General features: G+C 34.9%; 5 protein-coding genes across 8 annotated transcripts in view; 3 read left to right on the forward strand and 2 right to left on the reverse strand.

The window, feature by feature from the left end:
- The window catches only part of ft2 (alpha(1,3)fucosyltransferase gene 2), a 7153-nt gene extending 2601 nt beyond the window's left edge, over window positions 1-4552 (forward strand). Inside the window, exon 2 of one of the 2 annotated variants that reach the window (XM_005168208.6) lies at window positions 568-4552. In XM_005168208.6, coding sequence (XP_005168265.1) covers window positions 568-1742 — 1175 coding nt within the window. In that variant the 3' untranslated portion in view covers window positions 1743-4552. Of the gene's footprint in view, window positions 1-483 lie in introns of those variants that run through there. The other variant, NM_001128773.1, reaches the window with a different exon arrangement.
- Window positions 4553-13730: 9178 nt separating this feature from the next.
- Window positions 13731-14906, forward strand: ft1 (alpha(1,3)fucosyltransferase gene 1). Its single transcript, NM_131409.2, has one exon. The coding sequence runs from the start codon at window positions 13731-13733 to the stop codon at window positions 14904-14906; it is 1176 nt and encodes a 391-aa protein (NP_571484.2).
- Window positions 14907-18328: 3422 nt separating this feature from the next.
- Window positions 18329-40812, reverse strand: si:ch211-264f5.2. 2 transcript variants are annotated; one of them, XM_068215174.2, is made up of 7 exons: window positions 40543-40812; window positions 25247-25564; window positions 24705-25037; window positions 22613-22961; window positions 22430-22512; window positions 22242-22291; window positions 18329-19681 (listed from the first exon to the last, which is right to left on the reverse strand). In XM_068215174.2, exons 1-7 carry the CDS (start codon window positions 40607-40609, stop codon window positions 19631-19633), a joined length of 1251 nt encoding a protein of 416 aa, XP_068071275.1. In that variant the 5' UTR covers window positions 40610-40812; the 3' UTR covers window positions 18329-19630.
- On the forward strand, window positions 34882-47713 carry pdk2b (pyruvate dehydrogenase kinase 2b). Its single transcript, NM_200996.1, is given in 11 exon segments — window positions 34882-35104; window positions 36046-36187; window positions 38124-38195; window positions 38297-38481; window positions 40575-40664; window positions 40757-40834; window positions 43231-43307; window positions 43407-43505; window positions 44177-44287; window positions 44366-44479; window positions 46634-47713. Coding segments are annotated over 11 exon segments (1230 nt in total). The 5' UTR covers window positions 34882-34986; the 3' UTR covers window positions 46778-47713.
- A 3189-nt stretch (window positions 47714-50902) lies between these two features.
- zgc:174904 lies at window positions 50903-59834 on the reverse strand. 2 transcript variants are annotated; one of them, NM_001177451.1, is given in 6 exon segments: window positions 50903-51943; window positions 53055-53170; window positions 55018-55199; window positions 55706-56002; window positions 56521-56646; window positions 59694-59813. In NM_001177451.1, coding segments are annotated over 6 exon segments (963 nt in total). In that variant the 5' UTR covers window positions 59779-59813; the 3' UTR covers window positions 50903-51786.
- Window positions 59835-72089: the final 12255 nt, after the last annotated feature.

Genomic DNA, 72089 nt, shown 5'->3' on the forward strand with positions numbered 1-72089 from the left:
GTGCTGTTGACTTAAATTGAATTAATAGCTGCTTCAGTCCAACATCTACATTAGCAGGATGATGAAGTTGAAACCAGGGTGGACATTTCAGCAAGACAATGATCCAAACCACAGCCAAGGAAACTCTTAAATGCCTTCAGAGAATCAAGCTGTAGAATGGCCCAGCCAATCACCTAACTTAAATCCAATAGAAAATACTAAAAGATTTGATAGAGGAGAACCATCAAGATTTTTACACTCAGTTGAAGTCTGTGAAAAACTCACACCTGAGCAATGCATGTGACTTCATTTTCCATATGAGAGGCGTCTTTAAGCGGACATCACCAAAAAGCCTTGTATTAAATAGTATTAAATACATTTCAAATACAGTAGTTCAGGACTTTTTTTTTGGTGTCATTCCATTGATATTAAACAACACTGTTTTCCGATTTATTTGTTTTGTTTTATTTTTTTGTTTGTATTGTTTGGGTTTTGACCCAAATCTGGTTTTGAGGTGTTTTCCCACTCAAATTTTGACAATTTTACTAATCTGATCGTATTTTATTCTCTCTCTTCTTCCTTGCACAGTGATGAATAAAATAACAGTGATGGATAAGCTCACACCTCCGTCAAAATCCACTCAGAAACTAATCCTTGTCACATTCATGTTGATATCTTTTGTATGTATATTCTATGTCTACTACAATCCAAACACAACCTTTTTCAAATACCCTACTGTGGGCATCCACGCAAACAGCAGCTGCTCAGAAACTTGCCTCCATGTTCTGAAAATGCAGAACTATGAATGTATTATGAAAAACGCCTCAGACAATCCATTGACAACACCAGCGCCAAATCCTGCTAAAGAGGATCAAGACATCATCGTGTTGATCTGGATGGCTCCTTTTGGAGTACGTTTTGATTTGAAAGATTGTGGCTCAGAGTACAACATCCATGGCTGTCAATTAACATACGACAGAAGTATGATCCAGCAAGCGCATGGAGTTATGTTTCACCACAGAGATATGAGCGCGGATTTTCCGCAACCCCCTCGACCAGCTTTCCAAAAGTGGATATGGTGGAATATGGAGTCTCCGAGTCATTGCAATCAAAATGACTTCCTAAATGATCGGTTTAACGTGACGTCAAGTTACAACAGGAATTCAGATATTCCAGTGCCTTACGGTCGACTCGTCGATGCCACAGATGAACAGAAAAACTTCACCATCCCCAAAAAGGATAAACTAGTTTGCTGGATAGTAAGTAACTTCCAAGAACACCACAAGCGCACACATTTCTACTACGAGTTTGCGAAACACATTAATGTGGAAACCTATGGAGGGCACTTTAACAATCGAATTAATAGTGAAGATTATGGAAATGTGGTGTCCAGTTGTAAATTCTACCTGTCCTTTGAGAACTCCATTCACAGAGACTATTTCACTGAGAAGCTGTTCAATCCTTTAGCGCTCGGAACAGTTCCAGTCGTAATTGGCCCGCCCAGATATAACTACGAAGAGTTCATACCAAGAGACGCCTTCATCCATGTGGATGATTTCCCATCTCCCAAGGAACTGGCGGATCACCTTATATCCTTGGACCAAAACGAGGAACAGTACAAACAGTTTTTCAACTGGAGGAAACTTTATGTTTCAAAGAGTACATCGTTTGGGCTTGAACATTCCTGTAAGATCTGTGATTATCTTAAAAGGAATAAGCACTATATAGCCGTTACGGATCTCAAAGGGTGGTTCTGGGGTTAATGGGATTGTGAATATTCAGTCATTAATTATTTACCCTCATGTCATACCAAACCCCTGAGACCCTCCTTCATCTTCATAAAACAAATGAAGATTTTTTAGATGAAATCCTGGAGCTCTCTGACTGTCGAAATGAAAAGAACCAAAAATAGTCAAAACATTCCATGTGACTACTTTTATAAATCTACAAGAATGCACCAAAATTAATTGATATAAAGACTTTTTTCACCAATGTTTCTGTTCAGCGTACTCTCATGAACATACGTCCTGAAATACGCAGAAGAAACTTTAACAACCTAAATTCAGCACATATAAGAATTCTCGTACATAAACGTACAATTGAACCACTGATGTCAAATGGAATGTTTCTGGTAACTTTCTGACTACGAAAGTTTCAGGACCCTTGTTGTCTATGGAAAGTCAGAGAGCTTCAGGATTTCATCTAAAATATCTTCATTTGTGTTCTGAAGATAAACAAAGCTCTCAGGGGGGGTTGAACACTATGAGGGGAATTATTAAAGACAGAATTTCATTTGGGGGTTTAAAGTTTGAAAGCATCATAGGTTTTAAGAATACTGATCAGCTTTATTGCCAAGTGCTGCGAGTTTACACAAACGAGGTATTTGTCTTGATGTATTAGCACTTAATGATCATAAACGCACAAATTAACATAATAATAATGCCAAATTAGGAAAAAATAAAATTGTAGGAAAATGCACAAATAGACCTTTCGGAACTGACACAAATTATAATCCTACTCATTCCAAAAGCAAGAATCTTTCAACAAAAATATACGAAGCGGTCAAGAATTGTGTCTGACCCACTTTATTCCTTCCGACGTATGTAAGTAATGCTGAAAGGACAAAAATATCCAAGTTGAACTAATATTCTTAAGGCGACAATAAATCAGTAATAATATACTTGGCAAACTTTTTATTTTTTTTTAAATCGTCAATTTTTAGTTCAACTATTCAGTTTTGACTGGACTGCTAAAAATAAATCAAGCCAATACATGTATACATATATTTATACAACAGTTCTGTCTGGTTCTCGAATCTGATTGGCTGATAGCCTTGTGATATCCTGCAATATCAGAACTCCTACAGCCTCCTCACTCTTCTGTATTACTCCGCCCACATAGAGTGACAGCAGATCAATAAACTCACTACAGTTTGACAAATATTGCAGCTGTTGGACAACAAAATGTACTTTTGAGGCTTTTTTTAGTCACCAATGTAGCCGTTTAGATTGAAACTATGCAGTTTATTTATAAGGATAATGCCTATTTTAAATATTTACAATTTCTAAGATACAGCGTGTCGGCATCCACAGCCTGTCATACAGAGCAAAAACAGTTGACGTTGTCCATTCACAAGATGGTGCAGAAAGTGTATAATAAGCCCTTATTGGAGAAAAGATCTGCATACTTTCAAACTACAGCTTATCAAAACATTATAACATTGGTGAGTGACTTTCTAAGTCGAACTCTCTTTATGGTATGTTGCAGTGCTGTATTTATACCATAATAATTGTAGTGTACTGAGTGTGAGATGGGACTCGCATTGGGCACTCTTTGTATAACCAAGAGTTATTTTTTGCTGGCCATCTGGTTGTTTATAATGTGTCTCCTGTTTTCGTTACTGCCGACTACTTCAGCAAACAGAAGAAAGAAGAAATGCCCGCATGTGTTTAGCATTTTTCTATAAAGCAAACACAATAGTAATCTGCAAGTGATTGCACTGCTTTGGCTTTTTCGGGGTTAATTATTGTGATCTCCCAATTGCAATAAAAAAACACTAGAAAATGTCTGTAGACTGATGGCATTTCATGCCATTCAGCCTTATAACCTAAAATGTGAGCAAAATCACCTGTTTTGTCATCATTACGCTAGAAAATCATTCAAACACTAACTCTGAAGTGACGTTGGTGAACTTATAACGGCTTATGTTCTGACGTCAGCTGCAGATGTGAATGAATGGCTGAAAAAAGTAGTTCCTCTAACAAAAGGGTTTTTGAGACTCTCCGTATTTGATTTTTTCCCCGTTTATGCCGTTAAACTGTTGTATATGTGTACCACTAGTGGTACGCAGGCTTCTTTATAGTTGTACGTGGAGGAATGAAATGTCAAGTACATGCAACATTTTCAAAATTTATTAAAAATCATGTATATAATATGCCATATATAACATATAGCCTATATTTCTGAGGTAATCTGCCACGTTTGCTTTGACTGTACAGAGTTGTAGCTGCTTTACTGGGCCTACTACGCTTATGTATTATATTTATATGATTTATTTTTAAGTTGCAAAGGGTATTTTGTAGGGTCGGCAAGGGATTGGGGATGGGAAGTAAAAGGAAATTTAAGTCAAAATATTATTTATTAATGCCAGTAATTTGATTTATTGTAATTTTGGTGCTGAACTCATCTGAAAAGCACCCAATTAAATAACATTTAAAATGAAGGTCTACTAAATCATGTCATATTTTATTCTCAATTTTTCGATTTTTCTCCATTGTCTGTGTCAGGATGCCTATATATTGCCAATTGTGGTGTTCAATCTCTTTTGCTAAAATGTTTTTTACTACAGAAATGCAATTAAAACACTGGTATTTTGACAATGATATGGTGACACAAAAATGTTTAAGTTGCATTGATCATGGGTTTGTATGTGAGTGAACGAGTGTGTATGGATGTTTCCCAGTGATGGGTTGCAGCTGGAAGAGCATCCGCTGCGTAAAACATACGCTTGATAACTTGGCGGTTCATTCCACTGTGGTGACCCCTGATTAATAAAGGGACTAAGCTGAAGAGAAAATGATTGAATGAATCTTTTATTATAATTGTCGTTTTGATTAAGGCTATATCTTCTTGTTTGGAACAAAAAGAGAATTTAAATTAATTGACTTTCTTCAACAAGACAAATATGCTTTGGTTATATAAAATTGTTCTCATGGAGATAAGAAATATTGTATTATTACTTATTTTTCATTAGGTCAAGTGTTAAGATTTAGGTGTGAACCATGACCCCAACGTTTTTTTAATTGGATGAATGAACGCTTTTTCAGTGTAACAAACATGTCGTGACTTACTGACTGTACAATACAAAACATTCTCAGATACAAATCATAACAGATTTTAAGCTTCACCCCTCTGATAAACAAAGGGACAAAGATAAATCTTTTGTACCATCTACTACAACCTGACTTACAGCCAAAACAGCATAGTTTAGCTGGAAGGTTTGTGGTTTAACCTTTTTTTTTTAAGCATTAAGTAACCTGCCATCAGATTTGACTTAACCAGACAATGTTTCACGACCTAGAGTCTATAATTTAAGAAATAACCAGTAGAACAAGTTACATTATGTGGCATAACAAAGGCTTCATGAATCTATTATGCGACTGTTCTCTTTATTTAAATGCATGTGGTCATAGTTTCACATCAAAGTGAACAAAGTTTACGACATTATAAAAACTAAAATATACAGCAATATCTGACTTCATAACAAAATACACACAATAATGGTTGTACAAGTAAGAAATTTTCTGTTCTCACCTTTAAAACTCTATCATATCTCTAATGAGGTTATGTTAGGACAGTTATTGGTTTGAAGTATTCGTCAGTTCATTGCTCAGTAGATCAACTCTTAATTACACCAAAAATACTTGTCAGTAAATAAAATCTCTCAATAATAAAACATATATAAAGAGTTCAGATGTAAAAACCTCTAAATGCCATTTAAAATTCCTTTAAAAACTGTTAGTTAAATGATTTCACTTTACAGACGATGAAAATGCCCTATTTACAGACATAAAAGTGAAATTGCTGAACCAACCCACGAGAGCCTGACAAAAATGCTCCTTTTAGAAGAAGTTTAGAGGTTTTTGCATCTGAACTCTTCATATTATTCATACCCCTAGCAAATTCTTAGTCTTTTATTCAAGTAGCAAGCTTGTGTTTTGTTTTTTGACCTTAAATGACACAGCTTTAACTGAGAAGATTATAAGATAAATGTACAAGAGGCATCATTGTGGAAAAATATTTGAACACTTGTAAATGATTTTATCTGGCCGCAGATATTTTTTTTAATACAAGACAACACATGATGTTATCATCTCTGTCAATGCCTGTGCAAGACTGTATGGTATAGTTTATGCCACATGCACTTTACAGTTTTATATTGGTAGGTGAAATGTTCGTTAAAATATCTGAACACTTGTAAATGATTTTATCTGGCTGCAGCCTGCAGATAGTGGTTGCTGTACAAAAACATCACTGTGTTATTTGTGCTGCACGAATAAATAGGCAAACATTAACATAGCATATTTTATGATTATAGATTCTGAGAATCTAAGAATTTCATATGTTTATTAGCTTGGCTGAAAATATCTGCATCAATAAGTTAGTTATTAGCTGCTGCAGGTGGAAAGTATTAGTTCACTCCCAGAATTATAATTTGCTCACTCTCTTGTAATCAAAGATATACTACCGGTGAAAAGTTTGGGGTCAGTAGGATTTTTAAAAGGTCATGAAACCCCCCTGTTTCAGCAGTTTTTTTTTTTAAAACCTTTACTTTGGAAAAAAAAAATGTCTGTTTAGGGGGGAGTGTCGGAGAAAGGAAAGACTCCGTAAAAATTTGCATAAAAATGGGAGTGTCGGTTTGGGCACCCGCTGATTTTCACAGAGGCAAAACATACACACAGGTGCAGGGGAGAAAAACAGTGACTGTGTTTACATGGATATCAGTAGTCGAATTATTTGCCAAATTATTAAATGGTGGACTTTAACTGCAGTTTGGCTCTTTAATTCAGTAATTTCATTCATGCCCCTTGTGACAAATGAGATATTTGATTCGAGGAACTGCTGTAAACGTGTTTTATTAATACAATGTTTGATACCGCACGGTGAATGAGAAAAAAAAAAACCTTTGCATTTCTCTGTAACTTAGAAGCACTCGGTCGGTAGCGTCAGAAAGTGTTATTCCTGTCACAAAATGCTCCGAAAATCCTACACGATGGAAATTGTTTGATTGTGGTGTTTACATGTGTACACTCGAAGAGCAGCATTTACAGCAGATTTTTCAGTCCATAATATTGTAGTGATAATAACGTACGGTAAACTTTATTATAAAGTTTTTTTAAATGGATATTTTTATTTAAAATAAGCTTCTCCTGCTCAAGGCTGCATTTATTTCAGCAAAAATACAGTAAAACTTAAATGTAAAAGGGTAAAATGTTATTGCACTATGAAAGAAACTGTTCAAAAGTAGTTTATAATTTAATTTCAAAATTTAATCCAGTGATTTTAAAGATGAATTTTCAGCTTCATTTCTCTAGTCTTCAGAGTCACATGATCCTTCAGAAATCACTCTAATATTTATTATTATTATAATTTTTTTAATTAATTATTAATTAAAGTTATTGCACTATAAAATAACTGTTCAAAATAGTTTATAATAATTTGATTGAATAATTTACTCCAGTGATTTTAATATATATATAATAGATATATATAAATATAATATTATATAATAAAAAAAGCATAGATAAATAAAAGCAAAAAGAAAATTTTATTATTCAGGTACCGATATTGAATATTCAACACTGCACAGTTTTTATTGTATATTAGGTAATCATTATTAAACGGTACAAAAAGCATTTCTTGTTTTTAACTCTAAATGTTTAAATGTTCACACAGTCATAGGCCTTTAGGGACAGTTCACCCAAATATTAACATTTGCTCTTTATTTACTCACCCTCCACTAGTTCAATAGTATACGAGTGATTTAATTATCTTCTTTATGTGTTCAACTAAAAAAAGAACTCATGAGTGTTTAAAACAAGTGAAGGGTGTAATGAAAATAGTAATTTTTCATCTCTTTAAAAACGCATGCAGATGAAGAACTTTTACTCCCTTGTGGTTAAACTCTGCATTGAATATAATCAATCCCATATCAACATTACAGATCCTGCGATGTGACTATTGCGGATGGACACATTGGGATATCGTTACTGAAACGACATCTTGTGCAGCGCCCTAATTGTAAACCTTTATTTCATATTACTATAGTTGTTATAAGCCCATAACCACAGCAGCAATATAATTAGCCAACTACAAAAGATTAATTCAACTATTTACTACTTTTTCACTTGTGTTTAAATATCAAAACTCTGTTCAAAGTTCTCTGTTGTTTTAGACCGCACTCTAGCGGTCACACTGCCAAATTACATGGTATTAATTCACTTCAAGTCACTAGTTGAATAATTAAAAAAAAAAAGAAATCAGGTTTTATTGTACATTCTTCAACATACAGCGCAACACTACAACAACACATATAGAAAATACTATATAATACTCACGCTATGAGCTCTTGTCAGCACGTTGGTTAGACACAGTTGGATTACCTTACCTGCACAAAGAAAGAACGAAGCATTTCTGGGTCGGGGATTTCGTCGTCCTGAATAAAACTGTTGAGTCGGGTCTAAACTCATCCTCTGTTCTCTTTTTGCACGTGTAGTCTGCTTTGTTTACAGTTTCTTTGCTTTTCAACTGGTGATTCAGGCCTTCGTTTTACATAACAGTCGATATATTTTGCTAATAATTTTAAAACTTTTTGCTACTCTTACATCGCACAGGTGTCTTAATTCTCTCTGATTAGGATATGAGGAGATACGCGCGCGCTCATGACGTAAGCACTAAATAAACCGCGTAATCTGACTGGTCTGATTTTAGGTTGAGGTAAACAATCACTGGAAAATGGTTTAGGTAGGCTGTATACAGATAGAATTCTCCATTTCCAGGTTTCTTAGTTGCAAAAGTCGTCATAGTTGGTGAACTATGAATGGGAAGGCACAACAAATACTCGTATACAATCCCAAATAATAAAATAAAAAAAACTCTACGATGGTTGTTATCTTGACTTTCAGAAAAAGGAAAAAAAATGTGTGAGACTGATAATGCAACAAGAGAAGAGAATAGCATTAAATTCACTGTCCTGCCCACATAGACGCTGCATTAGAAGTGCCTCGCACAAGCAGTAATTAGTTTTTTGTAGCTTGACGCAAAGATGATATAATATAAACATAAATGCATATAAATGTTCATGTTTTTTTTAAAAATTTAAAGATTAAATACTTAATAGGATTTAAGATGCTGTTGACCATCGAAAGCGTCATCACAGGCTTGTGAAATAGATTTATTATTTGCATCCTACAAGCAGAAACAATTACAATTGCTTGAAATCATTCTTAAAATTATATCTACATTGAAAAAGCAATAAAAGTCTTAATGACAGAAATCTGACTAAAGAGTAGCTGTTCCCAAATGCATCATATTTCCAAAAAAAAACCATTTATTTACTTCAACAGACAGTGTTCCTTTACCATTTCGCCCTAGAGTCACGGGTCGCCTGATGTGTGCTAAATCTGCGCAGATACAAAAAAACGTAACCTCCAAACAGAGAAAAAATAAATTTTGAAACAACCTGCCAAACAGGCTAATGTTTTGACTTAAGCACGCATTTAAGCCTGGTTTTTACTTCTGCATCGAGTGATCGGCGTGACCCACTGCGCATGCAACGTGCTTAGCTGTGCATTTACACTTCTGCGTGCTGTTTCTGTTGTGCTGCATTAACACTTCCGAAACGCTAGTTGGCACTGAGGTACTTAAGTTCCTCTGTGTCGAGTTTCTTCGCTGGTGTTTTGTTTTTTCTGAACGCTTCCTTAATGTACAAGTGGCTCAGACTTGCTTATTTTGAGACGTGTACAACTTTAACCATGAGGTAAACACAAAACAAAACTCCATCCAGAGCTCCTTCACAGGACTCCACACTTGTAAACAATCGCTTCATCGGGCTCGGTCCCACCCACACTCGTCAGCGCTACCAAGCTAACCAATCACAGTGCTTGCGTTACGCGTCGTTGCAGCGTGTAGTTACATTTTTAGATAGGTGCACGTCAGTGACGCCGACGACCACAGCGTAGGGCTATGCGTCAACGAGTAGGCTACACCATAGCATACGCGTTCTCTTGACGCAGAAGTATAAATCAGCCTTAAGTGGTGAGCTACATGACTTAATAGTGACATTCATTCATTTTCTTGTCGGCTTAATCCCTTTATTAATTCGGGGTCGCCATAGCGGATTGAACCGCCAACTTTTCCAGCACGTTTTTACGCAGCGGATGCCCTTCCAGCCGCAACCCTTCTCTGGGAAATATCCACACACGTACTTATTCACACTCATACACTACGGACAATTTAACCCACCCAATTGACCTGTACAGCATGTCTTTGGACTGTGGGGGAAACCGGAGCAGCCGGAGGAAATCCAAGCGTACACAGGAAGAACATGCAAACTCCACACAGAAAAGCCAACTGACCCAGCCGAGGCTCGAACCAGCGACCTTCTTGATGTGAGGCGACATCACTACCTACTGCATCACCTTAATGGTGTCATGTAAAAAAAGGATAACGAGCAATCCTGCACACGATTAATACTTACTTGCTGAAACACCTGAAACACTTTATCACCTGGTGTCTACAGTCCCTGAACATCTATATGCACAATATTTAAATATTGTGAAAAGGAATGGCAACATTACAAAGTGGTAAACGCATTACGGTTGAAATGAGCAAGCAATTCTCTACACAATTAATACTTGCTTACTTGCTGAATAAGTCATTGAATTGAACTTTTCAGTCCCACGACCTCCATTAGACACATGTTTTTCATGTCAAAATGAAGTAGGCTAAATTAAAACGATAAACCAGCATGCTTTTTATTAATAAAATGGCCTAGTTGGACTGTTACTCGGTAAGCATCATGTGGCTTATAGCCTTTAAAGATGCAGTAAGGCGAGTTTCCAGTTTTATATTACCGTGATAGCGCCACACACACACACACACACACACACACACACACACACACACACACACACACAAACACAGAGAGAGAGAGAGAGAGAGAAAGAGATATAACTAACATGTACTACCATGTACTTTTAGAGGTTTAAAGGACCTAAACTATCTGTCTTTTCTGTCAAAATGTTAAAACAGTTTGAATCATAAGTCAGTAAATTATATGTTTAATGCTACCCTATACCCCTTTTTTTAAAAATAAATAAAGAAATAACAGGCTAATAAAGAAATTAAGTAACAAGGACCAAGCAAATCTATGTTTATACCAGCCATGAAAGTGAGATTTCCAAAATTTCAATGTGCAATATTTTTCAAATGTGCATATATGCCTATAAGTTTTTGATAATAATTGATTATTTAGAGGTTTAGTGGTCTATTTTTGTTTGCATAGTTGTGTAGTCATTGTCATGCCTACATAAACTGAAATGTATCCATCCATCAGGAATTATTGTGCGGTAAAAAATTAAATGCTGCAGTGCAGCCGTCACTTCTTCTGGAGCCGGGCCCGATTACAATTAGTTATTAACTGTACCCTGTTGCTGTATAACCAGTGTAAATGTCTAAAGGATTAGGCCAAGTAAAAAATATGCAAGACGCCACCTTGACTAGCTGGTCAAACTAGTCTAACAGCAGGGAAGTGGCTGTCAGAAGGCACCGGACAAACCAAGATGACATTACATGACGATGCTCTCGATTTTTTAAACCGAGGTAAGTCTTTTCATTTATTTTGCTGATGATTTATACAGCATGAAACAGATGCAAAAATAATGATGATGATAATATCTACTCATTTAAACTTGCTCTGATCAAAGATAAATATGTGTGTCTATGCATGTCAGTTTTTTCTTGAACATGAACAAGGAATATTTTGAATAAAAAAATTGTATTAATAGAAAAATTAAATGCAAAAAAAGACAAGAATGACAAGATTGTTTTTCATACGTCTATAAATAATTGTAGTCATGACTTTAACATGACTTATTTTAACATAGTAAAGAAGTAGTATATTTAATCCAAATTTGACAAGGAAATAAGCCTATTTAAAAAGATACCACCCCAGGGAATAAGGAAACAAAAAACCTACTAACATGCTGTAACGCTAAAGCTCATCCTCCACAGATCAAATATTTTGATTATTTTAATTATTTTAGCACAACGGGTTTTGAGAATCAAAATCAGCTTCCTGCCAAGTACTTCAGTACTTTAAAAGTCTTTAATGCAGATATCAAATATAACTATTAAACCCCAATAAAATGTAAGAAGAGCAAAAATATCTAAGTTTATTTTAAGTTCAGAAAGTCTGCATAAATGTACTTAAAAAAAACATTAAAAAAAAAAAAAGAATGAGCAGTTAATTTAGCTGCTATTCATTTGGAAACCAGACTTCACATTAAAAAAAAATGAATGAATAAATAAGATATTTAAACACACACATCTTGTAATGCTTGTAGATACTCTTTAGACCAGTGGTTCTCAAACTTTGTTTATCAAGTACCACCTCAGAAAAAAATTGTCTCTCCAAGTACCACCATATTGAGCAGTATTGAAATACAGTAGCGTAGTAAGCCCAGTAAAGCAGGTACAGCTCTGCAGTTCTAAAATGTGGCAGATTCATTTCTATTATTAACAATATTTATTACTGTCAGCCATTTTAAACATTATAAATAGTCTGAATGTTAACACTGTCCTCATATGTCTTATAAATGCTTATATATCCTAATCTGCAATTGCCTCTCTGGTTCTACCGCTAACTGTATTACAAACAGAAAAAAAACTAATTACTAATGTTTTGCTTCTTACACTTTACAGACCTGAAACTTGCCTATAGCACTAATTCATTGTTGCTCTTATAGTTGTGTAAATTGCTTCCTTGTCCTCATTTGTAAGTCGCTTTGGATAAAAGCGTCTGCTAAATGACTAAATGTTAATTTAAATGTTAATATGTAAAAAAAGAAACCAACAAAAAATTTAAAATGTCAACATTTAAATTAAAATGTGCTTTTAAAAGTTAAAAATGGTAGGTTGATGTTCCTAAAAAGTAAAAAGAAAAGTGCTGTACTTAAATGTAAAGTATTAACATATAGTAGCCAATTCATCAACACCTGGAAATGTTGCCTGGACCTCAGAAATATAGGCTATATGTCATATAATAATAATATTATATGTCACATTCATATATAAATCATTTTTGATCAATTTTGAAATATATGTAGCAAGTACATATGACATACTGATATCTCCACATACCACTGGTACTCGTACCACAGTTTGAGAACCACTGCTTTAGACTATACAATTATATTAAAATGATGAAGATATATCAGATGGATATATTTTATAAAGCAGATTAGACAACGATCAATAGTGTTATTCAAATTAAAGCTACAGTTACAGGGAAGTTAAAAAAGCAAATAAGGAAGTAAAAAGCTTATTTAAAAAAAACACAAAGCCAACACTCATACACTTATTTATGCTTTAAATATACTTAATAATGTATTACAATACTACAATGACTAGACCTTTAATAGCCACACTAAGGTTTCATTAGTTATTGAATGTATTAACTAACATTAAATAAGAATGCACAATACTTGTATAGCATTTAATCATAGTTCAACTTTTAGCTAAAATCCAAAGTTGTGCTTTTTTAACATTAGTTAACTGTTTTAACAATGAACAACTTAACAATGAACTGCATTTGAATAAATTAACATTAACAAATGCTGTAATAAATGCTGTAATAACTGTCATTGTTTGCTGATAAATACATTAACTAATTGCACCTTATTGTAAAGTGTTACTCTTATAATATATACAACAACCCCAAATCAGAAAAAAAGATGGGACAGTATGGACGCGTTAAATATTTTAAATTAATCACATGCGTTAACACACTAATTTTGACAGCCCTAATATATATATATATATATATATATATATATATATATATATATATATATATATATATATATATATATATATATATATATATATATATGTATGTATGTATGTATATATATATAGACAATTTTATTAATTTGACAATATTTTATTTTCCCTTCTTCCATGCAACAGTTATGGATAAAATAACACTCACACCTCCATCCAAAGCCGTTCAGAAGTTAATCATTGCCACATTCATGTTGATATCTTTTGTATGTATATTTTTTGTCTACTACAATCCAAACACAACCTTTTTCAAATTCCCTGCTGTGGACGTCCATACAAACAGCAGCTGCACAGAAACTTGCCTCGATGTTTTGAAGACGCAGAACTACAAATGCACTATAAAAAACGCCTCAGACAATCCATCGACAACACCAGTGCCAAATCCTGCACCGACTACTGCTAAAAAAGACGATCAAGAAACCATCCTGTTGATCTGGGTGTATCCTTTCGGAGCACGTTTTGACTTGGGAGTGTGTGGTTCGCAGTTCAACATCCACGGCTGTCATTTAACAGACGACAGAAGTATGATCCAGAAAGCGCATGGAGTTATGTTTCACCACAGAGATCTGAGCGCGGATTTGCCGCAACCCCCTCGACCAGCTTTCCAAAAGTGGATATGGTGGAATATGGAGTCTCCGAGTAATTCCCATCCAAACAGCTTGATAAATGATGGGTTTAATCTGACGTCAAGTTTCCGCAAGGATTCAGATATTCCAGTGCCTTACGGTCGACTCATTGATGCCACGGACGAACAGAAAAACTTCACCATCCCCAAAAAGGATAAACTAGTTTGCTGGATAGTAAGTAACTTTCAAGAACACCACAAACGTTCACAGTACTATAATGAGTTGGTGAAACACATTAAAGTGGAGGCCTATGGAGGGCACTTCAATAACCGGGTTAATGATGAAGACTATGGAAATGTGGTGTCCAGTTGTAAATTCTACCTGTCCTTTGAGAACTCCATTCACAGAGACTATTTCACTGAGAAGCTGTTCAATCCTTTAGCGCTCGGTACGGTTCCTGTTGTACTTGGCCCTTCCAGAGATAACTATGAGGAGTTTATACCAAGAGACGCCTTCATCCATGTGGATGATTTCCCAACTCCCAAGGAACTGGCGGATCACCTTAAACTCTTGGACCAAAACGAGGAACAGTACAGACAGTATTTCAGCTGGAGGAAACATTTTATTTCAATGAGTTCATCATTTGGGCTTGAACATGCCTGTAGGACTTGTGATTATCTTAAAAGGAATAAGCACTATATAGCTATTAAAGATCTGAAAGGGTGGTTCTGGGGTTAATGGGATTGTTCACCCATTAATGAATATTCTGTTATTAATTATTCAGTTCATACCTAACTCCTAAGACCCTCGTTAGTGTTCAGAAAACAAATGAAGATATTTTAGATGAAATCCTGGAGATCTCTGACTCTCTCAAGGGTCTCGAAAAAATGTCCAGAGAGGAACCAAAAATATTATGAAAACTCCATGTGACTAATTTCATGAATCTACAAGAATCCAACCAAAATTAACCGATGTAAAGACTTTATTCACCAATGTTTATTCTGCGTGCTCTCATGAACATGTCTTGAAATACGCAGAAGAAACTGTTCAACAAAATCATTTCAGTATATCATTTCAACACAATAATTTTGGTACGTAAACTTACAATCAAACCAATAATATCAAATGAAAAGCTTCTCGTAGTGTTCACACTGAAACTTTCAGGACCCTTTTTGTCTATGGAGAGTGAGAGAGCTCCAGGATTTCATCTTAAATTTCTTCATTTGTGTTACGAACATAAACAAAGCTCTCAGGGGGGTTTGAACGATATGAGGGTAAATTATTAATGACAGAATTTTCATTTATGGGTGAACTTACCCTTTAAGAGTTGGCAATACTAGAGTGTCTGGATGAATACTTGGGTTTGAAAGCATTGGTTTTCAGAGAAATGATCAGCTTTATTGCCAAGTACTGTGAGTGTACACAAACAAGGTATGTCTTGATGTATCAGTGCCTAACAATGACAATAAAATGCACAAATTAAGATAATTTTAATGCCAAATTTTGAATAAATTTAATTGAAAATACACAGATACATGTTGGCCATGCAAAACCAAAATAAGTTAAACTAATATTCTTGCGTAGGCTAGTTAAAGTTTGCAAATACATGCTTTAAAGTAGGGCTAGGTGATTTATAAAAGGCAATGTCATGCCCATTTTATCAGGAAAACTAGAGTTCTGGCCGTAGAGAAGCTTTGCTTCAAACACACTTCTTTCCACTTATTTCTTTATTTTTTCTCCATATTTAATGATAACAATATTTATTTCAATGTAAATAGTTAATGCTTCCAGATTTAAAAGAGTAGACTAATAACGACTGAAGTCACACAAATTAGAGTGTCCTTTAAAGGGCACCTACCACTTTTTTTTTCTTTCCACTTATTTCTAATTGATCTTCTTATATTAAAAAATGGATAAATGAAAATCCATCAAAATGTCAAATATCAAACAAAATTCATTCCAAAATAAGCTTTCAACAAAACTGAAGGGGTCAAAAATTATGTCTGACCCACTTCTTTTCCTCTGTCCTACTGCGGGCCCATTTACCAAGCCTTTATGACGCTCACAGCCAACACATTAATGCAAGCACTTAAATCTTCTGTTTATACTGCAATGCTATGGAGGATTTCCTGAGTTTCCTCTTTATGGGTATTTGGAGTTTTCACAAGAGAGCTCACTCTGGCCTTCAGAGGACATTTGTAGTGATCACAGAACAATGCTTCCTGGTCATGATGTGCATGACAGTCACAGCTTTGCTTTATTGTATTTGCGATTTTATTGTGGTTTATAACCCAGCCCTACATTGAAAACATTAAATGAAGGATAATTTCAAATCCAGTCAACATTCAGAATAGCTAATGCTGACAGCACAAATGAAGGCAACTTTCAGTTGAACTAATAAATACAAATCCAGCCAATAAAATACTTTTTAAAGCTGGAGTCAGGAAGTCAAGAAGAGATAAATCTGTGAAAGGGGTTACTAAATAATCCCTTAAAGCTGCTTGAATTTTTGTTACACAATGAAAATGTATAAATGTACATCTCTTAACTGTATAAAGCAGTTATGTGTATTATTATATGTTTATTTTATACATGCTTATGCTATTTTGGTATTTTTAAGTTTTAAAGGCTATTTTTGAGGGCTCACTGAGAAACATCAGTAAGGGAGTAAGAGAGAATTCAAGAAAAATATTGTTTTTTTATTAAATTATCATTAATTATTTACTTATTATAAATTATATTATTATTTATTTAATATTGTAATTTTATAGTTGAATTCAGCTAATATTGCTCAATTAAATAATGTTTAAGATGAAGGTCCAGTGAAGCATTTGTCATACTCAATTATACTTAAATTATTTTCATTAGGTGGGTCAGGATGCCACAAGCATAACTCAAGATTTTGTCATGAATGAACCTATTTATTGCCATTTGTGGTGTTTAATCTCTGTATTTTAACACATAAATACTGATATTTTGGTATGGTGACACAAAAGTTGTTAGGTTAACGTGTTGCACTTATTATAGGTTTGTTATGAACAGTATTATGCAGTTAAATTAAAATGTCTTTATACTGTATGTAACCTAATAAAGAAGGTTTTGTTAACTTATCCATTAGTGAGTAGGCCTATAACTATAGCAATAGGCCTGTATACTGTGAATTTTGACAAATGCATCTGGTTTTAAAGGACAGTACTGTTTTATTTCCCATGCATGTTTCAAGCCACTGAAAACATAACTTATTAATAACACAGCATTAATTAGGTTTTAGATCATAATTAGTGCTGAGCAATGTAGCAAATTTATTTTTTACATTTTGAGGTATATACTAAGTAATAGGGCTGCACAATATATCATTTCACCATTAATATTTCAATGTGTGAATACACAATAGTCACATCGCAGGATGAGCAATGTGGAGTCAGGACTATAGTTGGCCAGGTACAACAGTTACACATAAACATTTTGGAGTAACTTCATCTTAACCAAAGTGTTTTTTTTAAATATTAAAATATTTTAAGTGAGTCTAAAGCATTTGGGCTTCATAAAATGTTACATTTGTAACTTTAACAAAGATGAATCGTATTTAAATATTCACACAAAGAGGAATATGCAGCTTTTTGCATTTACATTTGATTATTTTATTCTGTATCTATATACTGTTAGACTCCATTGGTATATTTGATATTTTATTAGATTTATTTACTCTCTGCTTGTAACTTATGATATGCTATGCACTCCCCTCATTTCAATCAATCTAAAATTAATAATTGGTCAAGTTATCTTGTGAAAAATCGCAATATAAATCGCAAAAAAATTAAATACTGCAATTTAGTTTTTTCCAATTTCATGCAGCCCTACTAAATAATGTACTTCTTTGTATTTAACTTTTACTTTATTTAGAACTTCAGGGTAAATATTGCAATTAAAATATAGAAATGTAAAATATATATTAATAAAAGATAAAGCGTTTTTTAAAAAACTAATGATTACAGTCTAATATAAGAAATACAAATGACAAAATACCGCTAAATAAAATGCAAAATGTAAACATTGTACTTTTGTACTGTCAATGTCAAGATTACTAATTGTCATGCTGCTGTTATAGGTGTTTCTGCATCTCCATATTAGTGTGCACTTTTAAAGACACCACAAAATCATATGAAACAAAGACTTTTTATTTTGTCCATACACAGTTGAAGTCAGAATTATTTTCCCCCCTGAATTATTAGACCGCTTGTTTATTTTTTTTTTCCCAATTTCTGTAAATGATATTTGACTAGGTATTTTAAGACACTTCTATGCAGCTTTAAGTGACAATTAAAGGCCTAACTAGATTAATTAGGTTAACTAGGCAGGTATGGGTAATTAGGCAAGTTATTGTATAACGATGGTCTGTTCTGTAGATTATCGAGAAAAAATATAGCTTAAAGCAGCTAATAATTTTGTACCTAAAATGGTGTTTAAAAAAAATTAAACTGCTTTTATTCTAGCTGAAAAAAAAACAAAAAAGACTTTCTCCAGAAGACAAAATATTATCAGACATACTGTGAAAATTTCCTTGCTCTGTTATTTGGAAAATATTTTTAAAAGAAGAAAAAAATGTAAAGATGGCTAATCCTTCAACTGTATATACACACACACACACACACACACACACACACACACACACACACACACACACACACACACACACACACACACACACACACACACACACAAACATCACATAGATAAATATACAGTTAAAGCCAGAATTACCCCCCAGAATTATTTACTGTCATCATGGCAAAGATAAAATAAATCAGTTATTAGAAATGTGTTATTAAAACTATTATGTTTAGAAATGTGTTGGAAAAATTGTCTCTACGTTAAACAGAAACCGGTGGAAAAAATAAACAGGGGGGGCTAATAATTCTGAATTTATACTACAGTATACTTTTCTGTATACTATCAGAACACAATTTATGCTTCATCCTTTTAATAAACAAGTAAAAAAACTGACAAATACACCCTTTGTACCATCTGATAAAACCTGACTTACAGACAAAACAGCATAGCTCAGCAGGAAAGTTGTTGATGTAGGACTGAAGTTTGTGCTAAGAACTTTTGTACGCCTTAAGTAACCTGCCTACAGATTTGGGAAAAACAGAGAGTGTTTCATGACCCAGACTCTATGATTTATGAAATAACCAGTAGAACCAGTTACATTATGTGGCATAACAAAAGGCTAGTTTCATGAATCTATTACGTGAATGTCCTCTTTATTTCAATGTGGTCATAGTTTCACATCAAAGTGAACAAAGAAATCCACAACATCATAAAAACTAAATTAAATGGCATTATTTAATTAACAAATACACACAGTATCATTTGTACAAGTAGATTTAAGAAATATTCTGTTCTCACCTTTAAAACTCTACAATATCTCTAAGGAGGTTATGTTATTAGGACAGTTATTGTCATGAAGTATTCGTAAGTTCATTGCTCAGTAGATCAACTCTTTCGTCAACCTATTAATCACAACAACAAAACAACTTGTCAGCAAATAAAATGTCTTAACAATCAAATATGTAGCATTTATTATTAATACCTCTGGCAAATTCTTATTTCGTTCAGACTAAATAAATAAATGGCACACTACGTAACTTTAGGTCCTCTAATAATTATAAAGAAATCTGCATGCGTCTTGGAGAAAAGACATTTTTTTGGTTTTGCACGAACACATTTAAATGACATTGTGGTTACTGTACAAAAACACTGTAAGTGTGTTAATTGTGCTGCATGGATAAACAGGCAAACATTAACATAGAATATTTTTGAAAATCGAAGAGTCTCAGATGTTTATTATGTTGGTGTTATCCACAACAATAAGTCAGTTATTAGCAATTGCAGGTTTAAAGTATTAGTTCACTCCCAGAATTATAATTTGCTCACTCCCTTGTCATCAAAGTATAAAGTATTATATTTAAATACATATATAAATGACTGATGAATTTGCTAGTTAAGAAATTGTAATTATTAAAAGCTTTATGAAGTTGTATTAAATCTCTACTTTATTTGGAGAAGTACCTGGAAATACCTGGAAAAAAAAACTAGGGATGGGTAAATTATGAGGACATTTTCATTCTGGAACTATTTCTTTAATTGTCTAGATTGAATTTACAAGTGAATAATGTAATGTTATTGGTGAACCACGTGATTTAAAGGAATCAGTTTTACAATATCTGACAGCGGTTACGATTTAAGCTACACTTTCTGTCATTTTTATTTCACATTCCTTGATTTAGCATGAAACTAGCTGATTTTCAAAATCATAATTGAACCAGAAAAAAATATTACAAATTGTAATATGACAAAAAAACAGAGTACTTTTCTGAAACAGGTTTTCTGATATAATATTAATATTATTTCGAGTTATGTAATAATATTACTTTTCTAATTAATGAGTAAAGTAACGCATTACCTTTAAAAATGAGTAATAATATTTGAGTTCTTTTTTGAAAATGTAATGCTTTATATTTTTAACTAAATATGTTTTAGTTTAATTGAATAGTTTTTAAAAAAAATAAATTGCTGAACTAAAATTAAAGTCATCACAATTAATCATGCAACGGATGCTCCGATCGAGCCGCATCGGCCATTAATCACATTTTATGATTACTTGGTACTCGCCAAGCTGGCTGATCTCACGAACCAATCATAAGTGTTACCATATATATAATATACAATATATAATAATATTATATAATATATATACAATATATATATGGCATGTATAGCTCTGTTGTCCGAAAGTTCTCAGATAATATTATCCTAAAATATGAATTTTAATACACTTTTTCTAAAGGTAAATGAAGGTTTTACAGTCCATTGTTAAATCGCAAAAACTTCTCTATTAAAAAATAAGGAAATAAAGAAAGAGATCAAGCCACAGCCAGGTAATAAAAAGTAACTCAAAAGTAACATGATGCATTACTTAAAATAAAAACTAACTAAGAAATGCAATTAGTTACTTTTTGGGGAGTAACTCAATATTTTAATACATTACTTTCAAAAGTAACTTTCCCCAACACTGTGTGTGTATATGTATATAATCAGTTTTTATCACAGTAAATTGTGGTGTATTGAAGGCCTACCTGTGGTAATTTTTTTGTAAAGTTATATATAAATATATATATATATATATATATATATATATATATATATATATATATATATATATATATATATATATATATATATATATATATATATATATATATATAGCAACAATACTACTGTAACAAATTAATTCAAGTACTTTACTTTGGTATTTACTATGCTTCTTTCCATGTGGGTTTAAATCTCAAAACAGCTTCTTGAGAGAAAACTTCTCTGCTGTTTTAGACCGCACTCTAGTGGTCACACTGCCAAATTACATAGTACTTAATTCACTTCAGGTCGCAAGTTAAAAAACAAAAAAGAAATCAGGTTTGTATTTTACACGGTCCATTCTTCAACATACAACGCAAAACACTACCCAGGCTACTATTGTCAAAACAAATATAGAAAAGACAATCGCGTTATGGTGAGCTCATTGCTTCTTAGCACATGTTGTTGGACAAAAAATAAAAGTTTAATTACCTTACCTGAGTAAAAAACAAAGGGGTCTGGGGATTTCTGAGCTGGGCATTTCGTCTTCATGAATAAAACAGCTCACTCGGGTTTTACGCATTCTTTGTTGGCCTCTTTTTACACGTTAAATCTGCCTTGTTTACAGTTTATTTGGTTTTTAAATCGGTGATTTAGGCCTTTGTCGATACATTTTGCTCATAGTTTTTAACCTTTTTGTTATTCTTACATCTCACAAGTATACATTTTCTGTGTGGATATGACGAGACACGCGCGTGCTAATGACGTAAGCACTAAACAAACCGCGGTTTCTGAGACGAACTTGTGATGGTACTCACTCGTTATTTAATGTCTTTTTTCCATTCTGGACCAAAGTTACGTATTGTAAGTCTTTAATTTAACTGAATTTATTCTTATTTTTTTAAACAGCAAGTTCGAAACGGTTAAAGATTTACTTACATGTAATTCTGCTGTTAATTCTGTTGCTTCCTCTCCTCCATTTGCCTTCTCTGAAAATGATCAGAGAAAAGTATTGTTTATACATTTAATTTATATAAATTAAAGAAGGAATTCTCTTAAATATTAAAAAGGGGAAGTTTACTCCATTATGTAAAAATCAGTCTTATTATGATGAAAATAAGTCTTACTCTGCCATGACCACAATTTCCAAGCAATACCAGTAAACAATGTGAGTACCACACAAACTAGTAAAACCACCCAAATAAGGTTTCTGAAATACATAAATAAATAGTCATTAGACTTGAAATATGTTATCAGCTAACATGCGAAATGATAGTATGTTTTACAGAAACACTTTGAACATACTGTACCTGGATCCATATCCAGAGGGTACAGATATTGTTTCTTTAAATGAAACAGTAACTGCAGAGCTCTTATCAACAAATGGAGTTGTGGATCTGCTGGCTAGTGGTTTCTTTGTCCTAATGGTACTGCTGCTTTGGGACGAGTCCTCTTTTGAGTTCTTTGTTGATGTCGGATAGGATGAGGATGACGGTATTGTTGACTGAAACTGCTTTGGGGATGCTGTAAATGTGTGAACGGAAGTACTTTCAGGTAATTTTGCTTTTGTAGGTTCAAGTGTTGCCACTGGACTATGGTTGTGAACAGCAGTGGAGTACGTTGAGATGAAGGATGGTGCTGTGGTAAATGTGGAAGAACCTGTAAATAAAAGAGCAGGTCAGGTATGAGACAAATTGCTACTGCTTATTCAGAACCTAATAAAAGTACATTTGTACTTTCTTGAATGATATGGTATAATGCTTTCAGGTGAGGTACAGCAGTGTGGTGGAGTGTTGGTTCACACAGTTTTTCACCACTATTTTCCTGTCTTAAATCAAGTTACAACAAGTTTTGACAAGGGTAACTTACAATAAGCATGCTGTTTGGATTGGCAATATTGGTTTTCATTGAATAATTCCCGTCCAAAAGTCTACTCTGTTTGTTTTGATTATCCACACCATGGCTAAACAAGTGGCATGAGTTTAAGGCAGGGTTACGTCTGTCCACTCCAGACACAACATGACTAGAACAGGGTTTCTGGGGGGTCTTAAAATGTCCCAAAATCAAAGTTTTAGGCCTTAAGAAGTCTTAAATTTACTGAAATATTGTGCTGTAGGTTTTAAATATTTTTTTAAACAAGTCCTATTTTCCTTTGTTCTTGTTTATCTACCCAATCTGGCAAAAACTTATAGAATCACCAACAATTCATCTCAATAACACTTTAAACCTTTTATTTAAAAAGGTAATTTTTGCTCCATTAATCATAATGGTTCAATTATTTTCCATACAATAACATTTGTTTAAAAGTGCTCCATTAACTGCAGAGGACAGATTGATGAGCATAGATTTAGATTATTATAGTTTTTAAAACATTTGTTAATTTTTTTTTTAAAGAAAGTTTATGTTGAAAAAAAGACAATGATACAAATAGAGCTTAATTAAAATATTTAGCTAAGAAATATCTAAATTATTTAAATAGTTTATTATTCATTTAATATTTTATTAATACATTTATTAAAGAAAAAAATTAATTGGACAAATTAAATGTTATTCCATTTGGGCACTTTGTAAAATTCCTTAGCCGTTAGTCCTTTATGAGTCTAAAATTTCATTAATAATGGTCTTACAAATGTATTTATTTTAACTTGGTGAAACCTGCAGAAACCCTGTAGAAGATGCAACTAAATCAATCACAGACCATCAAAAAGGCTATCAAACTTACAGATAATTGAGTAAAGGGACAGTTTACCCAAAAGCAGTCAGCGTGGCTAAAATCTATGTGAGAGTGGGCATTCTCTTCATTGGCATCTAAACTGTGGAACTTTTATTCACCAGTTTGTTCACCAGTTTGAACATTCTTGTTGCTAAATGTTCCTGAGCTACATTAAGTAAATAACCCAATGTTGCTCAAATCAAGTCAAATTAAACCCTTTTATATGGGATTATATTGTTTAGCAAAATCAAGGTTGAATTGTGGTTACAATAGTTTAAAAGGATAGTTCAAAAACTGAAAACTCTGTCAACATTTTTTCACACCTAAAATGTTTTAAACCAGATTGTTTTTTTTTCTTCTGCTGAACACAAAAGTGATTATTCAGAAAGCTGAAAGCTAGCAACCATTGACTTCCATAGTATTTGTTTCAAATAGATGTTAATGGTTACAGGTTTCCAGCTTTCTTCAGAATAACGTCTTTAGTGTTAAACAGAATTAGGAACCTGCGGGTGAGTAAATGTAGTCTCTAGTTTTTGGGTGAACTGTCCCTTTAATGTTATATGTAGTAGTAAATCCATGGTTATTTTTCATATGGGTAATAAGAAAGTAGCATTCATTTTATGTCTGCAATGTTACTGAAATACATTCTGACTACACAATATATGCAATAAACCATTACCAAAACTCACTTGTATTCCCATCTGTAAACATCTGCCTTGAATTGACAGTGATATGAACAGGAACCTGCCATTCTCCAGCCATACACCAATACCAGCCCGCGTTTGTCTTCTTCACTCCAATCAGTGTCACAGTATAAACACCGTCATCTGTGTCATTTATTTGCAGATCTGCGCCAGGGGACGCCTCTATATCCTGAGCTGTTTGACAGGAGTTCAAGTCCCCACTAATGCACCATTTTTTCTCAGTATCTCTAAGTTTGTCACTGTAGAGACACCGGATGGTGACATTGCTGTCCTCTTCACCAGACACCCTGTTATTGGCCACTGACAAATCTGGAGTTCCTGAAAATATGCAATCAGTTACAGGGTTACATTCTACAAATATTTCAAAACAATTTCTGCCCCTATATTTAACAAAAATGATTTTCATATAGTCAAATTTATGCTTTTACAAAAATGCCTTTGCAAAACATGCAGTTTCTGTATAATGACTCTACACTTGGAATCATCAAATGTCTGGTGGTGCTAAAGTACATCACCCATATATTTACCCTCAGTGATGGAAAGTTCCAGAGATGTTCTCACGTGGGAGCCTCCTGTTTTCACTGCACACCAGTAGCGGTTTGAATCACTGCTGCGTAGGTTTGTCATTGTCATGGTCGTTACCAGTTCATCTGGGCTATCGTAAAAGCTGATCCCGGTTCGGTTCTGTTGATTGGTAGGTCTCATCTTCACGCAGGTCATCCACCTCTTGCCTTTGCACCATATCTTTACAAGATCCTTGTGTTGACGGTAATAGTGACAGGGAATGGTAACGGATCCCCCACTTTGAACTGTAATCTTGCTTACTGTCCATAGAGAGTTTATACCTAAACATAAAACAGATCATTTTAATATGAAGACTCTCTGCTGATCATGGCAAATTATTATGTATGGTGTGGTGTGGTTTGGCTTAGCTGCACTGAACAAATAGAGACTATATTTTCTGTATTACAGCATCTTTGTCTGATGTGAAGAAGAGACTGCAAGGTCTCTGAATCTGAAAATGTAACAGAATCTGCTACTTTACGCATTGTAGCAAGTTAGCAAGAAAATTAGCTTCATTAACGTCTTTATTTTATATAGCCTACCCCAAAATGCATGTTGGACTGATGTGAACTACTAAAGATACAGACAAAAATGAAAATTCTGCCATCATTTACTCATCGACTTGTTCTAAACCTGTTTGTGTCTCTTTCTACTGCTGAAAACAAGACAATATTTTGGAGAATGTTGGAAAGGTATAGCTAGCCATTGATTTCCCTACTGAAAAAAACTGCTTAAACCAGCCTAGGCTGGTTGGCTGGTTTTAGCTGGTCGACCAGGCTGGTTTTAGAGGGGTTTTGGCCATTTTCAGGCTGGTTTCCAGCCATTTCCAGCCTGGTCTTAGCTGGTCAGGCTGGGAGATGACCAGCTAAAACCAGCTTGACCAGCCTAGCCAGGCTTGGAGCCCAGCCAAAACCAGCTAAGACCAGGCTGGAAATAGCTATAAACCAGCCTGGAAATGGCCAAAACGCCTCTAAAACCAGCCTGGGCTGCGTTTCCCAAAAGCATCGTAAGCCTAAGAAGTTCGTAGAAATGATCGTACGACTGATCTTAATATTACGGTCTGTTTCCCAAAAGCATCGTAACTTAAGTAGCACTTGAAAATCTTCGTGGATCTACGAGTGCTCTGGAGTAATCGTAAAGCCTTAAGTGCATCGTAAGGAGACAGAGTTATGAGGGCACCTGCTGGACAACCGGCAAATTGCACCTACAATTTACTTCTCTTCAAAGTCATTATTCATTTTATTTGTACGTATATCTCTATTCATTTATATTTTCTACACATTACACAATTCAATATACAAATAATAATAATTAATAATTAGGCTAAACTTTTCAAAAATAGATGTAAGAGCTTATTTATTTATTTACTTATTTATTTATTTTGATGTGAGATAAGCAATTTTTGATAAAGAAATTGATAAATAATTCTACTTAATTAAGGTTTCATATAAATATCGAAAATGATGCTGATGTCATTTCCGGCAAGGACTGTTAGAATTAGTTTTATGCGAGATTGGAGCAAGACAGTGTTTTTACAGTACGACATTTCCAGTTAATTTATGTTTTTAAACTGGCTCAAAAATATATTTTTTTTTATGTTATTCGAGTTGAATATACATTCACACAAGTAGAAGAAGAATTATATGGATTGCTATAACATGTGCAACAATAACGAGCCATTCTATAGCGTGACATTTCAGCACTTAACAAACGGATAGCGACTCCTAAGTTGCACTTAAAGCTGGGCTACGTGCAATTGTGTTAAGTGCATTTTTGGGAAACGCACGTGAAACAATAACGAACGTTCGCAAAATGACTCGTAGAAAACGCTCTTAAGTGCTAAGATCAATCGTTATCGGGAAACGCAGCCCTGGTCGACTAGCTAAAACCAGCCAACCAGCCTAGGCTGGTTTAAGCTGGAATTTTCAGCAGGGTTCCAGGTTGCTGACATTCTTTAAAGCATCTTCTATTGTTAACCATAGAAAAAAAGAAGTCAGAAAGGTTTATATGTGTGAGTTAATGTAGGACATTTTCGATTTTGGGTGAACTATCCAATTTAAGCTAACCAAAACGTGTTAGCCTCTCACAACTTCAGTGTTACCAAAATTCAGCTGGTGAGGTCTAAATCTATGTCATAGAAAGCACATTTCTATAATCTGAAGAGTTGCAGATATACAGCAGGATGGTAAACATCCTACAAGACAACAAAAGTCACAGAAATCCTCTTTGTAACATCACGATGTTAGCATAACTGAACAGCGACCTCTAGTGACAGATTTCTCCAAATCGCTGATTTTGGCTCAAAATCTTTATTATTACCTGTTTTGCTTGACAGATCCCAGCAAACTGATTCAAAGAGTAAACGTAAACTGTTGAGGGGGAAAATAACTTTTATCTGGAAATTATATCTCCATTTTTAGGCAGCAGATGAGAATCCGGTTGATGCATCTGCTTTGAATTCTTTAAAGGTTTCACAACACCAGCCAGAATCCACTTAAAGGGACTTTGCCAATACATTAAGGGCACAGAGAGAAAGAGGATGTTTGCTGAAAGGGCACGTTTGAAACTATGAAATTTCAAGCTCTGTTGAAATGTCAAACGAACGTCATTTCAATCACTTTGACGTCAGTAAACTGACTGGATTGATCAATCCCTGACCAATATAGGCTATTACGTCTGTTTAATTATGTATATCATCACAACTGAGTATATTTAACATTTAATTATTATATTAGTTTTATAAATACTTGTTTAAATCTAATTATTTTCATCCCAATATAATTTATTAACTTTTAAAACTGATGAACATGAAAATTAATTATATAGCCTCATGCTTATATTAGGGTTTGCATATTAAAGCTGCATAGGCCTACAGTGCAATCACTAACGATATGATAATCAGCGGCAAATAATTAAATAAATAGTTTTAAAATATTACAGCTATTTAAAAATATATGAAATACGTCGGTTCATTCCGCTGTGGTGACCCCAGTAAAGCAGCCCAAGGAAAGTGTGTGAGAAAAATACATACAGTAGCCTATACAGAAATTATAGTTAATTTAAAATCCACCAGTCAAGTTATAGACAACTGTATATATACAATTGAAGTCAGAATAATAAGCCTGTATAATAATAACGGCAAATTATTAGCCCCCTGTTTATTTTTCTCTAATTTCTGTTTAACACAGAGCAGTTATTTAGCACATTTTTAATAACTAATTTCTTATAACTGATTTATTTTATCTTTATCATGATGATAGTAAATAATTTTGACTAGATATTTTTCAATACACTTCTATACAGCTTAAAGTGACATTTAAAGGCTTAACTAGGTTAATTAGGTTAACTAGGCAGGTTAGAGTAATTAGGCAAGTTATTGTATAAGGATTTGTTCTGTAAAACATATAGCTTAAAGGGGCTATTAATTTTGACCTTAAAATATTTTTAAATTAATTTAAAACTGCTTTTTTTCAAGCCAAAATAAAACAAATAAGACTTTCTCCAAAAGAAAAAAATATTATCAGAAACTTCCTTGCTCTGTTAAACATAATTTATGAAATATTTAAAAAATAATATAATTAAAAGGGGGGCTAATAATTCTGACTTCAACTGTATATATGTATATGTATATATATATATTACCCTAAAGATTGTCTTACCTTGAACTCCTAAAAGCAGCACTAGGGTACGCAGCAGAAAAGCCATGTGGATATTCACTGATTTACCAAGATTGATAAAATCTCTTCACGTGTACCTTCGTCTTGAAATAAAATGCATCCCTAACACACTTCCTTTTAACGTTTGTGGATTTCAACATTTCCCGAACATCTCTAATACACTTGTTTCCTGTCATCCTTCCCCTTTATAAAGTGTAAAGTCTCAGGTTGAGTATAACATTTACCTCAAACAATGTTCAATAATAATCATAATAATAATAACAGTAATATTACAATATATACACAAAAAATATTATTAGTAGTGATAATTATTTATTTATCGATTTTAAAAATTGAAATACAGTTATGTAAAATGTAATGTAATATAAAATCAAACATGTATTTGGCATATGTTGTCCTAAGGTCATCCATGCTCCAAAGCTACTAAAATTGCATTTAGATGATGTATGCATTAATTAATGACTAAAAACAAAATGTCATCTTATTAATCCTAAAATATATCTATATTTATCTGAACTACATTTAAAACTTGACTCAACTTAATAGACTAATTTGATAAATATTTAAAGGGTCCAGTTTTCCAGTTTATTTTGACTTGTGTCCATTTAATCTGGTAGTTGTACATATTTGTTTTCTCTATTGTGCAAACCAAACCACGAGCAGCAGACTTGCTACCAGTTCCAGTATTGCAGTCATCTGTTTGTCTGTCTGTCTGATTTTCTCCTCCAGGGAGCAGTCATGAGACAGTTTTACCACAGGATTTATGCAATCTCAGTTTCCTGGTATTATTTACAATATGTTACACATCTCAAATATCACTCCAGTCTATACTTGTATTGACTGACATCTGTGAATTGAATTGTTTTGTTACTTGAAATAAAGAAAGTAACATTACAAATCTTTTTTTTTTCTCTCTCAATAATGATTTAGTCTGAGCTGATTTAAAGTTTAAGCATGACCTCTTATCTTATTTATATGCAATTAGGCCTCTCAGAATAAATATACATTTTTTTGTTGTGCAAAATTATTGTGAGAAATGAAACTACTATCATTTTAAGACCACTTTCAGCCATTAATAATATATTAATTACAATAGCACAATAATGCATGTAAAAATGTAAGGGTCAAATCCCCTTAAGGTTATTTAGTCTGTCATTTGATGCTAAAAAGGTAAATGTCCTAAAATAAATGATTGATGTTTCAACGAACACAGTTGATGTGAAATGTTAATGTGCTTTTAAAATGGATTTAACAGTATTTTATTAACATATTTTTTTATGAAAGTGGACTGCAGCTCTGAAATGAAGATTGTAGTTTTTGGGTAAATGGCAATAATATGCAATTATTTGCAAACTTAAAGGACCAAAAAGGAAAATTCTGTCTTCCACCACTTTTTCTAAACCTCTTTCTTCTCTAGAACATAAAGGAATATATACTGATTAATCATGGATAAAAACAGGCATTGACTTTTGTAGCATTTTTTTAAAGACCATCATTACAGTCACCAGCGATCTAGCTACTCTGCTACCAAATGGACTACAAATCACAGCATGCACCGCGCACACACACCGGTTCCTAATCTCGTCTAAACACTCACAGTTGAAGCTGCTCAAGGACTCATTACACAGACTATTAATACACCACATTTGCTCACACATTGCTTAGTGTTATTTGTTTGTTTTGTTTGTCGAACGAACCTGTAACTTTACAAAGCGTTTCATTTCTTTGTCTAGCCATGTTCTTTGATCCTTGTTGTTCATTCATTCATTCATTCATTTTCGACTTAGTTCCTTTATTAATCAGGGGTCGCCACAGCAGAATGAACTGCCAACTTATCCAGCACATGTTTTACGTAGTGAATGCCCTTCCAGCCGCAACCCAACACTGGGAAACACCCATACACATTTATTCACACTCATACACTATATGGCTTATTTAACTTATTCAATTCACCTATAGCGCATGTCTTTGAACGGTGGGGGACACTGGAGCAGCCTGAGGAAACCCACGCAAACAAGAACATGCAAACTCCACACCGAAATGCCAACTGACCCAGCCGGGGCTTGAACCAGCGACCTTCTTGCTGTGAGGTGATCATGTTACCCACTGCACCACCGTGTACTAATAATTATTACAATTGAGCAAGTTTTAAATAAAAGAGTAAAAAAGGAAAGAAAAAAGAAATGAAAAGTTTGTGTTAAAATGTAAATATTTCCTCTTTCCAGTTATTTACTGTGGATTAGAGCTGATAACTGAACAAGGTAAGCCTTTGCTCCAGTCTAAAACACTGTTCCAGTTCTTGTAAAAAAATGTAAAAAAAAAAAGATTTAAGAGATCCTGCGAGTAAGCATCTTAACTTCTCAAGTTTTATGCAGCTTAAGATTTTTCAGATCCACATGTCATGTGATGGAGAAACCTTCGTAGCATTTTTTGTTCCTGTAGTGATGTCAATGAAAACAAATGTTCCAACATTCTTCAGAATATCTGGTTTTGTGCTTGAGTGAGTGTGAGTACATGCTGTAGAAATGTTCATTTCTGGATGAACTACCCCTTTAAGCCACACTTCAATTTAAATGAATGCGTAAAAGAATAAAATGAAACATCAAGTCTATGAATATTTATTAAAAAAATAGCTAACAAATATATACAGTTCAAGTCAGAATTTTATAGCCCCCCTTTTCTTTTTTAAACTTTTCTCAAATTATGTTTAACACAGCAAGGACATTTTCACAGTATGTCTGATAATATTTTTTCTTCCTGAAAAAGTCTGATTGGTTTTATTTTGGCTAGAATAAAAGCAGTTTTTAATTCTTAAAAACGTTTTTAAGGTCAAAATGGTTAGCCCCATTAAGCAATTTTTTTCTCTAGTTATTCTACAGAACAAACCATCGTTATACAATAACTTGCCTAATTACCATAACCTGCCTAGTTAACCTAATTAACCTAGTTAAGCCTTTAAATGTCACTTTAAGCTGTATAGAAGAGTCTTAAAATATCTACTCAAATATTATTTACTGTCATCATGGCAAAGATTAAATAAATGAGTTATTATAGATGAGTTATTAAAACTATTATGCTTAGAAATATGTTGAAAAAAATCTCTCTGTCAAACAGAAATTAGGGAAAAAAAATAAACAAACAGGGGGCTAATAATTCTGACTTCAACTGTATGTGCTGTTATAAATGTCACAGTAAGATTTTTTTAGAATTAAAATGCTGCTTTGTTTTGTGCAAACAATATATGGAGTGAACAATTTATTAAACATCAAATAGAAATAAAATGTTTAAATGTATATATGTATTAAATGCACATTTTTCAAACGGGTCAGTGATATGTTCTACATGCACCAAAACAAGGACACCACACACACGTATCACCTCTGACATTCATTTGATTCATTTTCATTCACATGCGTATAAAGTCATCACATCATGGGATGTCAGAATCGTACGCTCCATATTAATAATCATGACCTGCTCTAATAATTTGACCTTTTACCTACTTAGCCTTTTAGTGAATATTGCACATTTCTTATATGCATGCCTGTATTTGATATTTATAGAGTAATAGTGCAGTACATCTTTTTTTACAATTGCTTCAAAAAATGACTATAAATGATTCACATTTTATACAGCTCCCTTACATATTTCCGTGCTCAAGTCCAACTGGGAGAAAGGTGAGGCTTGACCTCATAATGACCAGCTGGATCATATTCTATTGGCCGCCTTGTTATGATGACACCGTGTGACTTTCCATGCTGTAGTGTACAGTACAAACACTACGCAGACAAGCTTGCACCCCAGAAAAACACTTATTTATTTATTTATATATATATATATTTTTTTTTTGTTTAAACCTGATTTGCTAGAGACAGACACTATAAACATAGATTGAACTGCTATCCCATGCATACCTTAATGCTAGCCGATCACTTGATCACAAGCTATCATTTCTCTTTAGTTGGGGGTTTTATAAAGGACCAAAAACTAAAACTGCAGTCATAGCAAAACAAATAAACTCACCGGCCACTTTATTAGGTACACCTTACTAGTACTGGGTTGGACCCATTTTGCCTTCAGAACTGCCTTAATGCTTCATGGCATATATTCAACAAGGTACTGGAAATATTCCTCTGATACTTTGGTCCATATTGACATGATAGCATCACGCAGTTGCTGCAGATTTGGATCCATGCTTTCATATTGTTGATGTCAAATTCTGACCCGACCATCCAAAATTGCGGCAGAAATCGAGACTCATCAGACCAGACAAGGTTTTTCGAATCTTCTATTATCCAATTGGCAACCGGTGTGGTCTTCTGCAGCTGTAGCCCATCTGCTTCAAGGTTGGACGTGTTATGCGTTCAGAGATGCTCTTCTGCGGACCTCGGTCGTATTGAGTGGTTATTTAAGTTACTGTTGCCTTTATCAGCTGGAACCAGTCTGGCCATTCTCCTCTGACCTCTGGCATCAACAAGGCATTTGCGCCCACAGAACTGCCGCTCACTGGATATTTTCTCTATTTCAGACCATTCTCTGTAAGCCCTAAAGATGGTTGTGCGTGAAAATGCCAGTAGATCAGCAGTTTCTGAAATACTCAGACCAATTCATCTGGCAAGCTCAAATTCACTTAAATCACCTTTCTTCCCCATTCTGATGCTCTGTTTGAACTACAGCAGATCGTCTTGACCATGTCTACCTAAATACATTGAGTTGCTGCCAAGTGAATGGCTAATTAGAAATTTGCATTAACAAGCAGCTGGACAGGTGTACCTAATAAAGTGGCCGGTGAGTGCACATTAAACATGATAAAAAGTTTGTTGTATATTGGCTTTTTAAAAAAATATTTTATGAATGAATGAAATGAATCACATTCATAGCCTACTACATATAACACATTTCTGTGCTCGAGTCCAACTGGGTGAAAGGTGAAGCTTGACCTCATAATGACCAGCTCTATCATATTTTAATGGCTTGTTGTGATGCTACCATGTGAGTTTCCATGCTGTGTTGTACTTTTCCCTGGAGGGGCTTTTGTAAACTACAACTACAACAATTATATAAAACAAATACTGTATAAAACAAACATACAAAACAAATTATATTATATAAAACAAATACACGGTAGCCTTACAGCAAGAAGGTCGCTGGTATTGCTGTGTGGAGTTTGCATGTTCTCTCCTTGTTGGCGTGGGTTTCCTCTGGGTGCTCCGGTATTACCCCACAGTCCAAACACATGTGGTATTTAAACTACTAAATTGGCTGTAGTGAATGTAAAAGTGTATGGGTGTTTCCCAATCCTGGGTTGCAGCTGGAAAGGTATCCGCTGTGTAAAACATATGCTGGATAAGTTGGTGGTTCATTCAACCGTGATGCCTCCTGATGTATAGAGGGACTAAGCCGAAAAGAATATGAATGAATGAATAAAATTGGCTGTAGTGATTGTAGGTGTATGGGTGTTTCCCAGTATCTGGGTTGCAGCTGGAAGGGCATCCGCTATGTAAAATATATGCTAGATTAGTTGGTGGTTCATTCCGCTGTGATGCCCCCTGATGTATAGAGGGACAAAGCCGAAGGAAATTAAACTACAATACATATTTCTGTGCTCCAGTACAAGTGGGTGAAAGGTGAAGCTTGACCTCATCTTGACCAGCTGTATCATATTTTTATGGCCGTCTTGTTGTGATGCCACCGTGTGACTTTCCATGCTATGGTGTACAAACATTACGCAGGCAGGCTCGCATCCCAGGAAAAACAGTTCTAAGGCTACTTGTTTATCTCGATCTTGACAGCTGACATGTGCAAGTGTCCCTGTCTCCACTTTCTGATTGGCCAACATCGATCTCGACGTAATGCATTGGGCGTGTCTCTGTGCGCGAACGCAAACTTTAAAGAGTCGTCAACAACAGGGGTCTCAAGACAACCCGAGACTGAACCAAGAACTACATTGAGGATATATAGCGATCACTTTTCCAGAGCGACTTTTATCTACTCTGATTTTTAGTTGGGATATTAAGCTTTCCAAGATGAAGTTTGTTAGATTTATGATGAGGAACGCGGCGATGCTAAATGCGCCAAAGCACATTGATTATTACGCCAAGTTTTCTCCATCGCCTTTGTCCATGAAGCAGTTTCTGGATTTTGGTAAGTTTCAAAACTGAATGCATTTTTTTTAATGCTGTAGCCTATTGTTAACATGATAACAGCAGGATGGATAGATGATTATGCATACTGCATTTCAAAACAGCCTTATATTTATTTTATTATGTAACGTTAATGGTGCATTTGCAAAAACATAAAACTATACACTGTATAGCAATATATAGCTATTGCATAATTTAATGCACGCGATAGTTGCATTAGCAATGAGATGCCATTGGTTGCTCAAACGTTTTCATTTTCATTACTTTAAGTTTTAAGTCTTCTTTAAGTTACTTAAAGCCTATAGTTTACCATGCTACATTGAATATTCGGTCTGAAATCGCATGTAATATGACTTTGATAACAACATTAGTACTATATTTGGCTGTAAACAATAGTACTTTTATATAGTTATTGGCTGCTAATATGACTTATATATTTAGAATTTGCAAATATTTTTCCTGAATTTCTTTTATTAAGTAAAATGCCCAAGTGTATAAACGAATATTAAACTAACTTTACAAATAGCTAGTTGTGTTCGCGAAAACTTGACGCGAAGAAAACACTTAAGATATTAGCTCAGCAGCTACTCCTCATAACCTATAGCTAATATTTAATTTTACTGAGGTAAAGTTGGTTTTATACACGCATTTTCAGACATTCTCCTTAATAATATAATTTTATAAAGGTTTTATTTGCTAATCCCATATAGAGAACTCATTTTAGCAATGACTATCAAATATTGTTCACAATCAATTAAATATAGTGCTTATTTTGAAGTACTTTATGCTAATTCAGACCGAATATTCAAGGTAAAGTTGGTAAACAATATAGGAAGCGTTACATTAACAAATATAGAACCAACTTTACCTCAATTTACATATTTATGTAACTGCACTGAAGTGACCCGAGGCTGTTGTTTCACACTATCATAATCTTTGCAGGAACTACAAATGCATGCGAGAAAACATCCTTCGCTTTCCTCAGACAGGAGCTCCCAGTGAGAATGAGCAACAGTTTGAAGGAGATCAGCCTTTTACCAGACCAACTAATAGAGACTCAGTCTGTGCAGCTGGTGCACAGCTGGTAAGTTCGTGTGCTTTGGTTTCACACAAAACATACATTCATTCAAGTTCATTTATATAGCGAATTTACAATGTAGATTGTGTCAAAGCCGCCTAACATAGAAGTTCTATTAAGTTTAACTCGGTCAGTCCAGTTTTCAGAGTATTTTTCACTGCTGAAAGTCCAAAACTGAAGAGCAAATCCATCAATGCGCAGCTCCACAAGTCCCAAACTGCCTAAACATCAACTAATTTGTTTTAACAGCCTATATAAGAAGTGAAGTAGCTAAATCATGCGAATATGTTATCAAATACTTTGGTGAACATCATATTAACCCATTAAAAAGAGTTATTTTTCTCCTCGCGTGCATTATGTAACGACTCCCACGCCTTACTACTGTACAATGAACTTTGACCTACTTCCTCTCTGTCGGGTGTTTTCGACATAGTAACGCCACTCAGCAGTTTATAAACATTCAGCTTCATGCTGTACGCACCAAATCTTACATTTTGGAATAATCATCACAGTTATTGCTGTTAAACTGGACAATATAATAAATAATGTGTACTTTTCCTACGATATACGAAGCTTGGCTGTTTGGTTGTGATGTGTTTCGGTGGTGTGAAGTGTTTATCCAAATATATACTTTTAAAAATCGTTTATCCATTTGTATATTGCGTCCCTTTGTCTGTTACAGCGTGCTATACCATGACTTGTTTACCAGACTGCTCGAGGCTACTGTTATGCAACGGATACGGCGGTTAAACTTCAGAAAGTGAAATATGAGAAGGTGCACGTACATAGCGGCGGCGCGCATATGTGTTTTCGAGAACTGAGGGTGAACAGAACGTTCTGGTGGGCAGAACAACGAGGGGAATTCGTGGAAATCAGAAATCACTGAGGAAACAGTAATAGAGAGAGAATATATGATGTAATAGGATGTAATATTAAATATATTTATAATTAATTATTTATTAAAATATAACATAACATGCTTTTATAAATACCATAGTATCATTTACATGAAAAACTGCACATCTCTTGTGACGTATATTACTTATGTATTTTATGATAATACAATATCTGTAATATAAAATACTTGTGGGCTAAAATATAACTATTTCTAAGTGTTATTGTTATTATATTATTACTTTTCAATAAACCATTTCAGGGATGTTAACAAAAACAATGGTCCCAACGTATCTCCTGTTTTACATTTTTAATTTATAGCTTCCGAGAATCCAAAGAGCCACATATTGATAAATAATGTTATGATAGCTGTTTTAACATCAATTTATGATTAAATTGCCTCTCGTTTCAGTTATGAAATAGTTTGATAACAAGCAGAAAATGTTCATCGGCCAATGACATGACCACATTGAGATGGTCTTTACTATTATAGTTTTTATTATTATTTTGAATTGATATTGAATCTTACAATATTTGTTACATCTTAGTTTAAGTAATTTGGTTCTGTAGCTTTTTATTATCTTATTGTCAGTTTTAGTTGTAGTAAATATCCATTTCAACTTATATAAATATGTGAATCATGCAATATTTATTTAATCTCTGACATATTTTAATACCATAATTGATTTTTAATAGTTTATCACAAAAACTCTGGTGAGCACTTAAAGATGGCCAAACATACTTATAAGCAAGTGTTAAAACATTATGTCCGTATTATCAGACATTTGCATTGTAAATAAAATTAACTATATTAGCCATTTCGACACGATAGTCAGTGCGCCGACATATGGTGAGGCAGCGCTCCAGGCGTCCTGAGTTCAAAGCCCGGCTCGTGGAACTTTCCTGATCTTACCCCCCTCTCTCCCACTACACTTCCTATCAACCTACTACTGTCCAGTCAAATAAAAGGCAAAAATTCCCCAAAAAATCTTTTTTAAAAAACTATATAAGCCATTCATTCCTATTGACTTCTCTGTTACCCTCTCAGGTTTGTCCAAAGTCTGATGGACATCCTGGAATTCCAAGACAAGTGTCCTGATGATCCCAGAGTTCTCGCAGAGTAGGTTCTTCAATCTACTCACACCCAACACAACCATCTATCGTATTAAAGAAATATTGAACCATTATATTCATGTTGTTGTTTTAATCGTTTTCCCCCAGATTTGTGGAAACTCTGGTGACCATTAGGAACAGGCACAATGACGTGGTGCCAACCATGGCTCAGGGCGTCATCGAGTATAGAGACACGTTCGGGGCAGATCCTGTGACAAGTCAGAACATTCAGTACTTTCTGGACCGCTTTTACATGAGCCGTGTTTCCATTCGCATGCTCATCAACCAGCACAGTAAGTACACCTCTCGGCTCTTGTCCGTCATCCTAGATCAGGGGTGTCAAACTCAATCCCTGGAGGGCCGAAGCCCTGCACAGTTTAGTTCCAACCCTGCTCCAACACACTTACCTGTAGGTTTCAAACAAGCCTGAAGGACCCAATTAGTTTGATCAGGTGTGTTTAATTAGGGTTGAAACTAAACTGTGCAGAGCTGCGGCCCTTTTGGAACCGAGTTTGACACCTGTGTCCTAGATTGTGTAATACATGAGTGTGTGAAAATTGCATTATCACAGCTGCCTAAACTGTTTGATGCAAGTTAAAAAATGAGAGGAAACTACTGCACTCTTATCATAATCTGCACAAAAAAATAGTTTGTGAAGTTTTATATAACTTCAAAATAATAAGAATTGATCTGACTTTAGCTTTGTGAAATTATGCTACATTAAAACATACCTGTATTAATCAAAAACAGTAGACAAGCTGGAAAAAATCACTTTTTCCTGTAGGTGGTGCTAAAAATAGCAAGAAGACTTAATATTAAGAGCTATTCCAACGAAATCCCACTGCAATTCGTAACTTTTTGATTTAGTGGCTAATTCGTATGAATTCGTACAATCTAATTCGTACAATTTAGTACAATTTGCTCATCACCCAATGACGGTTGGGCTTAGGGGTGGGGTTGGGTGCCACGCCTCTTTTTTAAAATCGTACAATTTCGTAAGACTGAACTCGTATGAATTAGCCACTAAATTGACAAAACGTAAAATACTTAAGTTTCCTCGTGAGATCAGGCTGGCTATTCACATATTGTGTGTAAATGTAAAGAGTGCCAATTTTAACCATTAGCTGTGCCAGGGTTTCAAACGAAGACTTTTTCTGACCTTTTTAAGACCATTATGAAAAAAATTTCAGACTTATAGAAGAGTTTTTTAATATTATATTATAGTTCGTAATTTCTCAGCCAAATGTTTCAAATAAATTAGCTTGTATACATACACATTTCAATAAACATATCTTAAAATTTCTTTTTAAAAAGCTATAATAAGCTAAATGATTGCACAAGTCTGTCCAGGTCAGTGTCCTCACAATATATGGACTATAAATACACAGAGAACTTTAAAACAAATATTATTGTAAGGGCGATAATTGTAATATTGGATTGGATATTGGTGTATAATTGGATAATGACCATATTGGATTGTTGGTGATTACATGAGTGTTGGTAGCTTTACATGGACATAAAAAGATTAAGACCTGTTTACAAATATTTAAGACCTACAAGTCAAAATTTCAGTGGATTGAAGACATTTTAAGGCTTTTTTAAGACCCTGCGGACACCCTGTATGCTCTCCAAGGAACCACAATTGACAAACTCTTGCTGTAGCGCTGATACAAGTTACATTGGTAGAAATCATTCAAAATCGCCACAGAGTTTTGGTGATCTGCGTTTATCTGAAGTAATCAGCTGATCATTATTACTGAAATGTGTATAATCCATATAAGTTATGCAGCTGATTGATTGGTTCCACCATTTTGAAATGTTGACGGAAAAAGCAAGCACATTGCAGCACGTCTTAAAATGAAATAACAAACTTGAGTGCTCAAAAGGCGTGATATGCGAACAGCCGTTTATGCTAAATCTTTTCTGACTTCTTGAAACCTAAAACTCCAAGCTATCACCTAAACATGAGTTAATGTCAAAACTCTCCAAATGCAAAAGTATCATCCATACAATTTATTTAATGTTAAACAATTTACAGAATTGCAGACATATGACATAAACAAAGCTTAATATTTGTTAAATCTGTTAAAGTGAATGTAGAATATCTTTCGTTTCTGTTATCAATGGCCTCAGTTAATATTTCATTTACACACTTTCTGGTATAAAATTAATGCAATAAAATGTATGCGCTAGTCAGAGATCGGGTCGGTAAAAAAATAAATAAAAGATTTCTGATTTTCATCTCTAATGAGCACTACATGCTTTCTCAGTAAATGCACAGGTCATTAGATCTTGAATAATCCGGCCTGCTCTTGTTCAAGTTAATCATTCACTGGATACGAGAAAATGATTACCTGTAACCCTGTTATTCCTGCTGTATCTCCAGCTCTGATCTTTGATGGCTCCACAAATCCAGGACATCCCAGCAGCATCGGGTGCATTGACTCCTGCTGCGACGTCACAGACGTAATCAGAGGTGAGTGCAATCGAGTGTAATCGAGTATTTATGCAAATATTACCTTAGCGACAAGTGCAGACTCAGCGATGATGTCCCGTGTTCTGCTTCAGATGCCTATGAGAGCGCTAAAATGCTCTGTGAACAGAATTACCTCGGATCACCTGAGCTGGAGTTGAGAGAGATAAACGGTGAGGAACAGACATGTTCAAATACATCATCACTTATTAAGGGTTCGTTCAGACCAAATGAAAAAACGAACATTATTTAATTGTGTCATTCAAAATCTATTATTAATTTGTTCTTATTTGGAAACGCAAGTGAAGATATGCTTCAAATTAGAGAGGTTTCGGTCCATTGACACACAAAAAAAAACATTCAAAACGTTCATTACAGTTTTTCCCAATTGTTTACACACATTTTCTGAAAGCCTGTCTCATATTGTCAGAACTCTAAATACCAAAAAAGCACACCCACATTGGGCAAAACCCTTCAATTCTTCTGCATAATGAAACCCTACGTTAAAAACAATGTGATTTCTTCTCAAAATGGTGTTTTGTTTTCAAATGACACACACAAACCCTTACATGAATAGACATTTTTAATAACCATTTGATCACTGATGTGCTTAAAGGGCCATGACACCCCCCACTTTCGGTTAAAGTCTACTTCAGAATTTTTTCAAAAGATGCATGATTAATGGGCGTGGAGCTCCGCGAGCGTAGGGCAGGAGTGGGCGTGGCCAGCAGGGGAGAACGTGAGCAAACAACTGTTGATGTCAGTTAGCTCACAAAATGAGACAAACCGTGAGGAGACGCATGAGTTTATAGTTTACAAAGTTAAAATGCAAAGAAATGAACAGTGATTTAATGCCCTGCTACATTTGTTATTCGTAATTTCATATACACATAACCACAATTTATATCATTATAAAGATAAGTGTGTTCATGTAAACCCTTCTCCCTCAATCCCCGTATCCAGCAGACTCAGTGCAGCAGGTCTCCTGACCTGTCTATTTTAACCATTAGCCCTGCTGGTAATCTGGAGGATTTAGGCAAACACAGCACCACAGTGATGTGTCAGAATGTGAACGAACTCCTGATAAAAGACAGAGTCCACCATTCTCTAATTCTCGTGCTGCTCTCCCGACAAAAATGCTTGCAGCACACACACAGCTTTTTTGTATGATCGGCCCTGAAAAGATCGCAGGGGAAAACATGCAACAAACCCTGTGGATCATGGAAACAAACGCATATGAGCCTTCATGAACGGCTAAAAACTGCCTGCTTGGGTCCGTTTCTCACAGCTCGGGCTTGACTCTGGCAGGTCTCATGAATAATTAAGCAGCCGGCTCTTCTCATAGGATAAGAAAACTCCGCTATGAATAATAATGAGAAACCGACGCGTCATCATTGCACTTGCAGTGCTGCGATACGTCGCCGATTTTGATCCCGCCCCAAAAATCATTTTAAACCCGGAAGCTGAAATTAGCTGACAAAAGCTCAAAATTATCCAGTTTTCCCCACAATTACAACTGAAAGGTGCTAACATTATCTTAACTGATGCTCAACACACACAAATCTGTTAATATATATATATATAAAAAGTTCTCCAGTGTGTCCTGAACCTTTAATGTAAAACACCATGATCACATCTTCTCCATTCATCATAATGACTTACTGTAAGCCTTTTTTTGTTCAGTGTTACACTTACTACAGACAGTACATAGTCCTACATAAGTGCATTGAATGTTGTTTTCATGCAAAACACAAAAATGCACGGTACCAACGATATTTTACTCTATTCTTCCCACAAGTGTACACAGTGTTCATCCCAACCAAGACAAAGTTGCACTTAACAAGGTCAACATATACCATCAACAGAAGTATTTAAAGACAATAGTTACAGAAAAAAAAACAGCTATACTGCATCCTCTTTTCTGTTTTGGTCTGGCCAAGCAGTGGGGGAAATGTCACCTTGCATGGCGAATCCAGCCATGAAAAGCATCAACTGCAATTTGAGTGTCAAGCAGGATTTGTGCTTGTAGTTTAGCAGTGTTGGTTCAGGGGGTTGGTGCATTAGTTACATGTTGTAGTCATTGTGTCTGAAGTACAAGTAATTGTGTGTAAACAATTGGGAAAAACTGTAAGGGAGCGAAAAAGAGGCAAAAATTTACATGAAGTGAGTGATTTAGTACTTAAAAATGGATATGATAGATGTATATGGTCAACAGCATATATTTTTGTTCCATTTAAACCTCCATAAACGTCCCTCATTGGTCAGAAATACCCAAAGTGTTTTTTGTAGTGTGTAGAAATGTTTCTCTAAAAATATGCTTGTTCGTGTGCAGGTATTTATTATATATATATTTATTTAAATACTTTCTGAACAAATTTCAAGTGTTAAATTTTTGTAAAGAGATTTTTTTAATGCAAGTACAGATAGAAAAAAATACTAAGAAAAAAATAACATATATAAAAACATTTATATGGGGTTGTTCCGATCTTGGGATGGCACAAATTTTTGCTCATAAAGTATATTGAATTTAATATTGTAATTTCACAATATTTGCTCTTCTTTATTGTAGCAAAGAACAAATCAAAGCCAATTGAGATCTCCTATGTTCCATCTCATCTCTACCACATGGTTTTTGAGCTTTTCAAGGTAGGTGTGATGCTTGATTTGAACAATTTCTAGATTTTGTAGAATTACTGTTTGTTTAGAGACTATAAATATGTAATTCATATGTCTTTCCAACTCTAGAACGCAATGAGGGCTACTATTGAGAATCACGAAACAAGCAGCACACTGCCACCAATCAAAGTCATGGTAGCTCTAGGAGGAGAAGATCTGTCAATCAAGGTAAGTTAATAGTTAAATCTGCATTCATTTATTAAATGTCCTTTGGCTTAGTCTGATTTATCAGAGGTCGCCACAGCGGAATGAACTGCCAACTATATTTTACACAGCAAATGCCTTTCTAGCCACAACTAAGTACTGGAAAACACCCTTACACACTCATTCACACACACACACACACACACGCACGCACACACACATACACACACACCCACACCAATGGGTGCAATATGCTGTGAGGTGACAGTGCTAACCACTGAGCCACCTACAAAACGCTAATTACCGTATGAGGTCACACCGTCATTTTTAACCACCCGTAACTCCAATACATTGGCCTAGATCTGTTGATAACGTTATATAAATTGTCCCTAAGATTACTACTGTATCCACCCTTGATCAAACTTCAACTGAACTGGATCTTTCAGCTTTGATACAGCCGACCTTTGCCCTGCTGGTGGATAAACAGCGCAATAAAGCAGACTAAAATGCTATATTTATGCTGCTTAATAACAAATAGAGCCGTAATCGTAAGATTATATTGATCTTCTTACACTCCAACACAACGATCAATGCCTTCGTCACGGTCCTAAAAACATAAGCCACACATATTTCTCAGTTGTTTATTTTAATGCGGCCTACAAAATGCACTAAACATCGACTTGCTCTTGCTCCAGATCAGTGATAGAGGCGGTGGAGTTCCCTTCAGGAAGATCGAGAGACTTTTTAGCTACATGTATTCAACAGCACCCAGACCTACTATTGGTGACCATCAACGGACCCCAATGGTACGAGTCACTTTTTAACATGACAATAACAGCATGTAGGTTTTCTCATTTAAAACTGAACGTCTGTTATTCCCTCAGGCTGGCTTTGGTTATGGTCTTCCCATCTCCCGTCTGTACGCGCGCTACTTTCAAGGTGATCTCCAGCTTTATCCGATGGAGGGTTATGGCACGGATGCAGTGATTCAGCTAAAGGTAAGAAGATCTGAGTAATCATTCATTCACTCATACGCCAGACCCATATGACTTTTATGTAGTCTTGTAGAGAAACACAAAAGGAGCAGATATATTTTATTTACAATGGAAATTAGCTACGTCAACATTATGCTTATCTTCAGCTGTTTCCATCTATATAACATTAAAACTATTATTATATTATAATAACATGCATTTTTGGTTAAGTCAAGACGCACAACCATTTTCACCTAGTATTAAGATGCACTTGTGACCACTTGTGTTTGGATTTCATCAAGATCCTGTAAGTCGCAGATGGCAAACGAGTACTACTAAATGGACAAGTCCTAGTTATGTGGCTTACGAGCGAAAAGAGATTGCAAGCAAATAAAAAGGATGTGAATGGAAACTACTTTAAGGATTATATATATATTTTTGGACATTTTTTTGGTCTTTATTATGATAGGACAGTAGGGAGGATGGGATCAAGAAAGGTCAACAAGTTGGGACTTGAGCTCGGGACGCCCACAGCGCTATACATGTTGCGTACTGGCCGCTAGGCTCTAACGAAACTACGATTTTAGTTTTAATCTGTGTAATATTTGTGATCACAGAATAGCATAATACAGAATCTCAACAGAAGTAGTAGGTCTTCTGAGTACTTCTTGCCTAGTTTTTGAATACTGTGCATTCTGACAAACTACTGGGTAGCGAAATAGTAGTAGGGAAATTTGGACGTAGTTTGGACGGAACCTAGGTGTTTTATAAACTAATTTCGAGAGGAGCATGTGATATGACTGATCACAGCTGGTGTCACATAAATAATTATTGCTAGTCCAATCAGATGAATTCTAGCCTCCAATAAATAAACCCATTCCTCCTACCTTCCTTATCTTCGTTTTGAAGAATCCCCCATCCACCCCATTGCCTTCTTTCCTCCTTTACCAATGGGAGCTCTCGAGACTTACCAGATTTTGGACGCCCTTTTATGCTACATGGCCAGGCGGGAGCCCTGGGCCCAAGTATCTCCAAGCTCAGGGTTCTCTCTCGGGACAGCATGCCAAACCTGCTAATTGTATCAAGCAATAGTGTGAACTCTTGAATTTGGAAATGGTCAAAAGAGAAGAAGCTCAAAATGTTAGAAGACCCCATTTAAAACGGTGGTTAGTGTTTTCCACTTGTAATTGAAACAAAGTACAATGTGTAAACTGGACCTTGCCCTTATGCTCCAGTAAAGTCATATTGGTTTGGCACAATGAATATACAATAGCTGAGTTTCCATCCTAACATGAAGTGAATCTTTTCAAATGAATGATGATGATTGAGTTGACCTTGTGTTCAATATATTAGTTTAGTATTGTTTAGATATTCTAATGAGTCATGAAACCGCAGCATTCCAAACAAACTCCAGACGCACCTGATCACTGTTACTAGGGGCGGTTTCACCTGGGAAAAGTTATTGAAGGTCAGGCCAAATGAGGGGGGCAGAATCACGGTGGCAGGCCAAATGACTGTCAGGCCACCGGGAAATGTCCCGGTGCTCCCTATGGCCAGTCCGCCCCTGACTGTTACCCTGATGAAGGCAGTTGTTTGCCGAAACACGTAGGCACGTAGGTTTTAAGGAAAAGCCATGTCAATAGAGGCTTTTTAATACTTTTCCCACATTTTTGAGTGCTTTGGACTGATTTTTGCTGAATCTTTTCAAAGTTTGCAAGAAAAAAACTATTAGGTTTAATTCTATTAAGTTGTTAAAGAGGCTCACTGTAGTATTGGTAACCTAGCAACCAAACGTAAACAAGGCTTAATGGATTTATGTGGTGAAAATGGTGTAATAATGGTGTAATATTTATTATGTCAGAAACATTGACAACCATTTTTTCCTTGAGCCCATTTTCGAACATGTCCAAAACCACCTTAAGCAAAAGTAAAAATATTTTTGAGATTTTTAAATTTGCCGTTTCCTCACTCGTTTTAAAAATGTGGATTAATAAAGAACGACGAAAACCCAGCTACTAGGAGCGTTAGCATTTTTAGGTAAATTTCAAACAGACAGCAAGATGACAAATCATGAGTGTCTAGTGTACACTTACCCTAATTGCTGAGATAGAAACTGTTGTAACATCCTGTTAATCTCTGTAGTCTTCAAATCCTTAATCCCCATTCTTCTCTCTGCAGGCTCTGTCCACAGACTCAGTGGAGAAGCTTCCGGTGTTTAATAAGACCGCCTTGCGAAATTACAAAGTCAACCAGGAAGCCGATGACTGGTGCGTCCCGAGCAAAGAGCCGCTGAATGTAGCAGCATACAAGGCTGCAAAGTGAACCACAGGAGTCGCTTGCCTTTGACAAAGGCCTTGAGGAGTTCGTCCGCCATTGTGAATGCTTGCATTCCCTCATGAACTTGGGGACCAGTGATGGGATTTCCCAATACTCTTTGAGTACTGTTGTCCGGGAGCACTCGAAATGCATGAGGCCAGTATTTAAGATGCAAAACCGTAGATTCCTTAGTGTAAACTACTCACTGTGGTGCTGCTGAAGTGGATGTTTATCAGCAAAAGCTCAGGCGCATGTTTAGACCTGAAGAGATGAAAGATGGGTAGATGCATGTGAACGTAATGGAAGAAGAGTTAAGTCACAGAAAGCGGGGGGAGAGAATGGTATGAGCTGGAAACGAGTAAATTACCAAAGGCAGGAGAAATGCTAATGCTATCTCACGCCAATTTGTAACTTATTGAATTAGTGGCTAATTCGTATGATGTTGTTCGTACAATTTAGTATGATTTTCTCATCCCCCAATAATGTTTGGGTTAGGGGCGGGGTTTGGTGCCACGCCTCTTTTTAAAAATCGTACATTTTCTTATGCCTGAACTCGTACGAATTAGCCAATAAACCAACAAAAAGTAAAATAGTTATGTTTCCTTGTGAGATCAGGCTGGAAATGCAGGTGAAGTGTGAAAAAAACAAACAAACCCTGATGAATCGTCGAGTGTCAACTCAAAAAAAAGGGAGGCTATGGCCAAAGATGTTTTTTTTTTCCTCTTTAAAGAGGCTGGATGTTTTGAAATCATACTTGATCTGTGATTAATACTTGATATTTAAGCACACATGTAAGCATTTATTAATAACATTGTGCTGTTGTGTTTTATTTACATTATAAATGACCACACAATGTACAGTATATTCTAATGGCTGTTCACTTTGTTTTAAAGGACCCTTGTTGTTTTTGATGTAACTTAAATAAATCGTATTTCTCACCAAGATGAATGAGGGCTTGTTATTGCAACAATTTGAGGAAGTATTTCAGAGAGAGGCGTAATCACATGCCATTACATAACCAAGAACACGATGTGCACAATGAATACAAGATGCTCCCATACAACAGTGTTTCCCAATTTTGTTCCTAGAACACCAGATTCAGCATGTTAATACAAGACCAGAAATGAAAAGGGAGACAATCAAAACATGGATTGTTTGTCCACCTGTGTCTGAAGACACATTAGCAGGCTAGCTACTTAAATTTTAACTTTCTATCTTGGGGCCTGTACCATGAAGCTGGATTAGCTAGCTAGCCAGTTGTATTGTTTCAGTTTAGGTAGCTAAAAGTAGTTGCTTCATCATACCATGGCAGCAAAGAGTGCTTAACATTAAGCTGCCATCATGTTACCTAAAACCTAAGATTGCTACAAACTGAAATGATACAACTGGCTAGCAAGCTAATCCAGCTCCATGATATAGGCCGCAGGACAAAAGTGTAATATATATAGGCAGTATGCTCTTCATTTTAATGTAAAACTTGAATGTGCAAGGCTATTTATTTTAGCTGTAGTCCATTATAGCAGTGTTTCCTAACCCTGTACCTGGAGGCACAGCAACAGTACATATTTTGGATGTCTCCCTTATCTGAACCATTTATTTCAGGTTTTGGAGCTCTTCTAATGTCCTGATGAGTTGATTCAGGTGTGTTTTAATAGAAAGAGGTTAAAAATGTGTACTTATGGTGTGCCTTCAGCAACAGGGTAGGAAAACACTGCATTATAATGATATAAAATTATATTTTTTGTTGTATTATTTCACTACTCTGTACATGTTTTTACTGTATATATATATATATATATATATATATATATATATATATATATATATATATATATATATATATGGTTTCATGTAGTTCAATTTTTTGTTGTATATAAGGTATGCGTTTTTTTTTTCTTCTTTCTTTTGTATAACCAATGCATAGTTTAGTGCAAATACCACGTGGAAACTACAGTACTTTAACAAAACAATCAACATGATATATTTTTAATATATCAACACCCATGGAAAAGTAGAAAGAAATCTGAAGGAATACAGGGTTTCTACAGGTGTCACTAAGTCAAATTTAAGTCTTTTTAAGACCATTTTGAACATAATCTCAGACTTTTCTTTGCCACAAATTTAAAGAAATTTTTAAAACAAGCAAACCAATGCTTACACATTTTTTTTAACATACTATAACTTTAAAAAGCTACAATAAACTAAATTATTGCACAACAGTCAGTCCAGCTCAGTGTCCTCAACATATATGGACTATAAATAAACAGGGACATTTTTAACAAATATTATAGTAAGGATGAAAATTAAACCATAGTTTTGTTCTAAAGTATGAAAACATTTTAAGACTTTTCAAGACCCCAGGGACACCCTGGATTATAATAATACATACATATTATATGGTATTAAAGTGACTTAGTCTGCTACATTTTTTCCCCATAAGCATGTTAACATTGATGAAATAACAACATATATATATATATATATTAAAAAAAAAAGAAGATTCTAATGGTTTCCACTACAAATACCATTAAACCCATCTGACTTTAGCCATCAAAAACTAGTAGGCTATATTTTTATGGGACCATATAAGGATTTATTGGTTACAACATGGCACAAATAGAAGGCAAAATTACAAAATACAGTTTCTATTAAAACCAAAATAACTTCCATTATGCCATTACAACCAGGGTGCAAATTATTCATTGACAACCGATGGGGGAGGGTCATGTCAAGTTTTACGATTATGTTCAATGCCCTAGTGAAACAAATTTTTATGTTAAATTCAATTACACCTAATTTACATGTTACACAAGCAAAAAACTTGTTTACAAATCTTGCATACAAACTTTGCATCTAGTTTTACGGACACAAGAAACTTATAGGCTCGACGCCAGTAAAAATCGCACGGGTTTAAATCCGGAAAAAAGTTTTGAAAAACGCTGACGATAACACAACTGAAAAGCGTCCCGGTGTGTTCAATTAAGCCTTTACGCTGTCTGTTGGTGCTCTAGGTTTGCCAGTTTCAAACCGCTGAATTAATATTTTTGGCGTAAACATGCATTCACAATCGTATGAACCATTGCAGGGGTGCTCAAATGTACATTTACGTGATCTATTATTTCAATTATTGATATTATTTAAGACACACAACAGAGCCAACTATTTCTTAACTATTAAAGGACAGACCCTCCACATGCATGTTGTTTTGATGTCCTTCAGGGGGAATAAAACGTTAATTAGGGGGGTTTGTTCCCCCACTAATTCGCACCTTCATAACGTCTGATGGTTCTACTGTAATGGAAAGAGCCTACATATTGAGCCAACGTACACAAATGCAGTGTGGCCTACGTGCTTAGTCTGACCTGAGTTGTTTATGAACTATGATTAAGCTGATACAGTAAAACGGTGTCCTCATTTATGTACATTCTTCCTTAATCATTAAATCAGGACGGGACGTCAGAGGACACGACCTGAACTCATCCATGCGTGCGAATTACGAAACGCTAAAATCCAGCAAGCAGAACAGGACAAAGTCGCTGAGACCTTGTTTTGTATGACAAGGAGAGACCAATCAGATAAAAAAACAGGGTTAGCTTGCTTTCCAAAGACTTTGGCTTGCGTTTGGATTAGTTGGCACATTTATTGTGACTTGAGTGGTAACCAGTCTATGGTGGTTACTAGATTTCTAAATCAGTTCTTAATAAAACTAACGTTATAGGAGTTAAAAAATAAAAAAACGGGGTAATAACATAAACTTTGCATGATCAGTTCATCAATACTTAAGTGATGTGAAATACTGAATGATTATTTCATAAAGACTGGACCGCATTATGAAAAACTGACTCGCTGCTGTCTGCTGCCCTCTATTGTGTGTAAGTGGAACTACCAGATACACCAAAAACTACGACAAAAGCTAGTCTATACCAGGGGTCACAAACCTTTTTAAAACTGAGAGCTACTTCTTGAATAGGGCTACTAGTTTGATACACACTTCTCAAATAACAAATATGCTCAATTTACTTTTAATTATATATTATTGATACTCCTCTATGTGAAGACACTGATCATGTTAATGATTTCTCACAACAGTTGTCAACAATGATTTAACAAGGCAGGAAACAGATACATATCAATATATGCAACACTTTATTTCTATAAACCTCTGCAAGTATTTTACATTTTCAAATGATAATTTTTACAATATTTTCCGTAGCCACTTACATTTTTTAAGAAATCATGCACTACGGTGTACCATATTTGTGCAGATTATCAACTGTGTAACATAAATGAGCTTTCAGATTTTACTGAAGTTATCAAACAATTACCAAATCTACAGCATTTTTAACATAGCCGGCACTCTTGTGATCCTCGCAGGTGACCTGATGCCCCGCAGGCACCTTGTTGGTGACCCCTATATACATTACATATACTGTTTATAAATATTGGACAGCAATGTTTCCGCTACAATAATTTTCAATTTTATTTGTTTTATATAACATTTATTTCTTTTTAAAATCATTGTTTACTCCTCACATTACTCGCTAATGTTTCTTTGCATCTTAAACTCTTGCTGAATACTTTTGTACCTCACAAAAATAAGACTTCTGTTTTAAAATCGGTACCCTTTAAACTACAGAGACAACATGTACAGTTTACAAAGACAAAACAAAACACAACAAGTAGTTTAGCAATAGCATACAGAAACATGTGCTAAACATAGCCTAACGAACGTTGTGCTAAAATGCTAAAAACATATAGCCTATAGGCTACCTCATGGTTGTGACAAATCAGACTCAAGCTAGTTTATGGTTTAACATAAGATTCAAGCAGTTAATGAAATAACTCGCTCATCCTAGTGTAAAAAATAACTAAATTAGGAACAAATATACCCTGTTAGATTTATAAAATACAGTTAAATGCATTTTGACTGCAGTTAGACATTTTAAACCCTGAGACAATCTAAACACAATGTGTAATGTATTATTAATGATCAGTGAAGGTGATGAAGATGATGATCAAGAGGATGCCGGTTTCTCACAGATCCATGGCAAAGACATGTGGCAGGGTGCATCATACCAGCTCTTTATAGCCACACGGGTCAAAACATCAGTCTTTATCATGTAGCCACAGTCTTCATCAATATGGTTATTGGGCTCGCCGTCTTCCCAGAAACTATGGACAAAAAAGATGGTCTTACTAAAGGTACAGTAAATATTCACTATAAGATCTTTGTTATTTGCAGTTTTGAATAGTTTTGCATACAGACAATAATGCTGTCAATAAGATGCCTGTTTGCACAAATCCAAAAATATACAGTATTTACCCTGCTGAAAAATCCAGCTTAAACCAGTCTAGGCTGGTTGGCTGGTTTTAGCTGGTCAACCAGGCTGGTTTTAGAGGGGTTTTGGCCATTTCCAGGCTGGTTTCCAGCCATTTTCAGCCTGGTCTTAGCTGGTTAGGCTGGGAGATTACCAGCTTAAACCAGCTTGACTAGCCTAGCAGGCTGGGAGCCCAGCCAAAACCAGCTATGTCCAGCTTAAACCAGGCTGGTCAAGCTGGTTTTAGCTGGATTTAGCTGGTCATTTTCCAGCCTGACCAGCTAAGACCAGGCTGGAAATGGCTGGAAACCAGCCTGGAAGTGGCCAAAACCCCTCTAAAACCAGCCTGGTTGACCAGCTAAAACCAGCCAACCAGCCTAGGCTGGTTTAAGCTGGATTTTTTAGCAGGGTAGTCAGTCAGACAACTAGTTTTCTAATGATGTCCGTCTTTGAACATGTATGAGCATAATAATTCTTATTTTATAATTAAATTTCCTCCCTTCAGGTTTTTTTTGCACACAAAATAGATGTTGCCGATGTTTGGAATTTATAATTAACCAGACTGTGATAAAAACTTACTTGAAATGCGTCAAATAAGCACAAAATAAAATGTGGATGCGTTATTATTGTACATATGAACAGTTTTCTGAAATATTCCCTCTTTTATAATTATATATTCATGATGTGAACTATCAATTTCTGATTCCTAAGCACTCAGATTAATAGAAATCAGATTGTATTAATTAAAAAGCATGAAGGAGATATAAATAAAAATGTTTGTAAGCAAAATCTAATTTTTCAAATGAAGTGGGAAGTGGAACAGATGATTCAGTGCATAACCATAAGACAATGTGATCATATTGAGAAGTTAAAAATACGATTCAGCAGTTTTAACTGGTCTTGCTCATGTGAGGTTCATCATAGAGGATCTGTAGTGATCTGAGAGCAAAAGCTGTTATTCTTACCCTCCCACCAGTTTGGTTCCGTCCACCCAGTGCCAGTCGTCTTCTACTTTTTCATCACTAATGCCAAACCAGAAAGCGTTCCAGTATCCGCGGGGCAGTAGGTCCCATATGAATGTCTTTATCAGGGTCAGAAAAGGTCAAATATTTCAACTGAGAACACTTCCTCTATTGAATATTGCAGGACAGAATGTTAATGTTCTCCTTAAAAACCCACATAGAAAGTCTAAATCACACATGAGCAATATCACACGAGTAGCAGTGCGATATGGTATATCAGCACTGGTGGGAGGCCTGTGTTGGTACGAGGCTGCAGGCCCACCAGTGCTAATATACAGCCATATCGCACTGCTACTCGTGTGATATTGTGTTTATACAACAGTTGGACGGCATAATCGTGTATATAAAAAAGAGAATCAAACACGGAGAGTCTAAAAACCCCTTTATATTAGGAACTACTTTCCTCTGCCATTCATTCAAATCTGCAGTTGACGTCAAAACAGCAGAAGCCGTTACTAATTCACTAACGTCACTTTAGAGCTAGTGTTTGAATGATCCTCTAGGGTAATGTCTAAAATGATGACAATACAGCTGACACACAGATGACATACAGCTGATTTGGCTCACGTTTTAAGATTATAAGGCTACAGTCTACAGTATTTCTCTGTTGCAATTGGGATATCACAATAATTAACCCTGAAAAAAGCAGCACAATCACCAGACTGATGTCGTGTGATTGTGGGTGTTTTCCTGGAGAAATAACAATACGGGAGGGTTGCGGGAGATTGGTCTGAAATACGGGAGACTCCTGGGAAAAAGTGTTTGCAGGTATGCGTAGCAGTTTAATAGTGATTTGATCCGCTGTAGTTAGATATTAGGCTGTTTTAATCTCCTAAGAACTTATTATGCAGTCATGTCGCCATCTTGTGTATAAACAACGTCAACTATCTTTGGTCAGCTCAGTATGGCAGGCTGAATATTTAAAATAAGCACTATTCCTATAAATAAACTGCATAGTTGCAATCTAAACAACTACATTCTAGTTGTTTAGGGGGGTTGTTGTTGGTTGTTGTGGGCAGAGTAATACAGGCTGTTATTGCAAAATATTGCACTGCCATCAGCCAATCAGACTCAAGAACCAGACCAAACTGTTGTATAAATTGTATATATATATATATATATATATATATATATATATATATATATATATATATATATATATATATATATATATATAAATTGTATATATACATACATATATACATACACACATATATATATATATATATATATATATATATATATATATATATATATATATATATGTATATATATATATATATATATATATATATATATATATATATATATATATATATATATATATATATATATATATATACATACATACATACATACATACATACATACATACAACAACTGTCTGGTTCTCGAAACTGATTGGCTGATAACCGTGATATATTTAAGTAATATCAGCACCCTTACAGCCTCTTTACCCTTTGTGTATTACTCCGCCCACATACAACCAACAAAAAGCAGACACTACAGATCAAAGCTTAAAGATGCTTGTTCAACTGTTTAACTGTCAGCTTATGATTCGAATCCAACGCAGAAGAAAGTAGTTCCTCATACAAAAGAGTTTTTAAGACTCTCCATGTTTGATTTTGTTTTTATATACACACTTATGCCGTCAAACTGTAATATAAACGCAATATCTCGTAGCACAAACACTCGTAGCAGTGCGATATGGCTGTATATCGGCACTGGTGGGGCCACTAATGCACGCCTCCCACCAGTGCGATATATAGCCATATCGCACTGCTACTCGTGTGATATATATATAATATATATATATATATTACTAAATATACCAAATATTACTCATATCTACTGGTTAAAAAAACCAATGTTGCTCAATGGCATTTAAAACTGATCAGGTCCTCACTTGTTCCTCAGCTGTGAGGATGATGGCCAGGTGTCCTCCGTATCTCTTGCAGTACGTCTGACTGTCTGTCCAGCTCCTGGTGGTCACTGAGATGAAGTAGCAGCTGCCATTAAAATGCTTCCAGTTTTGAGGACAAGGACTTGTGGTCGGCGCTGGAGTGGTTCGGGGTGCAGGAGTCACCTCTAAAAAGACCCAAACACGTTCATATTATGAAACGCAACAGATATTGTCTGCATCCAAAATCAACCCTCATTCCCGATCCCCTGCATTAGCATTCAAATTCGAGCACTGAATGCACTGGAAAAAGTGTGTTTTGTTTGTGTTTTGCTGCTTGATAAATCCCTCAGATGTATTAGGTTTGCAACCTCTGGGTCAGAGGAACATTTAGCGAGCTGTCTGTATGTAATAAAACAAAGTATTTTGATTTCTAAATGTTTAATTTTACATTCAAAAGGCGCCTATCATGCAAAATCTACTTTAAGAGGCTGTTTGTACAGAAATGTGTGTAGGTATTAGGGTTGTTGCCATACTGGAATTCGATATCAATAAGAGCTTCACACAAATCATGAAGAATTTTTTTTTTTAATTCTGAGGTACACTTGAACCGAAAGAGGAGGGTTTCATGACCCTATAAGATACAGCTATTGTTTGTTGCTAACACAAACGCATGTGATTGCACTTTACTAACCACACTTAGTGACTTTATCCTTGAGCTGCAACAGCTCTTTCTGTAGTTCACTCTTCTCTTTCTCCAGTTCACTCTTCCTTTTCTCCAGTTCACTCTTCTTTTTCTCCAGTTCACTTTTCTCTTTCTCTAGTTCCCTCTTCTTTTTCTCCAGTTCACTCTTGTCTTTCTCCAGTTCACTCTTCTCTCTCTTGGCCGTCTGCAGCTCAGTGGTCAGAGCTGTTACATTAATGGAGCCTGTCTGCTGGTGTGCTGCAGCAGCACTGGAGGAGGAATCCTGACCTGATGAACTGGTCTTGCCTTGAACAGAAGAGGAAGAGTAAAGCAGATGTGCGTAAACAGACATGTGAGAGATATAAAGAAATGAGGACCGGAAGATCATGAGTTTGCAATTGCAATCATATTGTTGCAATTGGCTTACACAAGAAAGGAAGTCAAAATTTTTAGCCGTCCTGTGAATTTTATATTTTTTTTATTTCGGCTGTGGGGGAAACCAGAGCACCCGGAAGAAACCCACGCCAACATGGGGAGAACAAAACTCCACACAGAAATGCCAACTGGCCCAGCCAGGACTCAAACCAGCAACCTTCTTGTTGTGAGGCAATAATGAGCCAAATAAATTAAATGTAAAATATTTAAATAAAAAATTTAAATATTAAAATAAATTGTTAAATCAAAATTAGGTCAAATCGACAGCTGTGAATCAAAATCGAATCAAACCTGCAAATATATGTAATTTGCATCTGCCCTATACTTGTTGTTGATTGTTAACCACAATCTAAATTACAGAAGCTTTATGAGTGAAAAAGCAGAAGTACCAGCGTGAAGACCTGTGACCACCAGGACCAAGAGCAAAATCAGGCAGAAGGCAGTCAGACACGCTGTTGCCACCTTGAAGGGTTCTTGGCAAAACCTCTTTCTATGTTTTCCTGGATTCTGAAACACTGAAGACACAAAAACACAGTTAAAGTTAGTATTCAAATATTTCCCAAATGATGTTTAACAGAGCAAATAAGTTTTTACAGTATGTCTGATAATATTTTTTCTTCTGGAGAAAGTCTTATTTGTTTTATTTCAGCTAGAATAAAAGCAGATCTTATTTTTTTAAAACTATTTTAAGGTCAATATTATTAGCCCCCTTAAGCAATATTTTTTTAATCACCTACAGAACAAACTATTGTTATACAATAACTTGTCTTATTAACCTAGTTTAAGCTTTTAAATGTCACTTTAAGCTGAAAAATATCTAGTGAAATATTATTTACTGTCATCACGGCAAAGATAAAATAAATCAATTATTAGAAATTAGCTATTAAAACTATTATGTTTAGAATTGTGTTGAAAAAAATCTTCATGTTAAACAGAAATTGGCGAAATAAATATACAGGGTGGCTAATATTTCAGACTTCAACTCTATATACAGGGCTCAGTAATTGAGTGCACCCCATTTTGAAGATGAATATTTTTATCCATTTCTCAGTGAATATAGGCAATGTATTTTGGTGCATTTAAACAAAACAGATTTATTAAACAGATATTTATGAAAATAACATTTTAGTCACCAAACATGTTTACAAATTGAAAGATAATACAATTAAATTCAAGCAAAATATAGCAAAAATAAATTACAACTTACCAAATTTCAACCATTTTTTTCTATTTTTTTGCTTCTCTTAATTTTTCTTCTTTTTTAAAACTTCTAATAAATATTTTTCTATAACATGTACTAGTTTTGGACCGTTGTCATAAATTATTTTGTTAGATAAGCTCCAGATTTGGTTTCAGTACTGACTAATCTAATGAGTAAAATATAATATTGTAGAGCTTCCTATTAAAAATGACAGTCATATAAAAATGACTCACGTTTCCACAATGGTAAACAAAGATTGCATAACATTTCTTTGACATGGAATCGAAACTTTTTAAACAGCTTTGATGAGCGAATCATTTACAGCGTTTGGTCAGGATAACTCAAACCCTGAGAGTATTGATCTGTGCTTTATCCAGTTATGCTGAATGGCTGACAAGCTGGACTTTCAAGGCTTAAATCTCCACAAAAATGTGACCAACTGGACATTTATGGAGCATCCCAGATATAAAGACTGTCAAAAAATGTAATGAATGTTCACTTTTTGAAAATTCTCAGCTTCTCTTATTTTTTTTTAACTATGGGATTAATATCTGTTTAATTCAGTAAATGTTTTGGTATATTCTGTAAATATATTAAATTTGTAATTTTAAGTAAAAATACTGTGATTTAGAGCTTTTTTTTTTTTTTTTGTAGAAAACTAGTCGTAATAACAATTGTTTTTTGTTGTTGTTGTTGTTATGACCAAGCGGCAACCTCCCGCTCTCCTTCGTGAAGCAAATAAGTAACTGAAACTGCAATTCATCGAAATTCCGCTGGTCCTGGTTCCATTATAGAGCAAATACCTATTGACCCCACTGTTAAAATGGCCAACATTGCAGCAGAAAAAAAGGGGTTTACAGCCTGGTACACCGAACAATTTTGTTGCATATAGCTAATATTACCCTTCATGACAACTGTAAGCAGGTACATTTTTTATAACTCATTTGTTTCATTTATATTAAGTTATATTAAGTCTGCATAATTAAGGGCGTGGCCCCTTCAGTAACAGCTAGGTCTTGCTGGTCGCAGTCACTTCACCTCAGCTGATTCCAGCTGATTAGATGCTGAACTCAGCATATACATTGTTATACATATACATATTTTTGTTTTATGTGGTTTTATACAGTCATTTGCCTTTTGGAATTATTTCTTACTATTATCAGATGATATGGGTTGCTGTGTGCACTTATTTGTGCTCACGAACCATTCACGCGGCCTCCATTTCCCAGGTGAGTGAAATTATATACTTATATACCATCTCTATAAATGTATTTGTTTTAATTAAGATCATTTATAATTTTCTTTAGACCTGTAATGCACTCCAGAATCTGACAGATTGATTAACTTAGCTGTATGCTTTACAATGGTCATCTGAAATTCTGTCTTACGGTGTTATGCCTAGATTTCATAAATAGCCTTGCATTTACTAACACAGACTGTATTTTAAGTGTTTGGAAGTAATTTCTTCCTGTAGAAAAACGTCATAAGAACAATGCTTAGTGGCTCAATGTATTACAACAACTTCCCAGGTACTGCAGATTGCAATGTCCCGAATTTTGCTTGCCAATCTTAAGCCAATTTTAATGGTGAGTTTTGGTTTTATTTGTAATTTCCCCAACAAATCGCAGAACCCAGGGGACCAAAGGGAGTGCTCCGACTTACAGCTTCTTTTGCGTTCTTCAGAAACCTATGGGTGTCGTCACGAATACTACGTCCATATCTTTTACAGTACTGGTTGCGACTGAAAAATCAGGGTTATTCCATATTGACTTGAAATATTGATTTCTTAACTCTTGTGAAGTTTTGTGTCGTCGAAAAATCTATATAAACATATGAAAACAAGGCAGCTTTTTTGTTATTTACTAATTGCAAATTTATGCAAAAATGTTAATGTTAAATCTTACTTATTTTTCTTAGAATAAAGTAAACCATACACTGTAAAAAATCCTGGTTGCCTTAAATTTTTAAGTTGAATCAAATTAACCTTATGAGTCCACTGAACTTATATTATGTTAAACTGACTTAAAACAGCTTGCGTAACTTATAAAATTAAGTTAAGCATGATTAAATTAGTTTAATAAGTTGCAATGACCTAAAACATGTGCTGTTAGGACGTATTGATCATATAATTGTTTGCAGTGTACTTGTTTATAAGTTACTTGATCAGATTTCAATAATATAAAATTGTAAGATATTTTAATTAAATCAGAAACATATAGACAATTTATTTAATGTATTTTCTTCTTTACTTTTTCATGATTTGTTTACAACTGGTGTGAAGAAAAATACATATAAACAATAGTTAAAGTAAACGTTCGATTAAAATTATGGTTACACGCATGTTTACTCAAATTGTCTTACCTGAATATCGCAGCTCTGCACCGCTGTAGTCATCATCGGGTCCGTCAATGAGATTGTTGTGGATTTCTTCTCTGTATGCAGACATTGCTCACGTTTGCACATGCACACTAACACAAACATGAAGCGCACTCTGACCACCGCAGAGGTTGCTCAACTGCAGGGCTGTTTTTAATCAAGCCTGTGGTGGATGTGGATTGGTCGACATTGTAGATCTCATGACAGAGATCCAGATGTTTGCACAGTCAGGAAACATCACGAGCAATTTCCTAAAAGTGCTGTTACGTGAACAAGCTATAAGTCACTTCGCTATAATTATTATTTGATTTCACTTCTTGTAACCCTTTAGCCTTATCCTGGGTTTCTGTAACTATACCATGAGCGGGAAAGTTCATGACTGAAGCCTTCATATTGCTCAATTTTTGGTTGGTGATTTTTTTATCTTCACTGATTTTATGGTTGCCAGTACTAGTTTCCTTAATCCTAAGTACTTATTTAAGACGACCTATTTTGCAAAAATCACTTTTTATAAGGGGTTTAAACACAGTTTTGTGGCAACGGTCTCTAATGGGAAAATTAATTAAATGTTTTAGGCAAGGCAAGGCAAGTTTATTTAGATAGCACATTTCATACACAGTGGCAATTCAAAGTGCTTTACATAAACAGGAATAAAGACAAGTTTAGGAACATAAAATTCAGACCATAAAAATTATTAAAAACAGACAAAAACAAAATAAAATGAGTTAAAATAGGTTTTAAAAGAATGAAAAAGAAAACGAAGAGAATCACACTTGATAAAGCAGTCTGCAAAAACACTATGATTGACATTCTCCCTTTGAAGATGTCATCAGAAGAAGAAAACCCCGCCGATTAGTGACCATCTCTCCCTCATTAGCAAAACAGCCCTGAGTAAGAAGCAGTCGTCCGCCATTAGAGTTTTCAAACCATACCTGCTAAAGATACTTTCAGTGTCTAACAGGATTATAAATGTGGAGTTTTAGGATTCACAAATGAACATTACTCTTCAAAGACTGCCTTTTTCTGGGCCACTTCTTATGACATTTTCAGTTTTTTTACAGAGATAATGGGCTGTATTTGAATGATCTTGGCACAAAACTTAAAGCGCATGGCGTAAAAGCATTAAGGTCGTGTCTGAGTCTACTTGCTGTTTTAAGGACGGAAAAATATGCTCTGCGCACCGGCGCATGGTCTAACAGGGTTGTGCTTATTTTATTAATGAGTTATGGGTGTGTTTTGAACATAAAGTGCAATAAACTAATCAGAGTCTCATCTCCCATTCCCTTCAAGAGTCAGTTGTGTCACACCTTTTTTAAGAGAAAAAAAACTGCACACTTCTCTAGTGAGAAAACATTTAAACAAACCATCTGCAGGGCAAGGATAAAGAATGAGCCTCCTCCATTTGGCCTCTTTACTTGTTCTTTCTCTTTACTCCTTTACTTTAGTGGAGTAAGGAAAGGGTGTAAACTCACTCCACTGAAGACATCCATTACCCTGCATATTTAATTTAGTTTGTAATTCAGTTATTATTTCCAGCAAACGAATAAATGAACAATAATAATGAAGTGTGGTCAAAAAACTGAGTTATATCCAAACACACATCCTAATCTTATGCCCTATATAGTGAGGCAGAAGTCTCCAAAACCCGACAGGTGGACAAATCTAAACTTGTTTTTATTAAAACCAATATAAATATGCATATAATAAATAATACTGCTAATAATAATAACATTAGACAAATGCTAATTTTCATGAACAAATGGAAAAAAGCCCCCACGGTGAAGAAGGCATGGAGGCAGTGTTTTTTATATTTATGTAGTAAATAATGATTTTTGTAACATTTTAATCCTTTATTTTTTTATATGTAAATATATTTGCATATTGATGTACATCCAGTTTGTCTTAAGGAATTAGTGTTAGTGTTTCAGACCTGCATAGGCACATCATAACACGCTCTGTGCTGGACTTTAGAGCACCTTTTAGTTGGTCCATGGCGCAGTCTATTTTAGTTCCTCAAAACAGGAGGCGCCTTAACACATCCTACCCTTTTTAGACCGGCACACACGAGTCCACAAAGTAGCGCATATGAATTTGCTATTTAAACAACATGGCGCAAAACATGAAAATTAGGGTTGCGCTGATCTGACAATAGCAACAAATTGCGCCAAACACATTTTGCACCTTATTGCGCTGGATGTACGATAGGGCCCAAATTTAGTCTTGGTTTGAATCTGCCACTATGCTCATTCATAGGTGTTTGTAGCTCCACCTTTTTATTAAAAAGAGCAAAATCTCATTTAAATTTAAAGTGACAGTCACCAAAATTACAGAACTTGGGTCAAAGCCTTAAAGTCGCCATGGGTAATTTCCTAATTTATTTCATAATTTTTAAATCTAAACAGAACATATAACTTTGAAACATATTAACTAATGCAGTAAAACATTTGAAATGATAACTTATTGCAATTAAAACATAAACAATCATATTTACAACACAGCGAAGTTCAATGCGGCATACACTAGTCATACCGAATCTGCCCTTGCCTTGATTCCCTTACTAAAGTCTCTGCATTGTCCTCCATCCGTCAGGTGACAGTATGTACATTTTAAACTGAATTAAGGCACTTAGATTAAAACATTTAAGTTCAGCAAGCCTTTTTTGTAGCCTTTACAGTTAAACAAACAAATAAAAGGTTACATTAAATTTGAAATTACAATGTCTATCGCCATCATTATACCTTTCTTCTCTGATGGGATGACGGACCAAGTCAGAGGTTACCATGAGCCAATTTTGGCCTGCGGACCCTAGCTTAGGCATCTCTGGATTACATCAATAAGGATTCACGTATTAAAGTAAACCGGGTTCTATTGGACTCCCGCTAAACACAACAAACATAGCTATAACACAGCTTCACCACTAGATGGAGGCATATGCATGATTCAGGATAACCAAATAGTACAGTTGAAGTGAAATTATTAGCCCCCCCTTTTTATTTTTTCCCCAATTTCTGTTTGACGGAGAGACTTTATTTCAACACATTTCTAATCATAATAGTTTTAATAACTCATCTATAATAACTGATTTATTTTATCTTTGCCATGATGACAGTAAATACTATTTTACTAGATATATAAAATTATTACTAGATAATTTTGACCTTAAAATGTTTTTAAAAAAAATTAAAAACTGCTTTTATTCAAGCCGAAATAAAACCAATAAGAATTTCTCCAGAAGAAAAAATATAATCAGACATAATGTGAAAAATTCCTTGCTCTGTTAAACATCATTTGGGAAATATTTTAAAAAGAAAAAATAATTCAAAGGGGGGCGAATAATTCTCACTTCAACTGTATGTAAGCCCAAAACTTGTTAAAATGCCATAAAATATCTCCAACTTAAAAGATGAACACAAAAACATAAAGAATCTCTTGTAGTTATATTAGTAATTTTAAAATAATATAGTAAAACAGACCAAACTGACCAGATTAAAGATATATTCTGTCATTTTTCCGCCAGAGGACACAAACAAACACACAAATTGTAATGAAACTTTCATATAGAGCAGCGAGTTTACTGTTGAGCCCAGCTCAAGTTCCAAACAGGAAAAATAAATCTTACAACTTGTTTTGTTGTATGATCTGAATATGCTTTATGTAGGAAACAGTCATAAGAAAATTGTCCCATTAGCAAAATATCATATACAGTATATGCATAGCTGTTAATAAAAACATCAACAATCACATTTAGAGTGATTTTGTAATATCTTTAAAGCTTTAGGAATATGACATTGTCATTTCAGTGTCTTGTACTGATTTTAAAATAAAATATAGAAGTTTTAAAAATCTAATAATAAATAAAATCACAATTGTATTTTGGTTATAAAGCTGTTGAATGAGCATGTTTGCTGCCGATATCACTTTGTTGCGTTTGACCCTGGTTAAAGTTTGCAGAAATATGAAAGATGGAGTGTATTTAGGCTCGAGAATGAGAGGAGGTGATATCTCCGGAATTCATAAACACTGTTAGTCCTCATATCAGAGCCTTTCCATCTGAAGGACACACTGAGATTCAAAAAATCCGACCATTATCGTCATTATGACGGAGTTTGTGTGTGTGTGTTTTCATTAGGAGAAGACGGCTAGGCACCAAAGTGTTCTCAGAAGATAGCTGATGAAGATACTGTAACTGAAAAGCATCATAAATTATGATAAAAGAAAGTTTAGATATGAAAATGATGTGGTCAGAATTTAGAAGAGTCAATGTACAAAACATTATATTTAGATTTTGATGAAATGTTTGCCATTAATCACTATTTATATAACTATTACTATAGGCCTGTCACAATAATCAATATATCGACTTATCGCAGAACACATGGACATGATTTTAATCATTTTTGGTGATGCAATATATATCGCCCATACATAAAAACCAATACTAGCACCATTTCAGCTAATTATGCAACATCTCTATCTCCACTGAAGGTGTTAGTTTAGTTAAAACGCTATAGTATTTACTATAAATTACTTTTGAGTAACTAGAAGTTACTTTTTATCATGCACTTTTTTGTAAACATTTATCATTATTTACTTAGGGTATGCATTTCACATTCTGATTCCAGTGCCTGATTAACTATAATTAAATGAAACATGATGTGTTCTTCGGATGTGTGTGCTTGCATCGTGATTGTATTATATTGTAATTCTGCAATTCATTATGTAATGAGCAGCATAAAATGGGTAAAGTGACAATATTATTGTTTATACTATATTATTATTATTTATTTTGGAACAATATATTGTATAACAAAAAATAGATATCACAGGCCTAATTACTATTGCTTTTAACAAATTCTTAAGGCTAAACAAAATCTGTTAATTAATTAACAGTTTCTGTATCTTATAATTTACATGTCTGTACATTTATTGTAATGAATTACTTTATGGGATGTTGATCTTTGCTCTGTTGACTTTTGATGTAGAAAATTCAGTATATATATATATATATATATATATATATATATATATATATATATATATATATATATATATATATATATATATATATATATATATATATAAATATTAATAAAACTATTAACAATGTCAAAATTTAAATGTTGTATTAAGATTTTTTAACTCTACATCAAATAAAATGATGAATATTTAATGTCATTGGTGTGTCTTTGCTGTATATTGTCATTCATTTTTTATGGCAGTGTCATAAATTGCATCCTAATTCTGTAATATATCATCGTTTGTACATGCAACTTCCGCAAATATGTCAATACAGATGCTGAACCTTTCCATTTAATGTCTTCTTAATGACAATGACAAATTCAGTATGAAAGACAATGACTGCCAAAACATTTAAACAACTGCTGTATTTACTAGTATATTTGTATTTGTGATGGAGTATTATATATATTTATTCAATGTCATTGTGAAAAATATAATAACTGAAGAGTTCAGATGCAAAAAACATCTCAGTGCTGTCTGAAATTTCCATCAGAAATTAACATTTTTCTCTTTGTTTATGTTGAGATATTTCACTTTAAAGAACAGGAAAAAGGCTTATTCTTTGCCATAAAAGTGATGTTACTGAACATACACACGAGTCTAATAAAAAAACACTAATTTTAAAGGAAAATTTCAGACGACGTTTAGAGGTTTTTGCATCTAAACTCTTTACATATACTGTATACAGCATCACACATTAGATCACTGTTTCAAGAAAATCCTGTCATACAAGGTCAAACTGTGTGTGCGTTGATTAACAAACTTCATTTGATTTTCATTCGACGATTTTTGGCCCCAGTCACCTTCCTTAACTCAGAACTGCTCATTATTGTATGATTCGTACACAACTTTAATACTTTTGGCCTGTTCAAATAGTATACCACGCAATAATAACAATAATGGCAATAATAAAGAAAAATTGGTAACACTTTACAATAACAGTACACGAATAACGATGTATTAATATGTAAACTAAACATTACTTTATTATGAATTAATGATGAGTTAAGATATGGACTAATCATGAATTAACTTTAAGTACAACATGAGTCACATGAGTTCATGTGTGAATAACGACTACCTTAATTACTTGTTAGCACTTGTTGTTAATTAATGTATTAATTAACATTTAAGTTTAGGCTAAATGTAACCAACATGAACTCATGAGCTGTTAATTATGTCATGACTTTACTTGGAGGGGCACATCACTATTAACTCATCCTCAACTACTTATGAACTCCTCTTCATGTTGATGTTGACAGAACACTTTTCTATTGTTATTCAGTGTAAACTCACTAGTTGGACGTGTATAAGGAGTTCATGAGTAGTTAAGAATTGGTTAATGATGATGTGCCCCTCCAAGTAAAGTCACAACATAATTATACATTAACATATCATGAGTTCATCATGGTTAAATTAAGCATTAGCTAATGTGGTAATTAATACATTCATTCACAAACAATCATGAACTAACAAGTAATTAAGGTAGCCATTATTCACACATGAACTGATGTGAATCATGTTGTAGTTAAAGTTAATTCATGATTAGTGCATATCTTAACTCATCATTAATTCATAACAAAGTAATGTTTAGTTTACATATTAATACATCATTATTTATGTACTGTTATTGTAAAGTGTTACCGAAAAATTTACCTCATCAAGCGCCACCACAATAACAAAAAGACATGTCAAGCCTGCAGAGGGAGCTGTAGTCCCTATTTTAATTTTAACGTCGACATTAATTTCAGTTTATAAACACAAATACATTACAGCATTATTTTATCACAAGATGTCAAAGCTTCTGAATGAGGACATAGCCACTTCGCACTTTTGAGCTTCATAAATTGTTATTATGAATGGTACCAGAAACACCACACAATTCACCCATCAGCCAACAACAAGCCTCAGCAGTGCAGTAAGTGAACGCTGAATGCAAACCTCTGTTCTTAATGGAAAGCTTTAAACTATAATGGACGCCAACACAATCTACGACCGCTACTCGCTCCGGAAACAAATGAAGCTGTCTCATTCTAATGGAACAGGCTAACATTAGTTCCTCATAAAACATTGATTTAACCTCTCAACCATGGCCACAACAAATCAAAATCGGTCTGGCATGTGGGCAGTGTGGAGTTTCTGAAGCTGGAATTATTAAACGTCAGAGCCACTTACCAATACGGAATTTTCTTGCCGCCTTATTGGAAAACATTGTCACTGGCAAACAGACTCTGATTAGTGACCCACAATCTAAAAGTGTGCCAAACCAAAACTTTCAGTTCTATATTAAGTGTTTTGCTCTCACCAATAAACCACAGTGTGCCTGCAAGCTGTTTGCATGGTAGTGATGCTAAAGGGAAAAAAATGGCATTGTGGGTAGAGCTTCAGCTAGATGGGGTGCCCAAACTTTTTCTTATGAAGGGCTAAAACCCAAACTTGATTAAGGGTGGTTGGATGAAATATAGCAGTTAAAATATACCAAGGTAAATATAAAATCTACCAAGTTAAATATACAAACTGTATGTCACGGTGGTGCAGTGGGTAGCACGATCGCCTCACACTGCAAGGTCGCTAAACATGTAAAACGTGCTGGATAAGTTGCTGGTTCATTTCGCTGTGGCAACCCTTGATTAATAAAATGACTAAGCAGAAAAGAAAACGAATGAATGTATTACATTAAAGCTACCATGATGGTTTCCTAATTTATAATTTTAATAAATAGAAAAAATGACTTTATTTGTATGAATAACTTTACATATTTGTACATTTTTAACGAACATCATAAAGTAAAAACATTAACAATAAAATTTATAACAGGATGGGGATCAATGTTGAATATACTAGTCAAGCTGCACTTGCCTTTGCCTTGATTTGCTCACCAATGTCTTGTGCATTGGCCTCTGTCCTTCGAGTGACAGTGCTGTATGTACACTTTTCGCATGTCACAAAAATCTGATCCATTCACAACCAGGGCTTGACATTAACATTCGCCAACCCGAACCCAACTCAGTTACAGCAAAAATACTGTATTTACATTTACTGCACCATTTATGTTGCTCTATATGTATTTACAGTATTGTATACCTTTACTGTAAAATATACAGTCATTTTTCATTTGAAAATACAGCAACATACTGCATAACTGCCCTACAGTAAATGTTTGCCAGTAGCTTACTGTAACTTAATTACAGCAAAAATACTGTATTTTATCAGTTACATACAGTAACAAACCTGTACAGTAACATACTGCATAACTGCCCTGCTGTAAAATACAGTTGATATCCCTGCTGAAAAATCCAGCTTAAACCAGCCTAGGCTGGTTGGCTGGTTTTAGCTGGTCGACCAGGCTGGTTTTAGAGGGGTTTTGTCCATTTCCAGGCTGGTTTCCAGCCATTTCCAGCCTGATCTTAGCTGGTCAGGCTGGAAAATGACCAGCTAAATCCAGCTAAAACCAGCTTGACCTGCCTGGTTTAAGCTGGACATAGCTGGTTTTGGCTGGGCTCCCAGCCTGGCTAGGCTGGTCAAGCTGGTTTTAGCTGGTCATCTCCCAGCCTGACCAGCTAAAACCTGGCTGGAAATGGCTGGAAACCAGCCTGTAAATGGCCAAAACCCCTCTAAAACCAGCCTGGTCGACCAGCTGAAACCAGCCAACCAGCCTAGGCTGGTTTAAGCTGTTTTTTTCAGTAGGGATTGCAGTAAAATACTGTGTAATTTACAAAAATCGTTAACAGTGTACATAAACTCTAATTTAAACACACAATCATGATGACATAACTTAGTTTAGTTTTGAAAGCAGTAAAATGGAGGGAAAAGGAGATTATAAAGTACTAAAATTTGACTAAAAAGATTAATATTTCAACCTAAACCTATAAAAATGCAGTCTAAATCCTCTGCCTGACACAACATGTTTGTGGCTGACATAGGCATGAATATTAGTCCATAACCCACCATCATCTCTCTTATTATATTCATCTTTAAAACAGGTCACAGGTGACTGTTGTGACACTCAGTTTCAGCTAAAAAAATGACTGGTGTGGGTTTCCTGTGACACACAATGCAAGACTGCAGAGCATGTGTGAGTCTAACTACACAAACAACAAATACCAGCTAAAAAAACCAGCAGAGACAAAACACAAGTGTGCTGTCATTAGGGCGTGAGTCACTAGGACTAGGAAACATTACGCAATGATCTCGAGAACCGTTGAAGCATTTACCTTTCAAATGACTGGATCACACCTGTCATTTACATGACTGTGCACTCGCTGACGATTATATATGATCACCGCTGTTTCTTTCCACAAACAGTATTTAATGGGGTAGCTCACCCAAAAAATTAACATTACCAATGATCTAGTGTCCAAACTCTGTCCTGGAGTGCCGTGTCCTGCATATTTTAGCTCCAACTTGCTTTAACACACCAGCAAGGATGTTACTAGAAAGCGCATAGGTCTCAAGCTCGATTCCTGGAGGGCCGCAGCTCTGTAAAGTTTTGCTCAAACCCTAATCAAACACAGCAGATCCAACTAATCAAGGTGTTCATGACTACTAGAGACTATTAAGCAGATGTGAGTTGGAGGAGGTTGGAGATAAACTATGCAGAGCATCGGCTCTCCAGAAATTGAGTTTGAGACCACTGGCCTGGTAAGAGCTTGATTAGCTAGCCTAGGTGTGTCCGATTAGGGTTGGAGCTAAACTCTGCAGGACACCGATCCTTCAGGACTAAAGCTTTGGTCACACTGGGCTTTTCCTCCCATAGACTTCCATTCATATGCACGCGAATGCGTCAGACCGGAAACGCGGGGTCATGCGGCAAGTTTCGCAGGTTGCTGCAGTGCAAAGTTCAAGCTTGGTAAACTCTGACCTGAGAAATCTCAACACTTGACTGCGTGAGATCAATCGAGGATCAAAACAAGACATCTCTGGACAGAAATTTAAAACATGGAGCAATCGCTCGCTTTTTTAAATGTCTAATAAGCTTGTTAATCCCGCCCCTTTTCGCAGCACCACACGACAGAATTTCGCAAGCTCAAACTCTAATGTGACCGCAGCTTAAGTGTAGACACCACCTGATCCAAATGAATAAAAAAAAAAAAAACTAATTCACTTTTGCATACCTGTCAATAGTTTTGTATCTCACGGTTCAGATCATAATATTATGGTTTTTAGTCACGGATCGGACCATTTTTCAGATCTGCCAAAAAGGGGAGGAGACAAATGTCATTTGCTTTCCATTTATTACAAAAACAAAACTGCAAGACACTTTTTGTTTTAAGAAACAGAACTTAGAACCTATAATTTAATAAATGTTTTTATTATAAACTAAATATTTTATTATAAAATAAAGAAATAATCAGCTGAGCAAAAATAAATAGTAAAATATTCAGTACTATGAAAAATTTGCTGTTACTATGTTAAATATATAAATCTAATATTATAATTCGTACAGCCCATATTTATTTTTAGTCTCATTTTCAATATATAGTTGAGTTATTCACTCATAAAGCGTAATGGCTGTTTCTCAATATGCATTCTTCATCAGCTTCATCATCAGCTGTTAAAGTTCAGTTCCAATACTCAAGACCGCAAGAACAGAGGACGCGTGAAACTTCCCGGATGTGATTTTGATATTGAGGACGCAACGATGCAGACTTGAGCACCGAACTCGCTCTAGAAGTCCCAGAAGTCATTGCGCTTGGAGGTGGGAAGCGCAGCTTTTTATTTAGATTTATTATTAAAGTTCAGAGATATCACTTATTTACCTCAGGAGTTCCCCTAAATGAGATGGTGAATATAAACATCACCATGGACATCTAGAAAAAGGGATAAACACATTAAGGGTGTTTGTTTGCTGAAATTCGTATTAAAATCTGTTTTATTTATATTGTGCAACGTATATTTGTAAAGTCTTCATGGATAGTATATATATATTGAAAAGGGAAGAAACAATAAATGGTTGTATGAATGCTGTAATGTTTAAATTATTTACCATTAAAAACGTGTGAAGGTCACGTGACCATCAGGAAGAATGCAGCATCTCATTTCTCACAGGACGCGTTATCTGTTCTCTTGATCTCCAGAGTTCGTTCTTCCGAGGACACCCAGCAAGACCGGTCTCCACAAGAACGCAAGTCCGTTCTCTGCATTCATAAAATTGAAAAACAGCCAATGTTTCATTGCTAGATGGATAATTTTTGAGGTGTTATTCAGTGGCATATTTCTGATGTCTGGTTATCACCACCTATTGGTTAAATAATGTAATGGCTGCCAACAACTTTAATTTTTGAGCGCCGTTAAATGCATATGACGGTAGTTTCAAACCTTACCATTAACATCTGTGGTTTTATCTAAACTATAAACTTTTATCCCAGTACTGCTGTGTTATTTGTAACTTCATAACTAACCCAAAAGGCCAAAGACTGAATCTCTTTCTTGATTTTTGTGTTTTTCAAACACAGATTTGAATGCAGCGATTCGAAGGATTAATAAACATATGCAAATCAGCATCATTTATAATATATGTTGAGTGCGTGTTGAGATCCTGATCTTTTAATGATTAATTGTGCAGCTTACACTGAATGAATTAATGCAGGTTAAACAAGTAGTGACAGAAAACACCTTTAATAACCTAAGAAACCCACCACATCCTGAATAACCCACCACAACTTCTTCCATCATCATTAAATTTTACAGGAATGCCTAAATGCTTTCATACTTGATTTGAATGATGCAAGAGGCAATCTCTCTGCGATCGTTACAAATTTAAGATTAATCTACCAGCAATATATATATATATAAATCTGTGAGCTACGTGTGTTCCAAACCATTGGTTGTGATCTGTACGAATTACGTATCAACTGTGTTATGTCCACATGAAAGTCAATGGCTGTTTATCCAACATTCTTCAGTATGTCTTCATTTGTGTTTGACAGAACTAAGAAACTTAAACTGGTTTGAAACAAGTGGAGGATGAGTAAATGATGACAGAATTTTCATTTTTGGGTGAACCGTCCCTTTAATGTTTTAAAATTCTTCACATTCGATGTCAATCATGCTGTCAGATGTTATCTACGCTGTAAACTGTACTAGTTAGTATCCATTTAAACGGAAAAACAACACTTTTTGGGTTAAATCAGATAATAAAATAGCTCTTTAAGATAACACTTATATTGACCACAAGATCAAGACTTGGATAATTTTACACTTGAATCCTACTCAATCCATGCATTGCTTTCCAAAGAAAAGCCTACATTTTGTTAGTACCTGCACATGTAGTTGATGGACGATGGTTGTTTTCTGTTTCGCTCTGATATTTTAAACTCAACATAAAGTAGCTTCCACTGAAGGGCAGCACTTAAACTACTC

This window comes from Danio rerio, chromosome 19 (assembly GCF_049306965.1).
Source record: "Danio rerio strain Tuebingen ecotype United States chromosome 19, GRCz12tu, whole genome shotgun sequence".
Classification (NCBI taxonomy): Eukaryota; Metazoa; Chordata; class Actinopteri; order Cypriniformes; family Danionidae; genus Danio; species Danio rerio.

Excerpts from the sequence above, each read along its gene's own strand:
- si:ch211-264f5.2 (XM_068215174.2), bottom strand. The coding sequence starts at position 40,609 with ATGTCCTGGATTTGTGGAGCCATCAAAGATCAGAGCTGGAGATACAGC. Across the intron at positions 22,962-24,704 it reads GTTTACAGATGGGAATACAA|GTTCTTCCACATTTACCACA; the intron begins GTGAGTTTTGGT and ends TTTTATTTACAG. Across the intron at positions 22,513-22,612 it reads CCCTCTGGATATGGATCCAG|AAACCTTATTTGGGTGGTTT; the intron begins GTACAGTATGTT and ends TATGTATTTCAG.
- ft1 (NM_131409.2), top strand. The coding sequence starts at position 13,731 with ATGGATAAAATAACACTCACACCTCCATCCAAAGCCGTTCAGAAGTTA.